The sequence below is a fragment of the Protomyctophum bolini genome (assembly GCF_963924005.1).
Source record: "Protomyctophum bolini genome assembly, chromosome: 1".
Taxonomy (NCBI): domain Eukaryota; kingdom Metazoa; phylum Chordata; class Actinopteri; order Myctophiformes; family Myctophidae; genus Protomyctophum; species Protomyctophum bolini.
In genome coordinates, this window is record NC_137862.1 from 31,499,214 (window position 1) to 31,571,302 (window position 72,089).

General features: G+C 42.4%; 2 protein-coding genes across 2 annotated transcripts; one reads left to right on the forward strand and one right to left on the reverse strand.

Annotated features, from left to right (window-relative positions):
• Positions 1-28,437: 28,437 nt before the first annotated feature.
• LOC308313941 (carbohydrate sulfotransferase 1-like) lies at positions 28,438-32,081 on the forward strand (the record flags this gene model as incomplete). Its single annotated transcript, XM_080761277.1, has 3 exons — positions 28,438-28,755; positions 30,508-30,854; positions 31,445-32,081. 3 exons carry the CDS (start codon positions 28,438-28,440, stop codon positions 32,079-32,081), a joined length of 1,302 nt encoding a protein of 433 aa, XP_080617403.1.
• Positions 32,082-59,613: 27,532 nt separating this feature from the next.
• On the reverse strand, positions 59,614-60,684 carry LOC308320037 (kelch domain-containing protein 3-like; the record flags this gene model as incomplete). Its single annotated transcript, XM_080770337.1, has 1 exon — positions 59,614-60,684. One exon carries the CDS (start codon positions 60,682-60,684, stop codon positions 59,614-59,616), a length of 1,071 nt encoding a protein of 356 aa, XP_080626463.1.
• Positions 60,685-72,089: the final 11,405 nt, after the last annotated feature.

A 72,089-nucleotide genomic window follows, 5' to 3' on the forward strand; every position in this document is an offset into this window, starting at 1 on the left:
TGGTTGTGTTAGCTGTGTAGGTCCTATAATTAAAGGGGACAGGGAGACTTAATGAGCTGTGACTAATTTAACCATGCAGAGTCAGCTAAGGGTTGCAAGCAAACTGCACACATCCTGGCATATTAGCAGAATTAAGCTTGTGTAAAACCATGCTAACCAGTACAGCTGGTACAAATGGCCTGACATACAGTATTGGCATATTTGCGTGCGTGCAAGACATTTTACTTTGTTTTATGGTTAAAAGAAATATATACTTATTACAATTAGGTCAAAGTTATTTAGATACTTTTTACAATTAGGTCGGAGTTTGTAGACATTTAGGTTTGTTCCGGGGTTGAAGCTTGATTCATGAATTTTTGTTGTGCACCAATGTTACACACTGCAGTGAATAGTGAATCAACAAGCTCAGTCACGCTTTACGTACTTCTATATCGGCAATTGTTGTCTCTTTTGGGTGGCAAATACAAATACATAAAATTGCCGTCCTCACAACTAATAGATATATAACACAAACGTGTGTGTATGCATGTGCGTGCGTGCGCACATATGCGTGTTCATGTTCATGGGCGACGTTAAGCCCAAAAAGTTGGGTAAAATGCTGAGACAAGGGTTTCCTGAACAAAGCATGGATGGAGGCGTCGGTCGTCACACCGTTTGGTACAGATCAACTGTAACCCTGCCAGGAAGGAGAGCACCGTGACCTAATTACTCACTCTCCTGATTAAGTCAACTCATTCATTATTAATTAATTCACACGTACTTTCCTTTCCTTCTCACACATACAGCCATTTGTACAGCCTATTTTTAAACCCATCATCCAGTCAGCACCAGAACCACGCACTGTTGATTTGTCTTTTTCATCTATGGCGAAACTATGACGAAAATGTTCAGTCGACTACCCTTTCTCACTGACGAAAACTAAGCTATAATGACTAAAACTTTAACTAAATACATTGACAATTTTGTCAACAAATAAAAACTAGAGTATATTAGGGAGGAACTAGTGGAGAAGAGATCCAATAGAACTAAAAGACACATAATTTTATGACACGATGTGAGCTCTTAGCTATTTGCTATTGGCTAAAACAAAATATAAATTTGCTGTCAGAATCAACACAGCTCCTGACCTCCAGAGTAGCCCTCCTGGCTCCTGCTTGACGTATGACAGAGGCACACCACTGGACTTAAGAGATTTGCCGATGGCTCACCCGAAACCGGACATCATCCACTGGGATGAGTCGCTTGAACGCACTGCGTCCCGTCGGCCCACAGAGGCAGCACAGAGCAGGAGGGGCGGAGGAGTGACAAAAAGAGTCAGCCTGTCCAAAGCCTTTAAGCCGGAGACCAAATCATCCACTGCTCCCCATGATGAGGAGTCCCCACAATTCTACTCTCCAATGTGTCAACCTAAAAGATATCTCAGTCCATGCAGCCACAGGGCCAGTGGCCACCTAGAATTACAATTTAGGCATTTAGCCTTAATCTAGTGTGATTTACAGTAAGCAAGAACAACAATACATATAGAAATAGTCAAGAATCATAAGCAAGCTAAGAACCTAACAATCAACACTATAGAGTGTTATAAAATTCTATCTAAATTACGAAATTACACAAGTTTAACCGTTGCATACTGTACACCTGTAAGGTCGTCGATCGATGCTATAGTGCAAGTGCTACAGGCTAAGAAGGATAATTGTAGGGTTGGATCCAACTTTGTTGATATGCGGGGTGCAGAGAGCCTGCCATTGATTATTGATAACCCCAGCTATTTTACACAGAATTTCTGTGTAAAATAGCTGGGGTTATCTGTTTATCTTTGGAACACTGTTCTTATCTGACACAATCTAAGATTTCAATGGGGAATTTTTATTGGGAAAATAATCCATGACCCAGGGGGCTAGCGCCCTCTAATGGCAGTGATGTTAAGCCCTAACCACACCAAAGGGTCACCATGCAACTCCTTGGGTCCAAACGGTTGCAGGAGTTAACGCTAAAACCGGCTCGACCCTTTGGTGTGGTTTGGGCCATTGAATTCCATGCGTTGAATCACTAGGGTCAATGTGGGTCAACATGCAACAAGACATATCACACCACAGGGGCAATGCTAAAACCATCTTGGCCCTTTGGTGTGGTTAGGGTTTTAGACTTCATGCTCTATGGATAGACAGGACACAGGGAGAGATTAGGGGAGTGACCACTGGGACACGTGGTCAGGCATCTGAGCCTATGTGGTACTCACTATCGGCTGCCCCGGTATAGTATTTATTTATTATAGTGAACATACTTTAATCCAAAGACTTGAGCCCCTTGAGTTGCAGCAACTCGTTTTCACTGGTGTCCTCAAATGTTCTTGTTTGATTCCCTTAATGTTTTTTTTTCTTCAGCACTGGACTGTATATCTGTATATTCTGTAAAGTACTTTGCACATTTTGATTCGATAAGAACTCTATAAATAAAGATGATGAATTATAACCATAACACAGTAAACAACAGAATGCATTTTGAACATCATTTGTCAGATGATGACAAAGCAGTAAGGTAATTAATTGTGTTCAAACAGCATTCTCTCTCTCTCTCTCTCTCTCTCTCTCTCTCTCTCTCTCTCTCTCTCGTATCCTTGTGAATGCAGAGTTCCAAGCTAAAACGTGAAATCAAAACGATGTCAGGACACAAAACGCATCCCGGAAGGCTGACAGCGAAGCAGAAGATAACAATCCAATAAAGAACCTAAATTATTTAATATTATCCCGTCGAGCAGAAGGGTTCATTTTTTTTTAATCATTTGGGAAGGTAAGTGTACTGTATTAAGTAACCTGACACCAGTTGATGACAATATTGAGGAAACTGACGTAGTCAGGTTATGTATTAATTGGCATAACATTGGGGACAAAAAAAATAAAACTGCATACCGGTAAGTAATATTGTATTAACATACTCTACATACAGATTGTATACCATTAGTTATATTGTATTAACATACTCCAACATACCATGCAGATTGCACAATTACATTTATACATTTTATTAATTAAAAAGGTTACATATACCGGTATGTGAGGCTTTAAAAAATAAAGACTTATTTTCACAAATGCAATATTTTTACGTGCAATATGTTTCAACCTCAATCAATGTTACACAATAACAATCCATTCTCACAATCTACACTGGTTTGGAAATAGGATGAAATGATTTTACTTGGATTGTATCCATTCACCCCTTGTGCCAAGCATTCAGTCTGAATAAAGCAATGGCTCCCTGCCGACCCTGCATACATTTTTCATGAATCCAGGGTCCATACAGCCAGAATCCCCATATGCCCCCCAGGGGTGGGGGTGGCCCATCCCCAGCTCCCCTGAGGGAAGCCACACTGTAGCCATGCTAACGTTATAATGCTAATACAGCCAGTGTTGCCATGTAGATTTATATAGTGACTGTGGGCTTGTTTTTCTGTGTAGTTGCTTTCAATTGGTAGCCTACTGTAGTTACAATTTTAAACCAGTTGACCACACATCCCCTGATTTTCTTTGGATTGTCCCGATTTAACACTATGGGCTGTATTTTGCGTGTCTTAAGTACCAGGTCTTATTCCCTAACTTGAGTAAACTAAAGACCTGGAGGCGTGATCAACGCCATTTGGCTATTCTGAGTGGCCAAAGAGCATTGATCACGCCTCCAGGTCTTTAGTTTACTCAAGTTAGGGAATAAGACCTGGTACTTAAGACACGCAAAATACAGCCCTGTGTGTCCCAAAGAACCAACAAACATCTATAATAAAGCGGTTTCACCACATTTAAAAGAGAGAGAGAGAGAGAGAGAGAGAGAGAGTGAGAATGAGAGAGTGTGTGTGTGTGTGTGTGTGTGTGTGTGTGTGTGTGTGTGTGTGTGTGTGTGTGCGTGCGTGCGTGCGTGTACGCACAGGAGCACATAAAACACTTGGTTTTTCGCCACATTTTAAAAAGAGAATGAGGGTGTGTGCGTGCGTGCGTGACCAGAGCCACCACAGAATACTTTGATAATATTTGGAATTCATCAATATGACAATATTCAGTTTAACCACTTAAACACTATATACTTAGTAAGACGGACCACCAAACCTCCTCGCCAAAAATAGCCGATCTACAAGCTCACAATTGTGACACGTTGTGATCTTGTAGATCTGCTATTTTTGGTGAATGTTCCTCCCAGAATAAGGATTGCGGGGTTCAAGAGTTATTTTCAATCTGTCGTCATGGAAACTACTATTACGTTTTCCTCGTGACACATACTGAATCTTAGAGGGAGATATTTACATACCGTAATGTGACATACTGTAAATGTAACGTTCTACAGTGTTTTTAAAGAGACAATGTAATCCAAGGGTGCCTTGGATGAGAAGTTATTGACAGGGGTGAGAGAAAAAGGTTTGAGAACCTCTGGTGTAGACATTGCTTCCTTTTTGTGTTAGAAATGTGGTGATGACCCTTAGATCTTTGACAAATGTGTGGTATAAAAATAATAATACGAGTACAACAATGACACGTTATCAGTCAGTCTTTGCAACGAGACCCGGACATTTATATAACCGGCATCCACCACCACTCACCAGTATCTCCCTCTAAAATGTTAATAGTCTTGAATGATTCAAGTCAGATAAATGACCCAATCGCTAATCTTTGCATTTTAACATTTCTGCCAAATGTAACAGCTAAAAGCCAGGCGGATAGATGATGTGCATGGTCCCCACAGCAGGAAATCCATTAGTGTTATTCTAATCTTACTGACAGACTAAGAGGAGATTGGTTGTAAATCAATGGCTTTATCATTGGACCTGCATGAACTCTTTGCGATGTGATGCGAGAGTGCAGTCAGCCAACACCAACTCGGGACTCCTGAATCGCTGTCCTCCACACTCTCCTATCTAACATCAGGGTATTGAGCTCTACAGTGTTGTTAGCTAAGATGTGGTGCCACAGTGCATCTACGTGGGTGGTGCTTCGTGTCTTTCCTGGCTTTTCCCTGGGTTGGCTCCCACAGTGTCAGTTTGCTAGTTGCCACTAGTTCAGGCCTGGTGCCTGACGCAGTGCCCTGCCAGCCTCATCCTTCCCTCTCTGACTTTGTCCGTGACCTGTGGTGCCCGTAGAGGACCACATTGTTGCTCTGGGGAGACATTTATTTTTTGATTTTGTGTCACTGTCAAACCAGAAACAGGATTGTGTCTATGGTCATGTCCAACCTAGACACAGGATCTAAATCTAATGTCTCAATAGAAGAGCAGGGAGACCAAATTCAACCACCCCAAAACTAATATTGTATTGACATACTCTACCATACATATTGTATAAGTTATAGCATATTAGCATACTCTACCATACATATTGTATAAGTTATATCATATTAGCATACTCTACCATACATAATTGTATAAGTTATATTGTATTAACATACTCTACCACAAAGGTAGACAACCTTTGGCACCACTGCCAGCATTGGCACAAAGGAGGGTGATCACTGGCACACTGCCATAAGTGTGTGAGAGAGGATTTTTGTTTAAAATAGACCATTTAAAGAAAATGTAGTCCCTCACATTTGTATGTAAATTACATCCTGCACATAATCTAATCATTCTACATTAATTAACACTCTGAACTCTGACTGGGGAAATAGTCTGGGAGATAGGTGGGTTATATTGCTTGATCTAATGATCATTATAACAATGAAACACAATATTTAAAAAGAATGGAAAAGGTATGTGTGGACAATCAAAATTGTTTGATGTGTCATTAAAATGTATGTCGACATGGCACTGACTATCTAGAACATAAAAACAAAATGTTGCAGACCCCTGCTCTACCTTACAGATTGTTTAAGTTATATTGTATTACCATAAAGATTGGTCAATTCACTAAAGAAAGTTACATAATACAACTTATTTTCTCCCCTAAGATTTGATTGGCTGACCTTTTCAACTCTGTGTATCCACAAGTGAACTCAACTCTCTGAACTTAACATTTATTTTGTTTGGTAAATATGCAAAGTTACATGCGTGCGTGCGTGCATGTGTGCGTGAATAAATATTAGATGTTGTTTCTGTGTCTGTAACATTGTAGCTTTGATCATGTGTTTAGTGCGAGTGGATAACATCATAAATGCACTGACTGCTACCAAGCCTTTGAAGATCAATTGTTTGGTAAAGTTGTATAATTTAAATTTACTGTGGAAAATACACATGTTTATGGAGAGAAACGCCAGTGCCAATCTCATGTCCATATCATCAGGCAGGCAAATCACATTTGTGTTATGACAGTAAAATCCTGAGAGTTCATTTAATTCGGAGAGTGTACGCATGGACCTTAACGGATCCATTTGGTTCCATTTGTGGACTTTCAGAGTTAAGCCGACAAACTAAGAGATCACAGCATCGTGTTTCGGATGGGCAACAGAAGACCTGAAGAGGATCATGCGTCTTATGGTCATATTAACATTTTCTGTTTGTTGCTTTTAAAGCCATCTCCATATGCTCTCAGCCCGAGGAAACGAGGCTACTGCTCGTCAGTGACATTTGAAATGCCAGGCCTACCTCTTTGTGTGCTCGCGTACATGTGCGTGTGTGCATGTGCGCGTGTGCGTGTGCGTGTGTGTGTGTGTGTGTGTGTGTGTGTGTGTGTGTGTGTGCGCGTGTGTGTGTGTGACTGTGTCCCTACGGGAACAAGATGATTCAGACTCACACATAGGCTCTTTGTCACCCTAGAATACAGTGTGTTTGTCCCTATGTCAACTTATAGAGCACAGACGTCCTGACGTGACTCTTTCATCCCCTGGTTCGCGGGAGTATTTTCTCTATGCGAGAATAACATTTGGTTTCTTAAAATCGTCTCATATTGGCATTTTGGAAAATAGGCTATAGCTGATACAAGCTATAACGTGTCACATTGTTGTACTCTTGTAGATTTTGCTATTTTGCTTCCCGCTTTTGTTTTTTTTTCTTTTTTATTGTGAAAGAAATTGGAAAAAGTGGAATATTACAGATCTTCTGTGTGGATCTCTGGTACAATACGGGCTCCATCTTATCCCTGAACTAATGTGCCATTTCTTACTATTTAAAAAAACATTTTAAAATAGTTCAACTAGCCGATCTACATCGACACATTGTGAGCTTGTAGATCCGCTATTTGAACTATTTTAAAAGGTTTTTTTAAATAGTAAAAAATTGCAAATTAGGGATAAGGGTTAAGGGGTGGCGCAAGATATAGCCCGTTACATGTTCAGGGTTATAGGGCCAAATCCATATTAGCTCATTCGGCACCACAGCGCCAACTTGTGGAGGGCTCTCGCCACCACAAGTGCATTTTCAAAGGCAAGGCTCTTAACTTGAAAGCCCTTTTGGCTGGAACCACCGAGTCAGGAAGTAAAAATCCGCTATGTAATATGTGTGGTGGCAAAAATGCATATAAACACTATGGTATCCCGATGGTTGAGTCCTGCTTCTTCCTGATGTTGTCTACTTACTAATAGTGAGACCATTAATTTCCATTGTAAGTTGGGGGCTCGTCCGGGATCATTATTTCATCTTCACCATAGATGGATACTTGATCAAAAATAATCTTAAAGATGGGAGCTAAACAGAGCAGAAAGGAATTGAAGCGAGAACTCAATGACCAACAGCGGAAAGAAGTGACGTTACTGCGAGAATTCAATGACCAACAAAAATAAGTGATACTATTGCGGGGACAACTTGTGGAGCGACAAGAACAACTGCAAGAACAACTTGACAGAAATATAATAATATATAACAACTCAACAACCAACAGAAAGAAATTATGCTACTGCGAGAGCAACTTGACAGGAATGTGGTGAAATTTAGCATATCTACAAGCCAACACTACGCCTGATGACTACAACAATATGAGAAGAAGGAGCCAAACCACATTACTATTACTACACCCAAGGAACAGCCTGCAGACAAAAGCAACAACCATGATGGTATGAGCAGAGACAAGAACCCCTCATAAACAATCAAGGTCAGGGGGGAGCAGTTATCACAGCGACACTTTGTCCAAGGAAGCTATTTCCATTCATTTCATATACAGAACCTCGTCCTCATCTGGGGACTGGGGTACAGCACACAGAAATAGACACATATTATGCAACAGTACATGTGTAGAGAAACTGGACACCTGATGAATTGAGAGACATCATGAAGGACCTTCCAGACCACAAAGTCAACACAGAGCGCTGGTGTGCAGTTGTGTTAGACTTGATTGAGATGTATGAGCCATCGGCAAGAATGCTCAAATCTGTATTTCGCAAAGTCTTTGGATTAAAGTGGCTACATCTCAGGGAACATTTTGATGTGAATAGAGCACAACATCACATTGTCACTGGACAGCTGCAGAATCACGGTGGTCTTTTTGACAGCATCAAAGAAGCATTTCCAGTACCCACTGATTGGCCAAAAATTCACAGCACTAAGCAATGGCCTGATAAAACCTGTGACACCTATCTGTAGGCTAACTGTAGGGCCCTCCTCTGGAGCGAGGCCCGGAGGTAGGGCTGGACAGTGAGCACCTGGTGGCTGGGCTTACCACGGCCCGGCCACAGCCCGAAGAACCAACATGGGCTCATATTCTCCGCCACGTGGGCCCACCACCCACGTTCCGACACAGTGGACTTGGGTGCGCTGACGGGTGGCAGCGCACCCAAGTTTCCACGAATACGGGGAGGACGGGGAAAATCAGCCGGAGAATCAGAGCAGCATGCAGAGGAACGGCATTTCAGTCGCTATAATGGACTGTTGTGACGAAAAGCGAGCTGAACTAGAAGGCAAAGCTCTCTGTCTACCAAGCAATCTTCATTCCTATTCTCACCTATGGTCATGAAGTGTGGGTCATGACCGAAAGAATTCTGCTCTATGAGGGTGCACCACTCGCATTTAGACACAGTGGGGTTGGGTGCTTATACGGGTGGCAGTGTTTCCATGAGTATACGGGGGGGACGAGGCAGGACATCTGCCGGAGAATTGGAGCAGCAGGGGGGGCTGGTATTGCAGTCGCTGTACCTCCGTGAATATTGTGTGAATATTGTGTGTGCTTTCTATATTGTAATGCCATCACATCATGGAAAGGGAAACCACACAGCTGGGTTGAAAACGCAGAGGTAAAGTCAGTGACGTATCACGGCCACAAAGCACAAGCGTAAACGGCGCATCCGCATGCTCCGCATCCGTCATGGTCAAATAACTTGTTCACTTCTCAATTGTAATAATAGATAGATGTGACATACTAGCGTCACGTGTACTGGTACATGAAGCCGCTTAACGCTACAGAAACACGAGATGGGCTCTTATGGGTTTACTTAGTTAAGTCTTGAAATCATCCTGTAAAAGAAACATGCTGAAAGGAAAAGAAAAACATACATCTCTATCGATCCCCATGTAGGAGTGTAAAATATATATATGTGTGTGTGTGTGTGTGTGTGTGTGTGTGTGTGTGTGTGTGTGTGTGCGCGCGCGTGCGTGCGTGTCCGTGTGTGTGTGGGGGGGGGGGGGGGGGGTTACTGCCCTACTCACTTTGTATGCATTCAGGCTCCTGCAGGCTGGCGAGTAGAGAGCAGAGTGAAACTCTCAGCGGGCCATGGGGGGGGGGGGGGGGCATTGCTCGAGGCAAAGCATCGCTTAAAGAGGCTTCAGTGTATCGGATGTAAGCATGTCTTCAACACTCTCCCTCCGCCTCCCCCCCCCCCCCCCGCAAGCAGCTTTTCAATAAAAGAGTGACTGGGAGGGGTTAGGGGCCAGGCCGCATATTTGTCTGACACAGAATGGGAGGGGAGAAAACACAAAACTGGTGTCCAGCCATTGGACACCTCTTATCCGGCCCATCTGTCCTGTTGAATCAGTGTACCTATATAACGGCCTCCCTTGTCCCTCTTCCTGACATCCTGCCCCGCCTCCTACCTAGCTTTTGAGACCGACTGCTGATAAGACGGAGGGACAATGACGTGATGTGCATCCTCCACTCAGGAGGGTCTCTCTGCATGGGGAGCGAGGGGGTGAAACTTGTATAGCCAAATTGTAAGACAAGGGTTCTCAAACCTTTTCAAATATTCAATGTATATAAGGTTAAAGTGGTTAAACCGATTTTGATGCTGTATGACCTATAATTGGGGACCCCTGGAACCCCCTCAAGCATGGGTCAGCGTTATTATTCTGGCGGTGCATTATTCCGACTCTCCTCACATACTAACCCTGTCCCTAACCGCACTTGAAGCCACATTGTCGTACTATAATGTGCCGTCGGAATTATGAGCGGATCCCCTCAAGGACCCCACTTTGAGAACCACTGCTGTAAAATGAGTGGTATTGGGGATTATTATTTGTTGAAGATTTCAAAAGAAAACAGTTATGAAATGTGTCAATCTAGAACAAAAGCATCCTCACTGCATGCCTTAGGCTTATACTCTGTTGCTTCTTTTCTATAATTCAAGAAGCCCCTCCTCCCTGCCTGCGGTTTTTGCATAAAATCAGTGCATGGCCACACAAAGGGGCTTTATTACATTCAAAGTACAGATTAAATCCTCATTGTCGAAGCAGATTATGCCCGTTGTCGCGTTCGACACTTGTGCTCCCAGTCCCGACCGCTCCGGGCAAATATTACACGTCAAACGTCCGTGCGTGGTTCGTCAACGCGCTGCCTTCAACTTGGACTGGGCGCTCCAGATTAAGTGTGCTGGATGCGGATTAGCTGTCAGATTGCGTTAATTTCCATGAGACTCTATGAGGGAATGTGTGTTGGCATATCTGGGTCAGGTTGAGGTTGGTGGAGAAGCGCTGCTAACTAGAGGAATTCAGTTGAAAGAAACTTTAGCAGCATCAGGGGGGCCTCTCAGCCCTGAAAGGACCACCCTACCCCCACCCTCTTAAAAAAACACACTTGAACCCAATAGCGTCCATATGTCACAATTCACAATAGGTGAATATTCGGGGAACATAACAAATCTATACCAGTGGTGGGAAAAGTAGCCTACTCAAATGTTGTACTTAAGTAAACTTAAGTAAATGTTCTTCAGAGTTACAGGGGGGCCACCAAATCTTTTCCTTTTTACATTAACCACTTGAACCTTTAACAGGAAACAGACGATCTACAAGCTCACACAGCTATGAAAAAGTTTAATCTGCAACTTAATTTTATACTTAAGGGCATATGCTGTATCATATACTGTATAGTGGGGATCATCATCTCTATTGGAACGGCATAGTTCCAGATATGTTCTTCTGACGTGTTGATACAGTATTATACACAGTACATATTATGGGATGCTCATCTGGTTGTGTTAAGCGTCATCACGTCAACCATCATGATTTGCGTTGTTCCCTGGGCAACGTGGGTTGTTGACATAAGCAGGCAACTCTACAGGCATATAATTGTAAACTTCTTCCAAGGTTAACCTGCTATCTATTGACATACTGTACCAGCCCAATACAAGAAAACATGACTAACCATGTCTGTGAGGTGACACTTTGACAATATACAAATGGAAAATTGATAAGTCAATCCAAGAGGAAATAGCTAAAATAGCCTAGGATGTCATGACTAAATTATCCATAACTAATCAATATATATTGATTTGATCACCAATCTATCAATGATTAAAATGATAAAGACTAAACATATTGACAATTTCGTCAACAAATAAAAAGTAGACTAAAATGTTAGGGAGGGACATGTGGAGCAGTCCAATATAACTAAAAGACAAGTCATTTTAGGTTTGGTTGCGCTTTGAAAATAGCAGATCTACAAGCTCACAACGTGTCGCAGCAGGTAGTATTTTCAGCATGCAATGCAATCAGCCATTACGACGCTATCAACAAAAAAACGGAGAAAAAACTTGAGAAAGGGCACTTTCTGCAAAAGGGCAGGTGCTCAAGCCCCCCTAGCCCCCCCCTCCCTCTGCACGTGCCTGCTATCAAGTCTTGCCTAAATCAAGTGTAGATCTAGTCGACTAAAACTAGACTAAAGCTAAAACTAAATTGTATTCAGAAGACTGACTAAAATGGAAGAGGACCAATGATAGAACCGTGGGGGACACCCCAGTCAACGATGTACATGTAGGGTTATTTCACTAGCTAATGAATGCAAAGTCTCCGCAGGGAAAAGCACCCAGGTCAACCGTTTAATGAATAATGCATCGTTAATCACAATCAGGTGAAACAGGATGCAGTCCATTCTATAATGTTTTCCTTTGTGTACCTGTGGTTAAAAGGTGATCATGTGAGGAGGTCTGTGAGCTTTGATTTACTTTTCAATACCACAAAGTATTTTAAAATTCAACTTGAGTAAAATAATACTGGTACGCACCCCTAAATGTTTAGTTAAGTACAGTACTTAAATTAAGTAAATATACTTAGTTTCTTCCCAGTACTGCCAACACCAACACAGATGACAGGACTGCATTTGTTCCTCGATTTGAACGACACCTTGACATATTATTCTCACACAGCAATTCTCTTCACCCATTTAGAGAGGACAAGTGTACAGTGTGTGCAGTAAGTACAGTACGTATGCATATAAAAAGGGAGTGGAACTAATTGATTGAAATGCAATTATTTCTTTCATGGTGCTACTGCAAGATTAGATGAACACAATCACTTTACTGTGAATTAACACACGGCCATTTACATTTCTCATTTTCCCTATCCCACCTACTGTAACGTCTTATCACACAGCTCCTGCCTAAACCAATAGTTCTCAAACGTTGTTGTGCCGTGTTGTAGATTCACATTTACGTATTGAAACACACCGGACACAGGGCTGCCTTAGTCTTTACTTGTTCGGTACACTGAATCAAATCACAGTCACATTGCATGTAATCACCACCACTTAATCACACATAACCCACCTGTCTCAAACATCCTGGTACCATATTATGGTACCATATTATGGTACCAGGATGTTTGAGACAGGTGGGTCATGGACGTTGCGGATGTAGTGTCCAGCCACTTGTATTGCATATTATGCAATACAAGTGGCTGGACACTACATCCGCAACGTCCAAATCGATATGTAATTGGCCGTGTACAGTATGTGGAGTGGACCTCCCATCTGAAAAGGTTTTGTGCCAGGAAACCCCCATCTGAAATGGTTTTGTGCCAGGGACCCCCCATATGAAAGGTTTTGTGCCAGGGACCCCCCAGCAGAGAAGATTTATGTAAAAAAAAATATATAATATATAATGCATTTTTCAAAAATAGCATATGTAGGCCTACAAGCTCACTTGTGGAAAATAAGAATCAGCATAAAATGAGTTATATATTGTAAAAAGTATGACAACAATATTAAGGACATCTAAATTAAAACAGTGACAATTTAGAACAACAACATTATCTAGAAAGTTTTTATTTATTTCCCCAGTGAGATCATGGAGTACATTTTTAAAGTGCATTGTAATTGATTCCATGGTAAAGGGAGCGCTAAAACCGAAGGCTGCTTTACAGTACATGTGTTCCTGTGAACGTGTTTGATGAATGGAAGTATTTGGCTTTTACAGTGCTGGGCTCGTTGCCCTCTCACAACGCTGTAGGAATCGGCAGCAGGGGACGGGGGAAAGGGCCCAGGGGCTGCAGGGGACGGGGGAAAGGGCCCAGGGGCAGCAGGGGACGGGGGAAAGGGCCCAGGGGCTGCTGGGCTTGTTGCCCCGCTCCGGGCGCTTCAATGGTGATTTATTTATCAGCGCTTTGTAAATGTAATGATGGTCTTGTCTCATGGAGAGAGAGGGCCAACCAACTTTAGTGTATAAAGTGCAATGGTGGGTAGAGTCACAAACTAAGGTTCTGTGACCATCCTCTGGCAAGGATGTTTTGATGATTGATTCGACCTACTGTATATGGACCCATAAGACCTATCTCCTAAAACTAATAGGATGCACCAGGAATTTACTAAATGAGCATTTGGTGAAAATAGCCGATCTACAAGCTCCCAACGCAACGTGTTGCGAGGTTGTACTGTATCTGTTGTATTTCTGCCAATGTAAAGGTCCGGGCCGCACACCCAGTTTACGCTGCCGATCCAATGGATATGTCTGAGTCATTGTGTCAGGGGGCTTTGTCAGAGTAGACTACTTGTTGTACCCATCTGCCTGTGTCCGCTGCAGTCGGTAAGTCGTCGTTCCCATATACAGTATGCACATGACCATATATGGGCATGTGGCTGCGTATCTTTATGTCTGTCAGTCATTGCCTCTTTTATGTCCAGTCCATGTGTGGAGATCGCTGATGTCATCAGTATATGCGCATGCCCCCTTTAGTTCCCATGAAGAGACATCAAGGTTAGACACACTTCATATTTGGGCGTAGCTATGTTGGGAACTTACTTCATGTTATATGCATCAACACCCTAATTGACAACCAAATAAACAAAAACAAAAGCAAATTATTCTCCTGCTTTGTCGACTTCAAAAAAGCATTCGATTCAATTTGGCATGAGGGTCTGATGTACAAACTGTTGGAAAGTGGCATTGGGGGAAAAACCTATGACATCATAAAATCAATGTACACCAACAACAAATGCGCAGTTAGAATAGGCGAAAAGCACACAGACTTTTTCCCCCAGAGCCGTGGTGTTAGACAGGGATGCAGCCTGAGTCCAACACTCTTCAACATATATATCAACGAATTAGCAAAAACGTTAGAACAGTCTACAGCTCCAGGCATCCCCTTGGCAAACACAGAAATCAAATGCTTACTTTACGCAGATGACCTGCTGCTGCTGTCCCCAACCAAGGAAGGACTACAGCAGCAACTTGATCTCCTACACAAATTCTCCCAGACATGGGCCCTGACAGTGAACCTAACCAAGACTAAAATCATGATATTTCAAAAAAGGCCCAGCCGCCAAAACCACCAATTTTTCCTAAATACAATCCCACTAGAACAAACTAAAAACTATACCTACCTTGGCCTAAACATCAGCAGCACAGGGAACTACAACCAAGCTGTAAAGGACCTGAGAGACAAGGCAAGAAGGGCATTCTATGCCATCAAAAGAAACATCAAAATAGACATCCCAATTAAAACCTGGCTTAAAATACTGGACTCGGTGATAGAACCAATTTCCCTCTATGGTTGCGAGATCTGGGGACCATTAGCAAACCATGACCTGGAAAAATGGGATAAACACCAAACCGAGACCCTACACACAGAATTCTGCAAATCCATTCTCCGTACCCAGCGAAAAACACCAAATAATGCATGCAGGGCAGAATTAGGACGATACCCACTCATAATCAAAATAAAAAAGAGAGCACTTAAGTTCTACAACCACCTAAAAGAAAGTGACCCAGATGCACTCCATAACAAGGCACTCACACACAGTGAAACTCTAGAGAGATGCCCCCTCAGCCAGCTGGCCCTGGAACTCCGGGCACAAACACAAACAGAGCCACGAGATAGAAAACCCATTGGACTAAACCAAATTATAAAACAGCAAAGGGAAAACTATCTGACACATTGGAAAGAAGCAACACAAAAGCAGAGTAAACTAGAATGCTATCTGGCCCTAAACAGAGAATACACAGTGGCAGAATACCTGAGCACCGTGACCGACCCAAAACAAAGAAAAGTCTTAACTAGGTACAGACTCAGTGAGCACAGTCTCGCGATCGAGAAAGGCCGTCATAGGCAGACCTGTATCCCGAGAGAAGACAGACTATGCACCCACTGCACACTAAACGAAGTGGAAACCGAGCTACACTTCCTAACCATCTGTCCATTGTACCAAGACATCAGAGACACATACTTCCCACAGATTACAACCACACACGGAGATTTTGAAAACATGACCAATGACAAAAAACTCCCATATCTGCTGGGCGAAGTACAACAATGTGCAAACACAGCAGCAAGATTTGTGAGTTGCTGTGATAGGAGAAGGATATCAAATGGAACACAACCACCCTAAAGACTAATAATTGTGTATATTCCTGCACTATACCTGCATCGAGTTATCTTGGTACACAGAAGTTGATCTATTGAAGATTCTGACCTTCAAAGTACATAATTTTTGTTTTGATTGTATTGCTGTATTGTTGTATTGTTCTTTCTGCTTTGGCAATGTAAACGTATGTTTTCTCATGCCAATAAAGCCCTTTGAATTGAATTGAATTGAATTGCATGGCTGTGTCGGAGATTTGATGGCAGAGGTCCGCCCACCCTGCCGGCCGCCCATTAGCCAATTTGAATAGGATGTTTACCTCAGAAAAGGGACGCTATGGTTCCTGTGGTTAAAGTCAATTTATCATCATCTCCACAGACTAGCTCCATTAGCTCCATAGATGAGAAATGGAAGTCATGCAGAAACGCAGCCCTGATGTTCACCCTCAGTCATCCCGAGGACACAGAATTGCATTATCGCATTACTGTAAGATATCTTGAAGGTATGTTGAAAATAGACATTTTGGGATGAATTGGCCACTAAATCACAATCAAGGACAAACAGAGATGCTCTTCACACACATTTGTACTTCACTAAAGGTGGAATTTATTAAAATGTTGAGAATTGAAATCGTGAAATAAGGTTCACTGCTTCACTGTTAATCCGGAGCTTTCGGATCAGAGGACAACCGGAAGACAAAAGAACATGATCAAAACAAAACTCAGCTGGAAGAGTTATAGTATTATAGGATTTCACTTCTTTCTGTTCCCAGACAGCGTTTCTGGTGAAAACAGACTATACTCAACTGCCAATAAAGTTCTAAAGAACAGAACATGGCGGAAACACACTTTTTTGTGGAGTGGAGACTCTCTTCTTTCAAAACGATCTCCACCTGAACAGCTGCGAGTTCTTCAACATAATTACTGGCCCCTCTAATCGCACTCTCCACGCATGGCAACAAGCTGCAGAGATGAGATATTTAATATCTGGGTAAACTGCTATCAGCTGTTGATGGTGTCATTTCTGTTTGCAACAGCTATAACCTTTCTCAGGGTACCATGTCTCGGCCCCATACAGCAGTACTGACTCCACTGTGAGGGTCCATGTCTCAGCCCCATACAGCATGGGCTTTCAACTGATTTTGACCCAGGGACGACCATCCTGACTAAGAGCAACCTGGGGACCACCACTATTGTGTCGTTTGGGTCCATCATAGACTCACCTGACAAAATAGTGGTGGGGGTTCATTCACCATTCCATCGGTTAAGAAGATTAGTGTTTTTTATGCCTGGTTAGTGGTTACTCACTAATCTCGCTATATCACAGGCTATACATTCATGAGCTGGACAGAAGAAATCTATAGTTTTCAAAGGCATAACACTTTTCAAAGGCATAAGACTTTGTTGGATACAGACACATTTGAATGCATCAACTCTTTAAGAATTTGGACCAAACAGGAGAAAAACACAACACACATTAAACTACTGTTTATCAGTCTTCAATTGAAATTAAAAAAACGAAATTGATGGCTGTTATGAAGCCCAAAACCTCTAGCTCGAACTAAAAGGAAATGGCAAATTAATTCATAGGCTTATTGCCATCCATCATTGGGTCCTAAAATGACAGTAATAGTACAGCAGCTTGAATCACACTGGTATACACACAGCATACAACACAAGCAGAAGCAGCAGCAAAGAAGCAAGTTCCTACCTTGAGCCTTCTTCTACTGGACTCCGGCTCTTTGTTTAGTTCATGATGAGCCCTCCAGCGGCGTCTCCAGTCATCTCCATCCTGGCTAGCCCAGTCCCAGTATCAATGACACCAACCAGCCTTATTCTCCTCAATTTCCTAGCTGCCATCTTCTCACTCAACCTTGGATGTTTAGTACTGCACATAGCATTCTGGTGTAGTGCAGTGGTCAGGGATTTAGGGCAGGCGCTAGGGTCCAGCATTCACAGCATGTCACAGGAGAAGAAGGACTGAGAAGAAGCCGAGCTTGGGGTCTGGGGTCATCACCGTGGCTTGTGTACCTGTGGAGCAGCAGGTTGAGAGAGACACCATAAGTTTGAGTATACGGAAGTAAGGTACAAAGAACTAAAGTGAGCTGACCAAGAGCCACATAGTTTACACTGCACCCAGTGCCGGTTCTAGGCCTTTTGAGGCCCTAGGCAACATATTATACAGAGCCCCCCCCCCCTCCTGCTTTGCCACGCCGAATAAAAATTGTAAATTTGACATGAAAATGCTTCAATCTGGTGCACTTTGAGATCAAAATTAAGAAGCTAGGTGGGGGCCACATATGTTTATAAACAAATCACAAATGTTTATAAACAAATCCCAAATGTTTATAAACAAATCCCAAATGTTTATAAACAAATACCAAAATGTTTATAAACAAATCCCAAATCCCTTGGTCCTACGCCCCCGACCATGAGACTTACTACAGGTCAACTGGTAGTGTTCCTACCCCCCCCATGAGACTTACAAATCCCAAATGTTTATAAACAAATCCCAAATGTTTGTAAACAAATCCCAAATGTTTATAAACAAATCCCAAAATGTTTATAAACAAATCACAAATGTTTATAAACAAATCACAAATGTTTATAAACAAATACCAAAATGTTTATAAACAAATCCCAAATCCCTTGGTCATACCCCCCCGACCATGAGCCTTACTACAGGTCAACTGGAAGTGGTCCTACCCCCCCCATGAGACTTACAAATCCCAAATGTTTATAAACAAATCCCAAATGTTTGTAAACAAATCCCAAATGTTTATAAACAAATCCCAAAATGTTTATAAATAAATCACAAATGTTTATAAACAAATCACAACTGTTTATAAACAAATACCAAAATGTTTATAAACAAATCCCAAATCCCTTGGTCCTACCCCCCCGACCAAGTCTGCACCCTGTCAAACTCAGCAACAGCATACAAACATACACAGTACATATTATACACAGCACATGTACAGTACATGTACAGTACATCGAACCGTGACTCATTGTCAGGAGACAATTCTACAATTGAGACCAATTCTACAAATGCCTTCTAAATGCCTGCACACTGAATATCTGCTCGGTACAGGAGTGTTACATTTATTCACTGTCAAGAGTTAAAGGATCCATTTGGTTATATCTTTATTATCCATTTGGTCTATAGCTTTCATTGGAGATCAGTTTCAACTGCTTTATAGTCACAATAATGCTATATTGGACTATAGCATCATAATATATTAAAATTGATTGACAGCATTTGAATTTTGATAATGTGTCCTAGTATGTTTTTTTTAATGCTTGACTGGCTGTAGAGGAATTGTCCATCAACGGAATGACATCTACTTCATTTTCATTAACAGCCCAATATCAATAACGGGGCTGTCTATGCCCTGGCCTAGAGTAGTGGTTCTGAAACTATTTTATGCTCTAAAATAATCATATTTCAACTGAGGACCTAAGCACTTGGAATGTAGGAGTTGAGGCAATTATTTGTGGATAAATATTGTGTTGTGTTGTGTTGTGCATGTACAGTAGATGTGTGCTTTTTACCTCTTTAGTGTATTATTTGACTTTTATAGTAGGCTATTGTAGACTTTATTTTCTTTCTTTCTTTTTTGAGCTAAAGTCCTTAAATTGTCAGTGTCATCTAGGGACCCACACCCCCAAAGTAATGTGGGGTTCCTCCTGGGGGTTCCAACCCACCTGTTGAGAACCAGAGAGCCCTATAGAGAGAGGACTCTGCTGCAGAATCACACAGAACCTTCCGACAGGAATGCTGATGTGAGTCAAAGTCAGAATGAGAAACTTTATGTGCTGAAAAACACCTCAAACACACCAGCTTGCTCTTTTCTAGATATAGTCAGGCCGATGGCATGACTTCAAATGACGTCAGAAATGTAAAGAGAGACGCAACATTTGTGCGGATATTGTGCACAGAAACTATTGTATCGTTCATTGTGTACCGATGTGACGATGGTGGACTTGTTATTTTGTTTTAAGAATGATTTTACATGGGCTTTTTTTTAAATTATTTTCATATCATTCATTCATTCATTCATTGTTTGATTATGTTTATTTGTTTTTACAGTATGTGTAATTTGGGTTATAAAACTGTGTGGCCAAGTCTATGGACATTAAGGATCAGAGAGTTGTTCTGGAGACGGCCAGACTGAACGATTTAGTATGGATGCCAGGCTATACTAGCCTCGGGGTGTAAAAGCATATTTGAAAACTGCAAAAAAGGGCATTCATTAAATATATAGCATAACATATCAGTAGAATATGTTCATTTTTGAGCGTTTTACATGTGGTTGCATGCATTATGGTTGCACATTGTTGGCAGCGTGGACAGTAGCCTCATAAAGTAGCCTACTTGATTATAGACAGACAGACAGACAGACAGACAGACAGACAGACAGACAGACAGACAGACAGACAGACAGACAATGCACATTACTGCATCAACAGTAGGCTAATCAACACACAATACAATAGGCGAATGCAGGTTGGCAAAAAGTCTCATCATAACACAATTATTAATTTATGTTGGAAGGCTGTGTGAAAACTGAATTCATACTGGAAACAGAGAGAGAGAGAGAGAGAGAGAGAGAGAGAGAGAGAGAGAGAGAGAGAGAGAGAGAGAGAGAGAGAGAGAGAGAGACGATCGGGGGCAGGCAGGTGCAGGGGGAGGGGTATGGGGGTGGTCCAGACCCAGGCTGCTGTATACAGACATAGTACAGGCAGACAGTATCTCAGTGTGCTGGAGGTTGCACCGCATCATTCCACTGAAGCCTGCCGGGGCTGAGAGGCTGTCTGCGCGGCTCTCTGCTCCGCTCCGCGTGGAGCCTGGATCTCCTCCTCTCACATCGATCGACTCCCGTCACTTTTTATACCCGTAGCTACGGCCTCATACCTCCCTCCCGCCCTACCTACCTCTCCAGCATCATCCACACGAGGATTGTCTTCTATATGGACCACGTTACTGTAGCCTGCGAGCCGCTGATCATTTTGGCCCCAGAGAGAGAGAGAGAGGGGACAGCTGAGCTAGAAGAAAACGCGCGGCGTTCCAGGACAGCTGGATATAATGTCTCAGTCTTGATAACGTGGACATGTATAATTATGGCATCATGAGAAGAATACTACGACTATAATAAGGTAATTGATGGCTGGGAACAGCTAGTGTGCGTTTGTTTTACTCCGTTTATAATGTATATGACATGGTTTTCAGCTGTTTTTATATCAATGTTTCATACCAAGGTTTCACCCATTATTTATTCGGCATTTGAGACACGTACGGGCCATCTGCTATTTACCCTCTCAGACCCAATTAAGACTTTAGAATATTTTGTTATCTTTGGATACAATTCCGCAGGCTACGTGTGGTATCAGCTGAGATAACAGGCAAACGTTGATCAAAATAGCAATTATTCTACATTGTCTTGAAAATTAAGTAGCCTGCTAATAATTTAACTATTGAGATATTTAACTGTCAAGAGAGTTAAATATCTACCAACTCTCCATCATTTAGCTGGAGACCTGGAACCCCTCCCAATTAAAAGGACCACATGGTGGTCCCCGGACCACGGATCTGAGAACCACTGCATGGTATACGGACTATAAGTTATGCGTGCATGGGGTTATTGTTAAATTCGGGATGGAAATGGATGTGTTGAATTACTTACGTGCGGCTATAGATGTATAGGCTATTATGTTATCAGTGGTTACTTGTCCAATGTCTGCATCGTGGGGAGATGTGTCAGGACTCAGAACCGTGAAGCACGGCTGCAGTAATATAAAGAGCAGGCTTCATTCTGCAAAATTCACCGTTAGGGGATCCTTATAAGGCAACATTATGAGATCTTAATATTCTAATAAAGTCGCAATTGCCAACATATGCAGCATTCTAGATGGGGAGGGGGGCGTTCTTCTCAATTAAACTGACATGCAGAATTTGGACTGCAATCATCAGACTATGGTTTAAGATATACAGGATAAGGCTGCCCATAAGATTCTCTGTTTTGATGAGTAAGTCGGCTTCATTGTACAGTTAACGTAACATTTTAAAACAGCAATGGTCTGCTTCTTTTTTTTACAATATGATATGAAAGTTGAAGGAGACGTGTCATCATCAGTTCTTTTTGGGGTTTTATATAATCGTAGGCATCTCTATGATATGAGAGATGTATTCTTTAGTTATAGCCTATAGGATCTGTTCTTGCAAGCGGACTCTCACTCTGCATTTAATAACAACCCGTTATAATGGCAAAGCCACGCTCTGAAAATAAGTGCTTATTACACAATTTAAATTTAATTTAAATTAAAATTATTCCATATCAGATATAGCTGCCTACTTTGCATGCAGGCCATGCAGCACCACTTCAATCCAAAATGATTGAAATAAATAAATGATTGGTTAGGTTGGTTGATTAGGTTATTATGGTGCAACATTATATGAATGATAAAAAAGTGTTGATGGAATTCTACTTGCATGTGTTAATTCAGTTAAAAAATATTATAGCTCTGTGGGCCTATATTATACTTAGCATTACTGTTACTGTATAGCGTGTCATTGCTTGAATAATAAGTCGCTGATTCATATAGCGACATGCAGTTTGACAGCACTATCAATGTTTTTTATTTACACATTTCTTGTGTTTTGGATTCATGTTGATGTGTATTTTATGTAACCACTTATAAACCCTAGATACTTGGTAAACTTGACATTTGTAGTGTTGATTTTGATAGCACATTTTGATGTAGTTTTAGCTTACATTTTATTTATTATTATTTCGTTTTTCATCAGTTTTACTTTCGGTGAACGTTCCTCCCGAATAGGGATGCTGCATGGGTTCAAGTGGTTAGTGTCACAGACAACAAAAAGATAGGGAAAATGTTTGTATACATAATGTATAGGCTATCGGCGGGAGGCGAACCCGGGACCTACAGTACGTTACCAGTCGATTCCACACAAAGGTTTATTTTTGTGCGAGCAAAACGCGAGCCCAGGTGTCACTTCCGTGGCTTTAAGCAGCTGGTTGCTGCATTTTCACGCTAGTGCTGCTATATCTTGTAGCGTGGGGACCTTTGTTTCCGGTTTTCCCCTTATGGGAGTGGACGGGACTTAACGCATAATTATATGTGTGGAATCACCCAGCCACTAGCCAGCCTAGTCATGCCCCCCCCACGTCCACGTGCGCCATCCAGGAGCTAGGATCGACTGTATGGGGGGACCTCCACAACCGGGCAACTACCGTGCTATCGACTATGCAGAAGGCCACGACTTCATCTTAGTTGCACACGCGGAGAACATGACAACACCAGACAGAACCAAACAGTAGTGGTTCAGATCAATAGCCAAATGCCTCCCCTGGTCAACGGGGAATTCGCCTTTAGGCTAGTGGTTATAAGATGTTGGAGACACATAAGTTGGAAATCCTGGGTGTGTTGGATGTTGATCAACTGTTTTATAATAGTCACGGACCCCGGTGTCGGTCCCAGGACCGCACTTTAACAAGCACTGCGTTCATAGTTCATCCAGAAACCAGGCTATACCAGAACAGACAGGACAGGACAGGACAGGACAGGACAGGACAGGACAGGACAGGACGCAGAAAGATGAAGACATTGTGACAAGTAGAATGACAGTGATACTGTTACTGTATCTCTACTGACACAATCTCATGGACCTCATGATCCATGAAATGCAATTCATAATAATACATGTGTCCCCGGTATAGTTGTTGTTGTCGGTGTATTGGCCAAGTGCATGCACCTGGGATAATATGCCCTCTCTCTCTCTCAAAATACTGGTATTTCCATAAAGCTTTGGTGCCGCCCATTCAGTCCACACTTTTATCTCTATAGTTTTATCATCTGGGTCAGTATACTGAGTCTACAGACTTTTTCATACAATTCTTTCAAATGGTCCTACAGGTACATATGTGGCTACTATCGCTGTCTTCGTCCATGCTCTGCATTGTTGTGATGACACATTTGTTAGTGCGAGTGGTGGGCTTTTGCCAGATTGGCCAGTTTTCTGCTACATAGTAAGACCTGTTTATGGTGTGTTTTAGTTGGTTTTTCGCCTGGAAGGCTCTATGGAAATCTGGTACACTCTTGAACAAAGTTATACTGTGAGAGAGCGCCGTTCACAAATACCAGAATGATCGTTCAATCATGAACGATCGTTCATTGAACAGGTTTTCAGTGTTTTCAGCAACACTGAAAACACTTATTGACAATAGGAATAAACAGTAACACTTTTGCGGTTTATAGGGAAATTGTAACAATCACAATCACTTAATTCAGAAGTGCCGGTGTCTGCAACGGAGCTGCCTTGCGTAAGTTGCGTTAAATAAGGCATATCGCTGCACGAACAATACGGCCCCTAGTTATAGAGCCCTGAGGACCCTACTATAGTGCAGAGGCGCATCGGTACCATCTGCCCACCACCACAGAATCTGGGGGTTCGATTCCACAGCTTTGTCGAGCAACTATACAAACTTAATTGGAGGGAAGCCGGGCAGGGAGGGTGATAATTGACACTAGGGCGTTCTCCTAGGCTGGGGCGGCACCTGTCAGCAGGGTGTTGGGCGGGAGGAGTAGAATGAAGGCTCTACGTCCTCACGGTGGGGGCTCCTCACTGGTAAGTGAGTCAGTAGGATACAACAGCAGTGACAACATGCAAGCAATGTGTGTGGGGAGGAATTAATAGGCCTAACAATTAGGGGGGGGGGGGGGGGGAGTGGTGCAGTGGTTCTCAAAGTAGGGTCCAGGGATCCTCAGGCTTCTGAGGGGGTTTGACTCATAACTGCATGATGATCATGAAATGATTCACTGACACAGGAAATATTAACCTTGCCGCCCACACCCCCCCTACTAACACAAGGAATAAACCTGAGTATTGTTATCCACAGAAAACAAACATATTTCTCACAACTATTCGAGTTGAGGGCTTCAGTTAAACTCCTTGACATTTTCAAAATGATATGATTTCTGCAACTGCAACCCGTGCAGCTGGTTTTCACATGAATACATTTTGATTGCACCACTGAAGCCAGCGAGTAGAATCCCATTAATCAGCTGACTCCTGTGTTTTCAGCAACACTGAAAACACTTATTGACAATAGGAATAAACAGTAACACTTTTGCGGTTTATAGGGAAATTGTAACAATCACAATCACTTAATTCAGAAGTGCCGGTGTCCTGACTCCTGTGTTTTCAGCAACACTGAAAACACTTATTGACAATAGGAATAAACAGTAACACTTTTGCGGTTTATAGGGAAATTGTAACAATCACAATCACTTAATTCAGAAGTGCCGGTGTCTGCAACGGAGCTGCCTTGCGTAAGTTGCGTTAAATAAGGCATATCGCTGCACGAACAATGGCCCCTAGTTATAGAGCCCTGAGGACCCTACTATAGTGCAGAGGCGCATCGGTACCATCTGCCCACCACCCCCCCCCCCCCCCCCCCCGGAAATATATACTTCTAATCAGTGTTTCTAGATTGGAAAATATGCTGTACAAAATTATGAGCAATGTTAAGACATTTTCAAAATGTCCCATATACCAATTAGAGCCAAAACATATTTGCAGTATAAATCAGCCAATGTTGCACTTAATTGAATAAATAAGGGTTTGAGAGTCAAGCAGCCAATTATGTATGATATCTGTGTCTGTGGCATGCTGGTATGCAAATGAGTGCTGCTCTTACAATAATATAGTAAAAACGCTAAATGTGGTCTTAATCAGAATTATTACCAATTACTATTATGCAAGCGTTTTTAGTCATCTGCGAAGTAATTGCTCGCCAATAGCCTTCTTCAACGATGTGTTCATAAAGGTGTCTTCAACCCGACTCCTCTGGGAAACTTTGTGGGAGCCAATCAAAGTTGATAATTACTTCCAACCAACTCCTCTGGGGAACTTTATGGGAGCCAATCAAAGTTGGGAAATACTTCCAACCAACTCCTCTGGGGAACTTTGTGGGAGCCAATCAAAGTTGAGAATTACTTCCAACCAACATGTTCGGTCTGTCTTTCAGCAGTGGTTATCGATTGAGTTTTATCCAATACTATAAGCCTAAATGGTGTGCCAGATCCAATACTTTTCTATACAAAAACTGTCAAAGACATGAATTGCTTTTTCTTCCATTCTTTTTTTCTATTTTGCCAAGGCCAATTTGAACAATGTTGTACTAAACCACTGCTAAACTGTTGTTGTTTTAAAAAGGTGCCTAAATGGTGCGGGCGGCGGTGGCTCAGGGGAGTGCCTGGATGAGTTACTGTTGAAGTGTCCTTGAGCAAGACACTGAACCCCTAATTGCTCCAGATGTGCTAGTTGGTGCCTTGCATGGTTTCCGCTGCCATCAGTGTATGAATGTGTGTGTGAATGGGTGAATTTAATGCACAATCTCTGTAAAGCGCCTTGGATAAAGGCACCATTTACCATTTATCGTGCCAGAACTGAAACCCATACAAAAAAACTATACACCGCCGGTTAAAGCCCAGCACACACCCTGTGCACAGAGACGCGGCACAGGCGTTGCCGCGTGGCAACGCCTGGAAAATAGAATGGTGGCGTAACGCAGTGATACTCAACCTCAGGCCCGCGGGCCACATCAGGCCCGCGGGACTATTATGACTAGCCCACCAATGAAAATCTAAAAAAAAGAAGAAAAAAAAATCTGGTAAATGAAATAAAAATAAATAAATCTGAATGAAGTTATCTTTAATTACATTATTATAAGTAATACTATTAGAGTTGTACTATTACTCGAACGAAAATAAAAGCTTGGGGGGGGGGGGGGGGGGATGCAATGCAAATGAAAGACATACTGTGTATCCCTATTCCCTGACATAATTTTATAGCTAAACGGACAGAATTCTATTTTATTTGAATGATGAAACCCAGCTGCCATTAATAGTTGGAAATGGAAATGGAAATTGCGGAAATGGTGGAAATGGAAATTGCGGAAATGCGGAAATGGAAATTGCGGAAATTGCGGAAATGGAAATTGAGGAAATTGCGGAAATGGAAATTGCGGAAATTGCGGAAATGGTAATTGCGGAAATGGTGGAAATGGAAATTGCGGAAATGGAAATTGCGGAAATTGCGGAAATGGAAATTGCGGAACTTGCGGAAATGGTAATTGCGGAAATTGCTCTTCACTTATAGCTATCTATTTTCAGGTAGATTGTTTTATTTTACTCAGTCAGCCATATCACTACTAATTTTTTTTTCATGAAAAAGGTCATAGCTGGGTAATCTATTTTCAGGCAAATTGTGTTTATTGTATTTTATTTTACTCAGCCATAACAAATTTTTTTCTGTTAACCAACTTGCTGGCTGGCAGGCAGGCAGACAGCTACTCATAGACAGGCAGACAGACAGACAGCTACTCATGGAGAATTGGACAGGCAGGCAGTCAGACAGCTACTCATAGACAGGCAGACAGACAGCTACTCATGGAGAATTGGACAGGCAGGCAGACAGCTACTCATGGACAATTGGACAGGCAGGAAGGCAGACAGCTACTCATAGACAGACAGCCAGCTACTCATGGACAATTGGACAGGCAGGAAGGCAGACAGCTACTCATAGACAGACAGACAGCTACTCATAGACAATTGGGCAGGCAGGCAGACAGCTACTCATAGACAGACAGACAGCTACTCATGGACAATTGGACAGGCAGGAATGCAGACAGCTACTCATAGACAGGCAGACAGCTACTCATGGACAATTAGGCAGGCAGGCAGACAGCTACTCATAGACAGGCAGACAGACAGCTACTCATGGACAATTGGACAGACAGGCAGGCAGGCAGACAGCTACTCATAGACAGGCAGGCAGACAGCTACTCATAGACAGGCAGACAGTAAGACAGCTACTCATTGACAGACAGACAAATAACTACTCATGGACAGACAGACAGACAGACAGACAGGCAGGCAGGCAGGCAGGCAGGCAAAGAGATACTCATGTTATGTTATTATGTTATTATAACAGCTACTCATGTCATGTGCAATAATTTGTGCAGTTATGGAAACAGCTCTTTGTGTTTATGCAAGAAAATGTAACACATTTATTTATTTACATATTGTGTGCATGCACATTGTACTTTGATACATTTTGCGAAAATAAAGCAATTGAAAGAGAGAAGTTATCAAGTATCATTAATGTCGTAATTTTATCTACTGGCCCCTTGCCATTTTTGTAATGTGGCCCACAGGTAAATCTATTTGAGTATCCCTGGCGTAACGGATGCTTTTACTTAAGTCAAACAAAAAAATCACACCGTATGAAGTGAGGGGCGCTCTTATCATCAACATCATCTCATTCTGGCCAATTTGCGTACTCACTTTTGTGTTCAATGTTTGTGTTTACACACTTTTGTCTTCAATGTTTGTGTTTACACAAACCCTCAAAGCTGGACATAGGATCGAAATATGAAATATTTCCACCACTGTACTTTCCATGCAGGGAGAAGCTGGCATGGCCCACTGTGTCTAGATGAAGCGCTTCCGCCATGCAATGCTCCTGGAAGGCAGTAATCCTGCTGGCGCTGGTCTCCATCGCCATCCAGTACACGGCCATCCGGACGCTGACCGCCAAGCCCTTCCAGCTGTGTCCTCTGCCCAGCAGCACGCACAGCAACAACTGCGGCCCGGCGGGGGCCCTGCAGGAGACCGACCCCCCCTTGGAGCGGAGCGGCGGTGGTGGTGGCTGTGAGGACTACCCCTACGTCTCCTACAATGCCACAGCCAGGAAGACCCACATCCTGGTCCTGGCCACCACCCGAAGCGGCTCCTCCTTTGTGGGCCAGCTGCTCAACCAGCACCAGGAGGTATATTGTTGATTTTGGGAGCACATTTTTTGATTTTCGTTTTAGTCGTATAGTCATTTGAGCAACGTTGTATTTATTCAGTTGCTTATTTTAGTCATCTGAAATGTTCTTTATTGATAGATTTACAGTAGTTTGACAGGAAGGGGGGAGAGGCATGGGCGGAAGACACGTAGCAAAGGTCATCGGGCTCGGGACTCGAACCCGCGAAACACTGTCAGGCTGGATTACCAGCCTATAGGTGCCTGTACCGCTCGGCCGGCCCAGGCCATCATCTGAGATGTTTTAGCGTTAGTCTAGTTTCAGGTCGCATTCTCACCAGAGAGCTTTGCTGCGATTAAAACGAATCCTGCTGCGCATTTTCAGAAAGTGCGCTTCGTTTGGCAGGTGTGAAGGCTCTTTCGAATCCTAATGCGCAGCAAAGAACCGCATTTTACTCAGAGAAAAAATGGGGGTTTCCAATCGCGCTTGACTACGATTCGGTGCAGGTGTGAATGCAATCCGCAGCAAATAAAGGAAATGAAGCAAACAATGTGGCGGGTGAGGAGCTGAACACAGTTGGAGACGGAGAAGGCATATTTTACGCAGCGCAAAGATGTCCCGTTACCGTGGATAGACGTGGTCGAATGAGGAGAGTGGAGACTGAAGCCCTGATCGAAATGAGGACGAGTACACTGCAGTGCAGTGTAATAGTATTATAGCCTACAGAATATTCTGTCTGTTTGTGCGTGCCGTAAACATGGAGTGCTGTCACTGTGTGGGGACTAGTGGGGAGTAGGAACTTTCATCTCGATAAACTTGTAAACATTTTGCGCTGCTGTCTGTTATATCAGTGCGCTCAGCGCTGTGCCTCCATGCCCAAAAGAACAGTGCGTGGCTGCGTGCTTATAGTGAGAGAGCGAGAGAGGGGGGGGCAGTCCCAGACGGCACGACACATATGCACGTTATGAGTATAATTTTATCACCATAGATTTATCATTTCACTGTGTAGGCTAGTTTATGAATGGAACACATTGATAAAGGTCCCCCCTGCTGCGTTTCCAATTGCTGCGGATCATGACAGTGTGAAGGCAAACCGTAGCCAATTAAATATGCAAGAATCTTCTTTTCGAGTCTACCGAAGTATTAGGTGAGAATGCGACCTTAGTTGACTAAATATTGTAACATTTTAGTTGACTAAATCACGACTAAAATGTATTCTGGAGGTGCCTTGATGACAGATTTTACACTTTGTTGCACGCTGAAAATAGCCGATCTACAAGCTTACAAGGTGTGAAAAGGTTGAGAACCACCGCTCTATCCTGTGTGTGTGCAAGTCTTCTACCTGTTCGAGCCCCAGTGTGTCTCAGTCCCGAACCCTTTCAGAATGACGAGGGCACCAGGAAATAATTCATAGACATTTCATAAAGTATTTATTTAAAGACCTTAAAAGCCTCGGACAAAGCCAACTCGGGACAATACAATAAACACTTTTTTGGGAGGCCGAACAAATAATTAGAAAGAAGTGTTGTACCCTGCCCTTCTTTCGTCTTTCTAATTATCTGTTCTAATTATCTGTTCGTCCCAAATAATGTCTTTATTGTCATGAGTTGTCACCTGCCGAGTTTGCTTTGTCCGAGGCTTTAAAGGTATTTAAATAAATACTTTTTGAAACGTCTATGGGGAAAATTAATGGGGAATTATTTCCTGATGGACGCTCTACACCACGTCCAGAACACGCTGATCCCCTCCTCTATCCTTTATGTGTGTGTGCAGGTCTTCTACCTGTTCGAGCCCCTCTACCACGTCCAGACCACGCTGATCCCCCGCCTGTCCCACAGCCGCAACACAGCCGACCGGCGCGTCATGCTGGGCGCCAGCCGCGACCTGCTGCGCAGCCTGTACGACTGCGACCTCTACTTCCTGGAGAGCTACATCAAGCCGGCGCCCGCCAACCACACCACAGACAAGCTGTTCCGCCGCGGCGCCAGCCGGGCGCTCTGCCAGCAGCCGGTGTGCGACGCCTTCGGCCCCGCCGACATCAACGTGGAGGAGGGCGACTGCGTCAAAAAGTGTGCGGCGCTCAACATGACCCTGGCAACCGAGGCCTGCCGCGACAAGAGGTATGGATCTTTGTTTTTAATTTCTTTGTTTTGCTTATTGACAAACAAACGCATTGACAATGAAGGGAAAATTCACATCATAATGTGTCATTTACGTGATATTGTCTCTTTATTGTTAATGGCGTTTAATGTTTGTGTTTGCACCGTTTGTTTTACATCACCTGTATCACCTAATCAACATGAGTTAGACTTTAATATATTAGCGCCCCTCACTTCACATGGGTGTGATTTTTTTATTCGTTTTTAGAGCAAGTTTGCTAGTTTTTATTTGTCTTTATTTTTGTAACAACGCTTAGTTTTAGTTTAGTTTTAGTGTTAGTTTTTTTCATCTTCATTTAAATTTAAGGACATTTTGTCTATAATTAGTTTTAGTTTTGTGAACAGACAATACCGTTTCAGTTAGTTATTTTCTTAACCTTGGTGGAGGTCCCTGCTTCATCTCTCTCTCAGCTAAGGGTTCCCTGGCCTGAACAACGTTGAAGACCACAATTGAGCTTGAACAACAAACGCATTTCACTCACTATTTTTTATTTTTTTAAACACCTGCGATGTGACATTAAAAGTCGATTCTGTGATATCTGATCCTGAAGGCACGTGGTGATCAAGATCGTGCGGGTGCCGGAGATCGGCGACCTGCGCGCCCTGGTAGAAGACCCCCGGCTCAACCTCAAGGTCATCCAGCTGGTCAGGGACCCGCGCGGGATCCTCTCGTCGCGCATCGAGACGTTCCGGGACACGTACCGCCTGTGGCGTATCTGGCGGGCGACCGGCCGACGCCCGTACAACCTGGACCTCAGCCAGCTGACGGTGGTCTGCGACGACTTCCTGAGCTCCGTGTCCACCGGCCTTGGCCACCCGCCCTGGCTCAGGGGGAAATACATGCTGGTCCGCTACGAGGACCTGGCGCGGAACCCGCTCCTCAAGACGCGGGAGATCTACGACTACCTGGGACTGCCCATGGACAAAAACGTGGAGGACTGGATACAGGCGAGCACGCGGGGCAGCGACGAGCCTTCGGCCAAACACAAGTTCGGCACGGTGCGGGACTCAGCCGCCACGGCGGAGAGCTGGCGGCTGAAGCTGTCGTACGACATGGTGGAGTACACGCAGGTGGTGTGTCACAAAGTGCTCCACCAGCTGGGCTATAAGAGCGTGAGGTCGGCGGAGGAGCTGAAGAACATGTCCCTCTCGCTCGTCCAGGACAAAACTTTTGTACCTTTTTCGTAAGACAAAGGATAGTTCTGGGTTGGGGGGGGGGGGGGGAAAGACTATTTTTGATATATTTATAAATGTTGCCTTATTTCCTTAGTTCGATTATTGTTTCTGTGATTTTCTTTTCTTCAAATTTGCACTAAACTAAAGATCCTTGAATGCACCATATTATGGGAATAACGGATGATTCTCATTTTGTTCTAGAAAATAGCACACTTTTAAGTAAAAATTAGCTAGAAAAACATCTGATTGAAGGATTTATTTTAAAAACACTTCGTCTCCACGAATAGAGCCAAGACAAGGCACTGTCTCTGTCAATTTTGTGTACATTCAAAGCTGTCGTTGGTCTGTTTAGGCAGACAGAGAATGATTCTTTTTTAGAGAACCTGTGATTAAAATGGACTGTAAAGCCCTACTGTGCAATAAATAGTGAATGTCGCAGTCAAACCTTTACCACTGTGGCATTTCTATCCTTATGAGAACAGAGGTGTTTCTGACAGCTATGTCGTCGCAGTCAGGGGGTGGAAACCAAAAACTGTCAAGCTTCAGGACATTTTGGAGAAAATAAAATAAAAATAGCCTGTGTTCCAAACAGAGCATGTGCGCGGCGTGAAGCAGGGAAAAAAATCTGCTCCTCACTCCAGAGGGCAGTTGTCACGCTTGCTATTCGCTCGTGTTGATTCCACCCCCCCCCACCGCTCAACTTCAATTGCTCCGCTCAGACAGGTCCAACTTGCAGCAATAAAATAATAATGAAATGTAAGTATTTTGCAGTGAGTCAGAAACACGTAACAAACACGCAAGCATGTGTGTCTCTCTGTGTCGGTCCGTGCCACCGGGCAAGCTCAAACATGTGGTGTGCAGCCCCGACCAGAGCGGCCTGGAGACCTAATATGTCCAAAACCGGTACTTTTCAGGATCAATATTACAAATAAAGCAAATATAGCCGTCAATTTACAAAATACAAAACATAATAGAGATGAGTGGTTTTATTTGGACGCTACAGCATTTTTGTGTAGAGAAGATAACTGTGTTTATCACGATGGCTACATTGTATAGTGACGATCAAAGTCTGTCTAAAAACACCCACAAAGTGCTTTTCACTCAGTAGTTTTCTTACATTCTCTTCATCTTTTCATTCTTCTTCCCGTTTCAAACCTTCGTTTGTAATATCTTTTTGCAATTGTCTAGTAGCTCTTTGGCGCATCATGACAGATGACACAACTGAACAGCATAGAAGCGGAGCCTGGATTTTGACTGTGGAAAGTCTATTGTAGCTGTGGGGCAGAACACGTTACTTTTCAGGAAATTAAAAAAAGAACCTGTGTTCCACTGGGTCCATTTTAGTCATTATTTAGTGAGATGCTACCTTTCATTGTTTCAATATTTATAAAACCTAAAGACACATTAAACCACTTTCAACCTAGTGTCCCTATATATAGACCTACAGTAGATTATATATTTTCACTTATTTTGCACGACACAGTCACAATACTTAAATCTCTATTATGAAAAGTCTGTATGGTAGAGTATAGGTTAATCCATACGGTAGAGGATGTTAATACAATTTAAAATTGAATTATACATTATGTACATGGTAGAGTATGTTAATACAATATAACTTATACAATCTGTATGGTCGTGATGCGACACATTGTGAGCTTGTAGATCTGCTATTTTCAAAAGATTTGTATACATTTGACAACTTGTGAAATGGAATATTCTGCATGAGTACATTCTACTTTGGTACTTTGAGTACATTTTGACACCTTTGTGCTTTAAGTTTACTCAAGTCAATTTAGAAATCCAGACTTTTACTTGTATAACAAAGTATTTCTACATTGCAGTATTGGTGTGAATGTGAGTATACTTTTTCCACCACTGAAAACTTACTTTTTGGGCAAGTGGCCACAATAACCTTTGGGCAAGTAGAACATGACCTGGACTTGCCCGACAAGTGCCTCTGAGACAACCCCTGGTCAGTGTATCCTGGTGCCGTAAGAGAGGCAGCTTGTTGAATGAAGCACCATGCTAACTCTAACTCTCATCAGTATTGCAGACTGGGCATCCATTGAAATGCATTGACATGCAGCACACAGCCCTTTGATCCTCTCCACTGCAGCGCTGCAGGCGACAGAGCTCTATTACATCTGTGTGTGTGTGCGTGTGTGTGTGTGTGTGTGTGTGTGTGTGTGTGTGTGTGTGTGTGTGTGTGCGTGTGCGTGTGCGTGTGTGTATGTGTCTGTGCGTGCGTTGCACTCTCTGTCTCTCTGTCTCTGTCTCTCTCTCTAGAATGTGCTGTGGAACCAGAGTCATGTAACTGTACTGTACAGCGTGGACAATTCTCGCTTCACTGACACATTTCACCGATTTAGTGCTCCTTCAGCAGCCTTTGTGTCTGAATTTTGGCGCTCTTGCAGCGATAGTATGTACTTGTGAGCAAACGTCATGGACTGAAGAGTCACTTTCTCCCTGCCGTTTGCTCACAACATACTCCTTGTTGAGTCACCAGGATGCTATAGTTCAAATCAAATTCCCATCATGTCTCCATTATTCACTCTGTATGTGCGTGTGTGTGCGCGAGCGCGTGCGTGCGTGTGTGTGTGTGTGTGTGTGTGTGTGTGTGTGTGTGTACATATGTGTGTGCTCCTGGTGATTGATTGATTGATTGATTGAATATATTTATTAACAGTTTGCAGAATGGGTCAATTCATCATTTAGAGAGGTACAAGTATACACTTCTATATAAAAAACAGGAAATCAATGTAAGGAGGTAAAAATGGAAAAGAAACGTCTACAGTAAGGGGGAAAGGGGGTGGGGGGATTCAGATTTTACAAGGGCCAATTTCGAATTGCAGCCACACGTAGGTGCCCTTTGAGAGTTAAGGGATTCACATGTCTTAATGGCTGTTGGTAGGGCTTTCCACATTTTGGTGGCATAGGAGCGAAATTAACTTAGTCCCTTGTTTGTGCCGAATCTGGGTTGCACATGGTTTGTTGAACTCCCTCTGGTGCTGTGGGTGTGAACTTCGTTGACATTAAGGAAGTATTTATGACCATTTATGACCATTCATGAGTGACTATGAAATGTGTATGTGGAGAAAAAAAAGGAAAACCACAAATAAAGGGTATGTAATACATAATTAAATATAGTAGGCCTATATCATATTCATAATATATTTTTGTTCACAGAATCAAATATTTTTATGGTCATGGTTCACTGGCATCCAGGAGCCTGCATGGCTAGGATCCAGACTTATTTTTTCTCGTGCCCACCGCGCTCTGACTTATGGTGCGTTACCCGTTCAAATCATATAATGGAAATAAAGGTAATGGGTCGCACACACCAAGACTGCATGTGTCACATTGATGAAGGTTGGATAGCCGAAACGTTTGTCTTCGGTCATCATGCAAGAATAAAAACAAAAATGCAGTCTTGGTGTGCGCGACCCATTAGCTTTAATTCCATTATAGGATCCAGACTTAAAGTAATGAATAAATATTTCCAGAAATCTCTATGGGGAAAAAAATGATTTGTGGAACCACAAATCAGCCGCCACTGCTATGCCCTATATATTTTTATTTATTGTATTGTTTTTGATGTTTTTTGCTTTCGCCTTTATTTTACAGGAAATGGGGAGAGATATGGGGGGGGGGGGGGGGGGGGTGACACCATATATACTCTAAGGGTGACACACAGTAAAGGCCGTCAGGATCGGGAGTCGAATCCGCGGCACACTCACAGACTGGATTAGCAGCCAAGGTGCCCAGACGGCTACGCCAGCCGCCCGAGCCTGCCCTATATATTGTTATGCACATATACAGTACAGTATGTATAGGCCTATGTTATACTGTTGGGTTGGATGGTTGACATTCTCTTTGAGTCTTTGCACAGTGGCTGCAGAACGCACGCACACACACACACACACACACAGCATGGATCTCGCTGTCTCTCCACACAGCAGTGGTGGAAAACGTGGGATACTCACAATTTATACTTAAGTAGAAGTATCATTGCTGCAATACTGCTGAAATACTCTGTTACAAGAAAAAGTCCGGAATTCAAAATGTACTTGAGTACCAAAAGTAATGACTCATTATAAACAATGTCCCATTTCAAAACTTCAAGGTATTGGAAATTGGAAATACTCAAGTAAAGTACAAATACCTCAAAGCTGTACTTAAGTAGGCTACAGTACATCAGTAAATGTACTTACTTTACACCACTGGTACTGTGCATACTGTGTGTGTACTATGCATACGCTGCAGTGCGTTGACAAACATCAAAGCGGCAGCATTATCAGCTGCTGCAAGCCGCAGCTGGGTGGTCCTTGTCTCATTAGATTTACTGAGGAAAAATGCTTGAGACCCACCAGGCACACATCAAGCGTATAAGGACATGGACATGGATGGACACTCCATGTTGATGCTATAAAACCCCAAGCTGAACCCTAACTGTGATGTTGCATTAACATATACTTTGAGACACACACACACACACACACACACACACACACACGGGTATTTCATGGCGTCTCCGAATCTGCCATATTGCTTCAAAGGGTGAAAACAAACAAATAGCTGAGCTTTCACAAATCGTCACATTGCTTAAAGGGCCACTTCACCCCTTTTGCAACCAGATCTTATTTTAATGATTTTTGGGAGACAAGAAACATTTTCCTTGGGTTTTTATGTGGGTAATAAATATGTGTTTTTAGATATTTTAGTATTTCAAAGTGTCCATGGGCTCCATGATGTCATGGACACTGGTCTGACTTCCTTCTTCGACTACAATTGCCATAATGCGTTGGTCCACTGCTCCTCCTTATGGATAGGGGGAGGGCTGTCTAACTGAGACAACATGTATTCCAAGGACTGTCTAAAGAGGACGAGACGCGAAGACCGTACGGGCGACGCCATGTTTCTCCATGGAATGAAAGAAACATGCGCAATGGGCTTTATGCAGCCAACACTTCCGCGTTCAGCTTCCTTGGTCTCAACTGCGCATGTTTCTTTCCTTCCATGGAGCAGGGTTGCCAAGTCTGCTTATTTCCCGTGACTTTTGGCTTCCTTTTTTCTTCTTTATAGGCTAATTATTAGTATAATAAGTTACTAAAACATTAATTATCATAGACATACATAGTATTTATAATGATAAATGCATCAAATCTTTTTTATTAGGATTATATTTATATGGTCATATTATTGGGTTTGTTTTGGCTTGTTTTTGGAGGTGGGTTGGCTTATTTCTGTCACGAGTTGGCAACACTGCCATGGAGCAACATGGCGTCGCCCGTACGGTCTTCGCGTCTCGTCCTCTTTAGACAGTCATTGATGTATTCCAGGAAGTAAGTGAGCCCAGTGTCCATGACATCATGGAGCCAGTGGACACTTTGAAATACTGAAATATCTAAAAACACATATCCACATAAAAACCCCAGGAAAGTATTTCTTGTCTCCCAAACATAATTAAAATAAGATCTTGTTGCAAAAGGGGTGAAGTGATCCTTTAAGTGGTTTATTCATAAGATTGGGTCCAGGGGAGACACACAGTTAATCCTAAAAGGTTAGGGATCTAGTCTACTGGCTACTGCTACATATTATACTGTAGTCCAGGGCTATTCAACTGGCGGCCAGTCAATTTCTGCAATTTCCATTTCCGCAATTACCATTTCCGCAATTTCCACAATTACCATTTCCGCAATTTCCGCAATTTCCGCAATTCCGCAATTTCCGCAATGACCATTTCCGCAATTTCCACACACAATCATTCTACAGCTGTGGCCCCCGACCTAATCTAGTTGAATACCCCTGCTGTAGTCTATACGTTGGACCCCTATAGCTATACCCTTTAAATGTGTGATCTACAAGCTCACAACGCGCCACGTTGTGACATGCTTCTATTATGGCATGGTAGAAAAGGGATGCTATAAAGGTTGATGTGGTTAAATGGAATTGCAGTATAAATGGTAAACTTCAGACTCTCACTCAGTGTGCATCCTCTGCATGCGCACTGCATGCGTGCGTGGTGAACAGTGTGTCCTCAGGCTGAACATATGGTTGAGTGAAACCGAGAACACAAAATCCTCTCCGTCCTCCTTGGTTGTTCTGTGCTCAATAATGTGACCTTATCCACTGCCTCTCTTATTGTCTCCATTAGGCCGAAGGCATGGGGAGAGAGTATATTTTTCACTCCATCTGTCCATCCGTGTGCCCGTCCGTTACCAGCTAATCTCCGGCACCGTTAACCCGGTCGATGCCAAATTTTGCGCACACATCTCAATAAATATTATGGCTGGCTCTGAGGCCATAACGAAAAAGGGAGGACACCGGAGGACAATCCAAAAATAAGTGTTTTATTTACATACTTGTGAAAAAGGTAGACTTTAAACAGTTAAAGCAAAGTTTCCAAATAATACTGGCAGGGAAACATGCTGCCCATAACCTATAACCGAAAACAAACAAATGAACACGGGTGCCCTCCTACAGCCGCTCCTGCAGCCTGTGGAGACTAGAGAAATGCAGATCTCAAGCCTTGTGAGAGCAGGTCTCTTAATATAAATAGTGTTTGGAGAGACAATGGCCAGGTGTCTCCCCTTCCACTAATCATCTCTGGCTCCACCCTCAAGTCCAGCACTGCAATGGACTTAAGGCACAGCCACACACAGAACCCCAGAGTAGACTAAAGGCCCAGGGGGCCGTCACAATGTATTGTGATTAGATAGATCATAAGATAAAAAATATATTTTACATTGTGGGACTGCAATTTGAACCAATTCAGTAGAATTGGTTCTGATGATACTAATTGATACTAATTAAGTGTGCAGTGGTTCTCAAAAAAATAATATATGTGTGTGTGTGTGTGTGTGTGTGTGTGTGTGTGTGTGTGTGTGTGTGTGTATATATTTTTTAAAATATATATATATATAATATATTCTTTATTTTTTTATTTTTTTGAGAACCACTGCACACTTAATTAGTATCAATTAGTGGAGCCTATTTTAGTGTCATCAGTAACAACGGTAACACACAAATTAAGACTATACGGAGTGCATATAAGCTTTGCCTATTCTGTGTGTACGTGCGAGTGTGCCTCAAAACTTAACCCCCAAACTTGACCTCTAAATGTCTATCTAACACACACACACACACACACACACACACAGCATAACAGTCCGTTTAGCTGTAATATTATTCCCTTTCATTTGAAGAACCCGTCCTGTTTTTCCTATCATTTTTCCACATTTCATACGTCCATATTGGATTACACTTCTGTCTGTCTCTGAATGTAATGCACGCCTATTGCTGTATATTGATCGTCAAGGCCCATCTGCCCCCCTGACACACGCACACACACACACACGTGCTCACTCACAGAGTATATTCTATAGCAAATGCAGCGTGCTTTTCACATCAGTGAGAGTGCTTTTCTTGGTCCATCGTCATGCTTTTCTAAATATATCAAGCCTCCACAGCTGTTACTGTCAAGAGGAGTGACCTGGAAAGCGAACAAACGGTGAGGTTTTGATACCTGGAACGTAACAGGCTTTTCCCTGACCAATCCAACACTATGTGTATGTGTGAGCCAATGCAGCCACCTTGACATTTTTATTTTATTTAAGTAAAAGCATAAATACCACAATGTGGAAATACTCCATTAAATGTAAACGTCAAAATGTACTTTAAATGTACTAAAAGTAGGCTACTCATAGCCTATGTCCATTTCACAAGTTTTCAAATGTATAAAGTTTAACCAGTTAGACCCACTATACAGTACAGTCTCTTCACCAAACAGCAGAATTATAGCAGATCTACAAACTAAGCTCACAATGCATCACAACGTGAGGCCCCTGATTTTGTGGACTTTATTAATATGTTATACAAATGTAGTTTACTCCAATTATGTTAGTCTTCATTTTTTCTCCGCCTGGGTGACGGCAGATTGCTGTTCGAGCACTGGCGTGTTGGCGATCACATCAACATAAGGAATGATTTCTGTACTGGCCATGGGGCGTGTCTTGAGTGTACAGGGTTTCATGAGGTTCAACAACAGATCAACATATGGAATGTCAGAACAGGTCAGCTCCATATATGGAGATCTAAGGGTGGCAGCGGGGGCAGTATCTTGAGTGTACAGGGTTTGATGAGGGCCCAGGTATAGGGCCGGGCCTTCAGCAATATGTGTAGTTATACGAGTGCATTTGGATGGCACCCCACGCTTTAGACAACACGATTGTGCAGCACATTACGCAATATTAAAATAATACAGACTGCAAAGCTAAGCTGAGAAAAAAGAGAATTTCTGTTTTTGCCAGCCCTAATATAAAAATAAATGAACTCATCGCGCAAATGTTAATGCCTGAAAGAATCTAGTTCTTGGACTCCAAAAACAAGTGCAACACAGACAGCCTCTGGCCATATGAACTCAAAAGCTTCTGTGTGTGTGTGTGTGTGCGTGTGTGCGTGTGTTCTGTGTTGTATTGTGTCGTGCTGTGCAGTGTTCTTGCGCAATATGCCCAAGGGCACACACACATGCACACACACACACACACACTCTCTCAACGGGCCCATGCAACACCTCTGTTTGCAGACAGTGAGTGTTGAGTCACTATGTATAGGACAGGGAGGAGGCAGAGGTGTATTCTGGGTAGTAAATAATGTACTGTATGACAGAAAATGGAAATCTGGCTTATTGTTTGTCTTATTGTTTCACTGCCAAGACCCGTTCAGGCAAGAAGTAAAGCATGAGTGACAAGAGAATTGAGTAACGCAAAGTAATGCTGAATCCAGATTAACCAACCAAACCTTGTTTTTGAAATGAGCAAAGTAACAGATCCGCAAGTTCACAATGCACTATGCGCTTGTAGATTGGCTAATCTTGCGATCTTCCAAACATCACGGAAATCTAGCACATTATCTCTATAGTTATATGATCAAGATGGATCTGTCTGATTTTTCATATTCCATCCTGATTGGCTAAGATTGACTTCCAAAGTTTGCAAGATTGCCTCAAATCATGAATGACTGCGATTGGCCTTAAACTTTGCATGCACTCCCTAGTGACCAAGGAAAAACCTTTTACATCTGCTTTTTGCAGCGGCACCAGGAGGACAACTTTATATATTAGATTGTGTCCAAACATCACCCAAATCGGTACACAATACACATCTGTCAGATTCGCATCTAAAGTTTACAGGAGTGGCTCTTTTGAACCAAATGCACATGAATCTTTGCACGCACATGCACATTCAAACTAGGGTGAGGAAGAAACCCTTTTGTCGTTGTCCTACTATGGTATAGCGTCAAGGCTGAATAATAAAAAAAATATATATCTAATATATATATATATATATACATACTGTACATACATTCAGATTTTGTCCAAACATCACGCAAATCAATACATATTATTATATTATATTATATTATCTCTAGTCATGTGATCAAGACAGCTCTGTCTGATTTTCTATCCTGTTGGGCCAGCAATGTTTGGAATTAGCCAAACAATTGTTTTCTAGTTCATTGCAGTGTGAAACCACATAGAGATTTAACTCTGTTTTTCCAGTGGTCCCTTGCCAATATGCAATTTATATTCCAAAGAAAAGCAATATTGAATGTGTTAATGACATGACCAAAATAGGGAGGCGAGGTTGAAAGAGATTAACCAGCAAGCTGGAAGAGTGTACACAAGCCCTGAATGAATGTCCTATTAAACGTACAGATGTAGCCGTGTCTCACCGAGTCAGATGGCTCATGCATTCTCTTGGGCTTATGTGGTAATTTTAGCCTCAGTCTTTTGACTCACAGTTTCCTCTACACAGCCTAATATTATGTGTTAGATACATAGTGGACCTTAAGTGATCTCACCAGGGATATTCAGTTGTCACTGCACAGTACTGTGCAGCGTGAAACAATTTACAATTTAGTCATTTCCAAGACGTTCTTTATCCAGAGGGACTTACAATAAGCAAGGCAAACAAATACATCAATCAATGTGTGGAGCCTTCTTGATGAATTGAAGCCATATGGGCTTTTGGTGGCTTCTTTAAAATTATCTATGTAATTGAACTGCTGTACTGTTTGTGCAGTTTCTATTCAACAATCAAGCAATCAATCAATGTCTCAGTAGGATCATAGGTAAACCAAGAACCTAGCATCAGTTTAAACAATATACTAGCAAAAATATTATAATCTATATTGAAACCAGGTCAAAAACTGAACCTAGCATCAGTCTGAACAATATACTAACTAATATTGTATTGAAACTACATAAACTAGGATGCCAGGTCAAATAATGAACCTAGCATGTAAACATGACATCTAAATTATATTTTAACCATTGTCAAGGCTAAGTCAGGCTATTCAGATTTTACGGGGGCCAGTTTCGAATTGCAGCCGTCCGTAGGTGCCCTTTGAGAGCGGTTTTGAAAGAGTCAAGGGATTTGCATGTCTTAATGACTGTTGGTAGGGCGTTCCACATTTTGGTGACATAGGAGCGAATCAAATTTAGTCCCTTGTTTGTGCCGAATCTGGGTTGTACATGGTTCGTTGCACTCCCTCTGGTGTTGTGGGTGTGGACTTTGTTAACATTAAGGAAGTATCTAGACAGGTACATGGGTATCTTGGTGGTGTATCGAATCTTGTGGATCAGACCCATTGCAAGATGCTGTACTCTGTCGTCGACCGTAAGCCATTCCAGCCTGTCAAAGTGGGCATGGGTGAGGTGGGTTCGGGGGGTGAGGCCAAGTAGGAGCCTGACCAGTTTGTTTTGGGAAGTCTGGAGCCTAGTTTTAAGAGCCTTTGAGGTGCTGTGGTACCAGGAGGTGCCAAGCGTAGTCGAAGAAACCTTGTACGAGGGCTCCTGTTAAGGTCTTCAAGGGTTTTTTGTTGACCAGTGAGGAGATCCTGTAAAGGAATCTTGTTCTTTGGTTGACTTTTTTGATGGCCATTTTATCACCGGAAAGATTAGCCTCCAGGATGGAACCTAGGTAGGTAATTTCATCTTTTGACGTTTGTTAACATTGTCACCCACTCTAACCAAGAAGCCATTTGCCTTGCTGAGATTACTATTAGATCCAAAGAGAATGGATTCAGTTTTTCCCAGGTGTAAAGATAGTTTGTTATCAGCAAGCCAGGTGCAGATTCTACCGAGTTCAGAGCTGAGGGCCTTTTCAACCTGCAGTTTGTAAAGGCCCTAGTATATGTTTCCTTGTGGAACACCACAGCTCACTGGGAGGGGGGGGGGGGGGCAGTGTTCCATTCACCTCCACCATCTGTTCTCTCCCCTCCAGGTAGGATTGCATCCAGCTCACTAATGTGCTATCGAAACCAATTGCTTTTAGCTTGTTAACCAGTATGGAGTGGTTCACGGTCACCAATACAATCCCTTGTTATAACCCAGTATGTTATGTTTCATTTTATTTCAATATAATTACCAGGTCAGGAAATACAGAAGGGAGAAGAGTCTGGGATGTGTGGAGAGTTGTCCCGGGTGTTGAAGGGAAGGTTCAGACAACTTCCCTGTGTTAGCTGATCTGAATGCTGTATGAGCTGTTGTTATGGCATCAAATATAAATGTACATGGAAGTAAATTGTAAATTTGTGCTACCGTATATGTAGGCTGAGGACCCCTAGGGCTTCTAGATCCCCTTTGGAGACATGCAAATAACATCTAGGGAAAACAATTAAAATATCCTATTCCCACCTCTAAAAGCGTTACTTTTTGCTCATGACTGCTTGCACTGGTGTGCATGTGCGCATGTGCGTGTGTGTGTGTGTGTGTGTGTGTGTGTGTGCTAATCTGTGTTAAGTTTTCAACCTGGGGGGCACACCACAGCTCACCACAGTGACGCAAGCCACACACACACACACACACACACACACACACACACACACACACACCCACATTTCCCATGAGGCACACAGGCGTCAATGACTCCTGTGTGTGTATGTGTGTGTGTGTGTGTGTGTGTGTGTGTGTGTGTGTGTGTGTGTGTGTGTGTGTGTGTGTGTGTGTGTGGTGTCATTTACATTTGTCCACAGTACATCCGTTTAAAAAAGTTAAACTCTGTCAAGGTTTGAGAATTTCATGCATGTGTAAAATAATGTTGAAGGTTATGAAAGCAAATGCTTGGACATAAAAAATGCACACAGACAGATCGACAGACATATACTGTACAAGTGTGTGTGTGTGTGTGTGTGTGTGTGTGTGTGTGTGTGTGTGTGTGTGTTTTAATTCTGGACGACCGCTGATACGACTTACTTCCCGGCCATTTACTACAATAATCCCTCTTGTCCTCATAGTCAGTCGGGCGGTTCTCGAGATATATGAGCGTGCAATGCTAGCCGAGCATTCGCTGAGAATAGCCGATATACACACTCACAAGTCTTTCTCATCATTATAGAAGATTTATCATCAACATTTCACCAACAATCCAAGCTATTATCATTCTGGGAGTGTCATATAGGCTAATTAAATCAATTGGCCATTTTAATATTAATATTATGTCTTACAGTCTTTGTGGCTCATTGGTTACTGGAGAAATACTATCATTGTAAAATGTGTAGCACATTGGCATTTAACTATGGCACATTAGGGCTTCATTGTGTATCTCTGGTAAAATTATTGATCAAATATTTTGTACGTCTGTGGCAAAAAAAATATATTGATGAAAATGTCCATCACAAGCTGACAAAATGGTACATGGTGCATTTATATAGTGCTTTTATCCAAATCACTTTACATAGAATGTGCAATGAACATGCACGCACACACACACACACACACACACACACACACACACACACACACACACACACACACACACACACACACACGTCTGTCTGTGTCTATGTGCAGGGCATTGCTGAAAATGAGCACTTGTGGTCAGCTACTATACCCTGGATAAATAAAGGAAGAAAATAAAACAAATTATGTGGAGAAAATAAGACTGCCTTAATGACATCCAGCTGCTGCACCATCTGGAGCTGAACTGTCACATTCAAGTCACAAGGTGACGTAGTGACAATGGGACTTTAAAAATAATGATTTAAAAAATAATAATACTAGACAGATCTGTGTGAGGTACAGTACAGTGCTGCCAGGTGTGCAGCAGTCGGCCAATGCAGGAAGACTCCCCCCCCCCCCTAAATTAATGCCCTGCTCCCTCATCCTAAAGTGTCACTGTAACACGGTAACAAATACAGCATATCTATATAGCGGTATCTGCGTGGATGCTCACAATGCGTCACATGCAGAGCTTGATCTTCTATGTACCATTTCTGGATTTATTATTATTATTCAAGTTAAAGTGAATACGTTTGTCTCTGGGTTTTATGAACCAATGCAACGTATTAACACCAGCGTACTTTAATAAATACGCTATGGATCCATCCATTCGGTTAACTTTTACATTTCCAATGTCTCTCTCTCTCTCTCTCTCTCTCTCTTTTGGAGGTCAAATGCAGAAGTGCGCCCAAAAAGGCTTCAAAACGCCACTGAGCAACTTCCACTGACATGAATAGCGGAGGGGCGGAGCTTCGCGCCAGTTCAGTCTCTATCCTTTTAATACTCTATGGTCCCATGTCCCTCACCAGGGACAATGGAACTTCCCGGGATACCAGGTGTGTTCACAAATCCTCAGTTCCTCACACTTTCATTCCACACCTCATGTAGGCTATTCAATTTTTGCCTTCGTACTGGCTATTTCTACTCGGGTTATTTCACTTTCAAACATGTTTGGGCTCATTTTAGTGTCTACGTGTGTGTGTGTGTGTGTGTGTGTGTCTTCCGCCGTAGTCTGAAAACCCACCTTTTCAGACTCCATCATGGCCCATAGCACTTACCCTACCCCCTTAGATAGCACTTTTTAGACTTACAGTATAGATAGCATTTGAAACAGACTTATAGCATGTCATGTAGACAGCACAATAATTGCATTGTATGTAGTCATAGCACTTCGTCGTACATGCATAGTATAGCGTAGTATATGTATAGTTTATATGTATAGTGTCATTATATAGATATGTTCTAGTTACGTTCTTAGCTTGCGCATGTTTCATGATAAATGCATTGTATGTGATGTATTCCCATGCTTTTTTTGTTCTTGCTTAAGGTAAATCGCTCTGGATTAAGAGCGTCTGCTAAATGCCTAAATTGTGAATTGTAAATTGTGTGGCCTTGGTGATGTAGCAGAGCCATTAGCGTGGTCGCTCAATATTCCAAACATTATCATCATCAACAATAACCAACAACCAAGAGGAACACTGGCCTTGAATAAATAACACACACATGATTACACAAGAGATTCATTTAAGCTATTTGTCTATCCATATCCAGTGGTGGAAAGTAACTATACATACATTTACTCAAGTACTGTATGTACTTATATAAGTACAATTTTACTTTTACTGGAGTATTTCCAATGTTCTATACTGTTACTTGTACCCCACTACAGTACATCTCAGATCCAGATATTACTTTTACTCAACTACATTTAATTGGCAGCTTTAGTTACTAGTGCTTTGTAAATTTGAATTATTATAGGGCTAGGACTCGATTAAATAAAATGATATGATTTAATTAGAGGCTTTGTAATTCAATTAAAACAGCTTTTGATATACAAGTTAAATCAATGAGTGACTTTTTTTTATCTAAATTTCCCATCCACTGGGCCAAGCAAATTGGTCTGATGAAAATGAAAATGTGCATTTCCCGCCAGGCAGTCCAGTCCGTCCGTCCGTCCCCCACCCCACGGCTCCATATATGGAGATCCCTGATGTCATAAATATTGGCCAGCAACTCAGCAACTCTACATCGCCCGGCAGCTGGCGAAAACTAGAGTTCTCAACAGGCCCGAAAATGAAGGCCCGGCCCTATACCTGGGCCCTCATCAAACCCTGTACACTGCCCCCACTGCCACCCTTAGATCTGACCTCATCAAACCCTGTATACTCAAGACACGCTCAATATATGGCCAGTATATAATTAATTTCATATGTTGATCTGACCCTTCATGCCAAAGCGCCAGCACTCGCCCAGCAGTCTGCCATCACTCAGCCGGACCTCAGAGCGTCTTACTGGTATAACTACAACTAACATAAAGTTTGACTGTGTATGCTGTGTAATGCTACATTGATTACTTACTAGCCTACTGTTTTTTGTTTAGTTCTTCATTTATGCTGCCGTAATGGCTAAAGAAGTAGCCTACTATTCTTATGTATCTGCACACAAGCTTTAAAGACCATAATGCACCTTGAACTGAGCATGCTCAGTGGTGTCAGTCAGTGGACATATCCACTGTACGTGTTTGTATTCCTTCACAAAGCTGTATCAAATCAGCCGCCAGTATTTCAGTTGTAGGTTGCTATACAATCAGAGAGTTGCATGATTTCACCTGTCAATTCCTCTTTTTGTTCGGCATTAGTTCAAACGTGGTCACTGCCTCTTCATCAAAGCTCCTGCCTCTTGGCATACGGTGTAGCGCACTGGTCAAAAGTAATGACTCTCTCTCAAGTCTCAATGATCCCAATCAATAACCTGTCGGCTCCTAACGCAGAGAAGCAGTCGCTCACGCACAGACAGTGCTGCATGCAGTGGATACTGGATGAAACACCTTGCATGAATAATAGGCTACAAATAATATGTTATGAAAACGCGGAGATAGATAGCATGCGGATCGCAATCTGCCCATGGAAGCTGAGAAAGTAGGGTACAACAACGTTAGGAGCTCCTCACTGGCAGCTGAGCATATGTTTACAACAGCACGTCCTTCTGGTAGGGGATCCTCACTGGCAGTAGTCAGTAGGTTTGCAACAGTAGGTCATCCCGGTTAGGGCTTCTCACTGGCAGCCGAGCCAGTAGGTTAAATTACACATTTAGGGAGGGGTTCCTCACTGGCTGCTGAGCTTAGGTTTACAACAGCATATCCTCCTGGTAGAGGCTCCTCACTGGCAGCTGAGCCAGTAGTTTGCAATAGCAGTGGCAAAGCACAGAAATATGTGGGGAGGAATTAAGTGGCTAAAAATAATTGGCTACTCTAAATTTTCAAAAAAATAAATAAAAGACCCCTCGGGGACCGCCGGTCAACAAAGTATACACTGTAGGGCTTAAGTGGTCCCGACATCAAAGGGTTTTAATCCTGCATAAAGTCCTATTCTCCATATTTCCCATCAGTTTAAAGGTTGCTGTGCATTGATTATGCTGCTTTTGGAGGTGAATATCTCTGCATCCTTTTTTCACACAGTCTCCACAAGACCTCCTTTGAACTGGCAGCAAAAACACATTTGTCTTGTTTAAGTGAGAGAGAACTTGTGGATTTATTGCAGGCTGGGCTGATGTAGCTGGCATTGCATCACCTTGACTTCCATGCTTACTAAACAGCTGTGGCTGCCTTGACTATTAATAAGCAGGGCAGGTATGCTTCTTTCATGTGGGAGCTGTGGGGCCCCCCTGCTTCTTTGGGGCCACTAACTCACTCAAGACTGATTTGTGTTTGTTTTTTACCCAGTGGTTCATTAAGTGGTCTGCAGACTGCAAGAAGCACTATACCCTAATTCCCAAAGGTTTGACTTGTAAAATAAAATAAAATAAAAAAATATATATTTGTTGTCTTAATTGTTTAGAGTACGTTGTTTGTTTAAAGAAGTGAGGCACCCCTCACTTTACATGAGTGTAATGTTCTTGCCAGACGCGTAACTAGATGCAGGCTGATCAGCGAGTGCCCCCGACAGCAGCCCATGTTGGTTGGTGAGGGATGTGTTAAAACCACCGGAATACGGTTGGATTCCATTTACCTAAATGTGGGGCTTCTATGTCCACTTCCTGGTAAAACTGGAAGTGAACCATTGTACTCCACACCACTAGAGTTTAAATCGTTTAGTCGGTTCTGTGATCTGCATGGTTTCAGCCAGCTAATTACCCAACCCACAAGAGTGTGTGATTCTACTCAAACTGTCATTGATCTCATTCTGACCTCGGACAAATCCAGAATCTCCAAGAAAGGGGTTATTGTATGTGGGCTCAGTGATAATTTTATGATTTTCTGTACCCGCAAAATACAGAAACTAAAATTTGACTGTCACAAAACAGTCATATCTAGGGACCTCAAAACCTACTCTAGTGAGGCCTTTAACCTAGAACTGGAGAGACTGGATTGGTCCGATGTGCTCTGGAGCTCACTAGTCGAAGAAGCATGGCTTGGCTTTAAAACCAAATTTACAACAGTACTAAACATCATGGCTCCTCTGAGAACCGTCAGGGTCAAAACCCGCTCGGAGCCATGGATGAAATCGGACATACTGACTGCAATGAAAGCCAGAGACAACAAATGCTCTGAACTTCTTAAATGCAAGTCCAAGCTAGCCAAGCGCTTCGACAGTGATCTCCAAACCAAACTGTGCATCCTTAAAACCCAATGTAACAAGCTAAGAAACGGGGTAATTGCCATGACCAAATCAGCAAAAGTAACTTTATCAATGATAAAGCCGAGGAAATCAAAAACAATCCTCGGGAGCTCTGGAAGCTACTAAACAACCAACTAGGCTGTGGTCAGAAACTTAAAACCAGGTTTACTAACATAAACATAAAATCAAATAACACCCTCATCACTGACAAGCTTGGTGTAGCCAATCACTTGAACATCTTCTTTACAAACATTGCAACAATGCTGGTTAACAAACTGCCCTCCCACTATGGGCGTTTTGGTGTAGAGCACATCAAAGGCTTCTACAAAAACCTAGGTGTTTGTAAAGATGATTTTAAAATGACAATGGTAACAACTGAGGAGGTACTTAAGAAACTGAGTGCCCTCCAACCCCACAAGGCCACTGGCCATGACAATATTCCCTCCAAATTTCTCAGAGACTCAGCCATTTCCATAGCTCCAGTCATCACCCACATAGTAAACCTCTCCATCAAACAAGGACAGGTCCCCAGAGATTTTAAACTGGCCAAAGTAACCCCCCTGTACAAAAAAGGGAGTAAATTAGAACCCGGCAACTACCGCCCTATTTCTATTCTAAGCTCCATCTCGAAAGTGATGGAAAAAATAGTCTATGAACAGGTTGAAAAGTATCTTGCCACTAATAAATTGTTGTACGAGTTCCAATCTGGTTTCAGAACATCCCACTCCACTGACACATGCCTTCTCTATTTGAGCGACCACATCAAACACGAGGTGGATGCTGGAAAATACTGCGGCATGGTCATGCTGGACCTCCAAAAGGCTTTTGACACCGTGAACCACTCCATACTGGTTAACAAGCTTAAAGCTATTGGTTTTGATAGCACATCAGTGAGCTGGATGCAATCCTACCTGGAGGGGAGAGAACAGATGGTGGAAGTGAACGGAACACTGTCCCCCCCCCTCCCAGTGAGCTGTGGCGTCCCACAAGGAAGCATATAGGGCCTTTACTGTTCCTAATATATGTAAACGACATGACTTCAGCTTGTGACTGCAACATGTTCCTGTTCGCAGACGACTCAGCACTGCTGGTCTCGGACAGGAACAAACTGCAGGTTGAAAAGACCCTCAGCTCTGAACTCGGTAGAATCTGCACCTGGCTCGCTGATAACAAACTATCGTTACACCTGGGAAAAACTGAATCCATTCTCTTCGGATCAAATAGTAATCTCAAAAAGGCAGATGGCTTCTTGGTTAGAGTGGGTGACGATATTATCACACGGAAGGATAAAATTACCTACCTAGGTTCCATCCTGGAGGCCAATCTTTCCGGTGATAAGATGGCCACCAACGTAATCAAAAAAGTCAATCAAAGAACAAGATTCCTCTACAGGATCTCCTCACTGGTCGACAAAAACACCTTGAAGACCTTAACAGGAGCCCTCGTACAAGGTTTCTTTGACTATGCATCCACCTCCTGGTACCACAGCACCTCAAAGGCCCTTAAAACAAGGCTCCAGACCTCCCAAAACAAACTGGTCAGGCTCCTACTTGGCCTCACCCCCCGAACCCACCTCACCCCTGCCCACTTTGACAGGCTGGGATGGCTTAGGGTCGACGACAGAGTACAGCATCTTGCAATGGGTCTGGTCCACAAGATTCGATACACCACCAAGATACCCATGTACCTGTCTAAATACTTCCTTAATGTAAACGAAGTCCACACCCACAACACCAGAGGGAGTGCAACAAACCATGTACAACCCAGATTCGGCACAAACAAGGGACTAAATTATTTTCGCTCCTATGCGACCAAAATGTGGAACGCCCTACCTACAGTCATTAAGACATGTGAATCCCTTGGCTCCTTCAAAACTGCTCTCAAAGGGCACCTACGGATGGCTGCAATTCGAAACTGGCCTCTGTAAAAGCTGAATTTTTATCTGGATTGTACTATGTTTTTGTATGGACGTGGTGTTGGGTGCCTGCACATATGCACACATGGCATCAACGCATGGTGTTGTGTGCAGGCGCCCTACACTCTGTCTTTCGTTTTCTTTTATCCCCCTGTTCCCCTCACTGTATATATATTTTATTCCCTTTTCGCTTCCTATATGATGAATTCCTGTTCTGTTCTTTAACTACATAGAAGTGTCTATTTGTTTGTCTCTAAATGTTTTGATGAATTGAACAATGTGGACCCTGTTGTAAACAAGTGTAAGGCTTAATTGGGTCGTCCACTCACAGTTAACAGTCTTTGTATTGAGTTTGTGCTTGAAATGTACTGTAATTCTGCAAACTGTTAATAAAGATTTCAATCAATCAATCAAAAGAGTCTCGTGAAGTTTCAAGGCAATCCAACACACCAGAACTAGGAAAACCAGTTTTCAAATTTGTAGTGGAGTAAAAGTACAATATTTGCCTCTGAGGTGTAGTGGAGTAGAAGTAAAAGTACAGAAAATTGGAAATACAGCAAAATTGTACTTAAGTATACAGTACTTGAGAAAATGGCTGATAACCGCTGGCGCTGCTAGACGAATCCACAGAGCCGTGCCCTGTAGGCCAGTTGTAGGCAATCCATGCTGCGGTGTCACAGTAAGTGCATCTTGATGCAAGATGCACTTACTGTGACACCGCAGATTGCGCCCAGGGCAGCCTGTATGGATTTGTGTATGAGGGAAATAATTGGTATTTTTATATGAAAATAACACCCGTGTGAAGTGAGGGGCGCAATTATTGACCTTATACCAACCTTGAAACATATCTTAGTTATGTCGCCAAGAATGGTGGTCCCTTATTGGCCAAGGGTTTCCACCGTCATAGCGACTGACATACCAACAGCCGATTTACTCAGACACATAATGTAAATTCTCCATTCATTGTCAATGGCATTCAATGTTTGTGTTAAGACAGAGCTGTTTATAAATGTGGTAGCCTACTTGAGTAAATATACATACTTAGTTACTTTCCGCCGCTGTTAAGCCGAGATGTGTGCAATAAAACGTGAGTGCACTGCAGTGCGTGCAGTCATTATGAGGCAAATGTCAACAGTGCTCACCCAGCCGCCAGCTCAGGGATGTTGAACATTGAACTATGCAGAGCAGACAAACCATCTGCTCCCCACTCGCTTTCTGTCTCTCTTCTTCCTTAACCCATTAAGAGCCGAGGCAGATTCTGCAAATGTCTTCTGAATCTGTAGTCATTTTTTCAAACACTTTTGACAAAGTGGCGTGCTGTGAGCTTGTAGAACTGCTATTTTTGACACACACACACACACACACACACACACACACACACACACACACACACACACACACACACACACACACACACACACACACACACACACACACACACACACACACACACACACACACACACACACACACACACACACACACACACACACACACACACACACACACACACACACACACACACACACACACAAACACACACACACACACACACAAAACGAAATTATTATAATTATAAAATACAAAATAGCCAATCTGCAAGCTTCTAGTTGCGAGCTTCTAGATTTACTTAATCTTCACGACTTCTCTGCGATGCTTGTGTGACGACGTCGGGCATTAATTTACTAAAATATGTGAAAATTTGAAATGTGGAGATGCAAGGTTTGGATATGGAGACGATATGCTATATGCAGCGGTTCGACACTAATACCTCTGCTCTGAACAATACAATCTGTTCTTCTGGGGGGGAAGAGAGAGAGTACCATGTAGGACTGTCACGAGTACACATTTAAGTTGACGATTAATTGCCACACAAATAATCGTGATTAATGGTTTAATTGTGTTTGTGGCAGTGAACATTGGAGCATATGAATACAATTTTGGTTTTGGTTTGGTTTTTAGGCTTCATAATCAAAGTTTCCTCCCCAATGTCGTTATGCTCCTCCCCACACACATTGCTGTGTGTTGTCACTGCTGTTGTATCCTATACCCACTTCACACAAGTCTGAAGTGAGGGGTTTCTGTTGGTAGTCATGGCTTCCAGTTCCCTGCACTGTATGCCTTGCGTGAGTTCTGACCGCTCAGCATCATATTAATACCATCCCTAGATGTGTGTGGCCATGACCCTCTGGAAGAGGAGAAGGTCCCCCTCAAGGGGACCTTCTCCTCTTCCAGTTGTCACTGGGGAAAATGATATCCAGTGTGAGGACACTGTGTTCAAGATCCGTTTACATCAATCCGAGCCATGTCGCCATAACCGATTCCTCCAAACAGGCGTACACCTTGTGCTCCAATGCAACAGCAGTGTGGTCCAGCAGGTTCTCTTGGAGGTTTCATCTTATTGAAACGTCTATGGGGAAAACTATTTGAGAATTATTTCCAGGTGCCCTTGTCGTTCTGAAAGTGGGCGGGACTATTTTCTGTATTACACAGCCTTAGGAAACTTCTGTCCACACATCTGAATTAATATTTGGAATCAGCGTGAATTTCCACATATGCAGATATCAACCACTATTATTGTATGTCAATTAAAAGTCTGGTGCCTATACTACACCCTCTATTGCTTATGTTGGTTCAGTGGCACAAATGTCTCACAAATCCACAAAGGCTGAAGGCCGATGACTGTTGATAAGATAATTGACTCGCCAGTGGACATCACAGTTGTGGTAATCCGCCAACACAGCAGACAGTCTTCCCAGCAGTGTTAACAACTACTGTTCAGGTGAAGTTTCTATACCAACATGGTATAACTGGCTCTAGATGGGGACGTAATAAAGGTAGGTTTCAGATTACATACATGTATACACAGAGGCATTACCTTTAATCCACCCGACACTGAAACCATACGTCACCATCGAGAGTCAGTTAGATAGATAGATAGCTTTATTTTCATTCAGCAGATACATAAAATGCATAAGAGAACGGAATGTCGTCTTTTAGTATGCTAGTTAAAAGAGCTAAAATACTATTAAAACCTAAAATCCACTTAAAACAAATACATTTAAAATAAATTAAAAAGCACCATTAGTTCATTGAGATGAACCTGGCAGTTATACCCTGGCATTGGTACATATCTTCATTACGTCACTCTCAAATCATGCAGACACGGCATACGCATAAAACAGTACTTGCGCGCTCTGCTTTCACACTACAAAGCACAAGTAGGCACTCGACAGAGTGCAGTTCTAGTTTATACACCACTAAGATACCCATGAACCTGTCAAAATACTTTGACAATTTTATTCTTTTATATGATGATTTCCTGTTTTCCATAGAAGTTTCATAGAATTTGTACTGTACGTTCTGATAAATTGAAAATGGTGTAAATGATGTAAACAAGTCTTAGTGCTTTTCATGGTTTCGTCCAACAGTTTGTATTGACTTGTGCTTTTGTTTGAAATGTATACACATTCTACATACTGTGAATACTATTTTCAATCAATCAATCAATCAATCAATCAATCAGGCAGTGTGGCCATTTGAAATGACTAAAGCATGAGTGACAGACATTGGATACTTGTATATCATCAGATGTCAATATGGGAGATACTTATCAGCTATGTTTTGCTATTCGGGGTTAAGCGATTATGGATGTCCACCAGGTCAAAACATGACAATGATCCTGAACAGGCTCACAATGTCATCATAATCATCATCATCGGTAATTCATTAAGGTTGATCCATCATTTTCAATGGTGCCGAGGTGTATGTACATTACAATAAATAATGCAGATCTAATTAAAATTAACAAGTGGTTTCAATTAGAAATCACAATTAAAATATAGTAGCATAATTGAATAAGAGTATGAATTGACAATGCGGCTAAAACTGAATGAATAAAACAATGAAAACAATAAGAACAAAACAAACGACCAAAAGCCAAAGGCATTGACGGTTGAAAGCAAAATCAATACAATTTGCAAATAAACCATGAAACTATAGGCCTATGGCACATGGTATTCATTTGGACAACTTAGAGAGACCTTTGTTTATCCCACTGGCAAAATTCAGTTTTCAATGACAGTTACAGCGGTAAAGGAGATGTGGGACAGATGTGTTGTTCTTTTTTACCGTGTCGCTTCCTAAAGTACATTCCTCCCAGGGGTATAGCTTTGCCACTATTCAAACTATTTCCATGGTGTGTGTATAGCTGAAGCTTCTACAAAAGGATTACACGCCGAAAAGCCAGTGACTTCTTTCCAATGCAGTCCAACCATTTGTAAATCGTGTTCCAAGGTTATAACAGTTTGGGATTTTTCATTTAGTTTTAGTTTTTTTGAATATATCTATATTTTTCAAATTTTTCAAGTTTTAATTCGGATTCGGAGCGGATTTGCTAGTTTTTGTTAGGTTGTTACATTTCGACCATTTGAAAATAACTGCTATTTTCTAAAGATTTTCATACATTTGAAAACTTGAAACGGATAATGAGTTCTGCATGAGTATGCATAATGAGTACTTCTACTTTTCATACTTTAAAGTACATTTTGATGTCTTGTCAATACTTGTAACAGAGTACTTGTGCAGTATTGATACTTTTACTTAAGTAAAACATCTGAGTACTTTTCCCACCACTGTTCCTATCTCTGCGTGGGGCTTTTGGAACCATCAGGGTTAACCATGAGCCAAACTTGTCTATTAGAGTTGATTGTAAAGCATTATGCGCGGTGCATTGGGGCCTTTCTATCTCTCTCAGACAGAGCGTCTCAGCCCAGCATCTTATAATTGGATGTGAATGTGATAATCGGACTCCACTGAGACTTAGCGCTGCGGCATGTCCACCGATGTAAAGCCAGCAAAGCCATATGCAACGTACAGTACGGTCACACAGTAGACCTAGACCTGCATCTAATTGAAGAAAACCTCACAACTTCAATGCATGCCCCACAGAGAGTATAGTATACGCTCAACACAACTCATCTATCCCGATGATGGCATGGACAGATTGGACACACACACCCCCCCCCCCCCTCCCTCCCCCTGGAAGCAATTAACACAATTGTCTGATGCACCGCACGGGACCCACAGGTCTCTCCTTCACACTCGACGGTAGTCGAGGATTGGTGCAATATAATGACTGTTAATTTAAAAAATATAAAAGAAAGCCTGCTACACCATCTGAAGGTCATAAAAATTATCTCCTCCATCTGAACGTCTTATTGTCTGCAGATGCTGAACAAACAAAAGCAATGCACATGCCTTTGCATATCGTGTTTATTAAAAGTGTAACATGTACTTGTCTTAGGGGTAAAGTATACCACCCCCTCCCCCACCACCACCATTGCATGTAATCTAGGGGGTTCAAAGGATGGAGGCGCATCCTCACGGTGGGGGCTCCTCACTGGCAGATGATCAGTAGGTTATAACAGCAGTGAAATACACAGACTAGGAATTAATTGGCAGAACAACTAAATGGGGAATCAAAAGAGAGTAAAACATAATACAATAATGATGATTAATGATGAACACGCTTTTATTACAACTCGCCTTGACTATTGCAATGCCCTCTACGCCAGCATAACTCAAGCCTCCCTCTTCCGCCTTCAACTTGTTCAAAATGCTGCCGCACGACTTTTAACAGGAACCCGGAAATATGAACACATCACTCCCATTTTAGCTGCACTCCACTGGCTCCCAGTACGTTTTAGAATCCATTTTAAGGTTTTATTGTTTGTTAAATATTTAAATGGATCAGCGCCAGTTATGTTTCCGATCTCCTAAAACCCCATGTTCCATCTAGGTCACTGAGGTCAGCCAACCAAATGCTCCTTGTCATCCCCAAGGCAAGGTGTGAGAGAAGAGGGCACCGAGCCTTCTCAGTAATTGCTCCTAAACTGTGGAACCAGCTTCCTAGCCACGTCAGGCTGGCTCCAACACTACCTGTTCTTAAAACACATCTTAAAACTCATTTCTATTCCCTGGCTTTTAAACCGTGAATAATGTGTACTCCTGAGTGTTTGATTTTATTGTATATGTTTTTATTACTGTATTGTATTGTATTATGTTTTATTACTGCTTTGCCTAATTGTACAGCACTTTGGTCAACTTTGTTGTTTTAAATGTGCTCTATAAATAAAATTGGATTGGATTGGATGAATTGCATTTGTATAGCACTTGCTCAAAGCACTTTAAAATGGTTAATTCATTCATACTAAAAATAAAAATATAATAATAATAAATATAGCTGCAAGCAGCGATAAGGCAGGACCAAGAAAGAAGACAATACGCAATAAGAACAATATGCACACATAAGAATCATGGGCTGAGTTGTCGGTACCTGGATTTGAACACACAGACACACAACCTTGTGGTCTAAAGGTGAGAGCTCAACCAACTGAGCTATCTGGACACAGTCAGTTGTTTCATCGTAAACAGTAACATCATTCAGTGTTTAAGTATGTGTGTCCTCATTTTGGGCATGTCATTATCCATTTCTACAGAGACTGCATATGTCTCTTTTTGTTACCCTGATTGGCTGAAGGGGTTGTCTGTCAAAGCTGTACTCCCGCAGCCAGCCATGCATTAGCAGGGTCCAGACTCCGCACAAATGAATGGAAATGTATCCAATCCCAGGATTGGATAGAGTGGATCATATAATTCATACAATCATATAATTGGGAGATCTAAAGGTCAGAGGTCCATTGACGAATGACTGTGATCACCTCTTGACCGTTTCCCATTACCCTCTACCTACCATTATTGCCACATTTCGTGGAAAGCGACTTTGTGGAAATAGTTTTCGCCCATTTGAGCTTGGCCCCTAAATATGGAGATAAGAGGTTTCTCCCTGACAACAACGATTTCTGCAGGTGCTTCTGTAATGATCTCCTTTTCCCCTTCATATATTCTAATGATTAATGCACTATGGGGGGAGTGGGGGGGGGGGCCTCCATTCTTTTTTAAAGCTCTGAGAACAGAGCAAACAGAACGAGGGGGGAACTAATTACAAGATTAATTGAGAGGGAAAGTGGAAATATATGACACCAAAATACTCTTTAAATACTTTCAATAAAGAGGGTGAGAAAATATGCTTGTAGAAGACTTGATTGAGTGGGTGTGACACTTTGGTATTTACTAGGAAACAACATTCATTTGTTTTGTAGGTTGTCCTGTGATCAACTTGGACAAAATATTACGTCTCATCACAAATTACTTCCCTCAAATAAATCGTTCATGTCGTCATCACTATGGAAGCCCATTTGTGCCACTGAATAGCATTAAAGGTGTAGTGAAAGGGAAATGGTGGGCATTTTATTTTGAAGTTTCAGCTTTAAACGCTGGCTCTGAAGTTTCTGAACCAATCAGGATGAAGCTAAAAATAATAACAACAGATGGGGTCTAATACTGGTGAGGCTCCCACGTGCATGTCGGACGTAATGTAGCCACTCTATGACACCATCTATTATGACGCCATCTATTATTACTTGATTATAGATTTAAAGTGAAATACCTAAAAAAATGTAATGTGAAACAAAGAAAACATCAGGATACATGGAAGCATGCACAAGACATAATGGTACTGAATGGCAGGTCAGCAGTGCAACTAGGCATTCAACAAAACCTGCCTTCCTCCGAATTTGCTAGACAAACACAATCAGTTAACTGGAACTGCGGCAGCGAACAAGACCACACCTTGTAGAAGAAATCCTCCCAGACTCTGGGCACAAATTGGCCATACTCTTTGCAAAACTGCATCTGCATCAGGCGTGACCTAGATGAAGATCTGACCACACATGGGGACGGCTGCAGAAACCGGCCCAGGACCGAGATGCCCGGAGAGCACTTGTCAGTGGCCTATGACCTGGGCTATAGGAGAAATTATAGGTAAGCAAACTACACAGCTTGCCTCCATCGATCCATGCTGTAAAAAAATAAGACGCATTTAAAAAAACACAAAGGTCTCCACCTTTGCAATGATTTTCTTCTCCCTCGCCAGGTTCTCCTTTACAAACAGTTTCCTCACATCCTCTAACGTAACTGGCCACCAGGATCTCCGTCAGTCCGGTGCAGTTGGGCTGGTAGTAACACTTATTCTGTTCTCATGTGTGATGTGTGAGAACATTCCTGTGCTCTGTGTTCTTTCTCATCTGAATGAAAGGAGTCGTTTAAGGGGGGGGGATCTCATCTTTTCTTTTGTTCCATTTCCTGGAACTTTGTTCTCTGCCGATATTACGTGGTCGCCTGCTCTGTGCCGTCGGTGGTCATGGACGCCAGTTCCCACCTGATGTCGTGCGGGAGTCCTGATTGCTCCAGACTGTACTCGGTAACCGCTAGCTTACATAACGTCTTCAGACTAGGACTTAGGTCTAGGATGTACAGGTCGGAGGGGGCATGGCTGTGTTTGTATCCTCCGAAGAAGATGACGCGATCCCCCACCGTGCAACAGCACATGCTGGACATCCCCCATGGGCTCTTGCCTTTGGGCTCGACCTTCGTCCAAGAGAAGGTCTCTGGGCAGAACTTCCACAGGTCGCTAAAGAAGCGGTTCAAGTGGTGACCACCAAACACATACAGCTCTTCATTGTATTCAAAGGCTGAATGACACCGGCGTCCTTCTGGGAGAATTTGTGCGTAGGGCGTGCTCAGCCAACAGTTGGTCTTGGTGTCAAACACGCTTATGTTGTTGTTGTACTCAAACTGGTCCCCTTGGCCCCCGAATACAAACATCTTTGACCGGATGATGGTGGAAGAGTGGCATTCCGAAATAGGTGCCGGAGTACCCCCAGTGTTAATTAAAGACCAGGCCATCGTGGTGGTGTGCAACCTGTAGATGTCATTAGTCCACCCGGTCAGATCGTTGAATCCTCCAAAGATATACATGACCTTCCCCAAGATGCAAGCCGAGTGGTCGCGCCTCGACTCCGGAACAGCCCCTGAAACCTCGGGCTTGAACCACCTGTGGGTGTCGACCTCAAACGCATAAAGGACATTGCAGTACTGCTTAGTCGTGTACTTGAACCCCCCCCAGATATAGATGATATCTTCTATCAACACGGCTGTGTGGCTGTGACGCCTGGAGGGAACCTCGAGGTGGCGTTCTCCTCTTCCGGTGGTGACTGGGGGCAGCTCCACCCAGTGCAATGACACTGTGTTGAAGACGTGCACATCAATCTGACCCATGTGGTACATGGCCGACTCCCCGCTGCAGTACCCTCCAAACGAGTACACCCGATGTCCCACTGCCACAGCAGCGAGATAGATGATCTTTAGTCCGTTCACGTGCACTGTCCAGCACAGCATTTCACTTTAATCCAATTCACATGCACTGTTCTGGCAGAGCATTTCACACACGATCAACACAACAGATGGAAACTGGATCGCCTGATGAACTCCAGTCGTTCCCGCCACCGTTGGTATTGGCACATGGGCACAGACATCACATGAAGCTTGGCCAATCCGCGAAGCCGGTTGGACCAATCAGGAAAAAACAGTGTCTGTTCATCTCATGCTGCCAGCGTCAGTTCGGATGTCCATGTTGTTTGCCATGTTTGGCCACGGTGTTTGCCTTCAAAACGCTTCTGCAGAAACAAATCTGACGGTTGCCCTCGTCCATATTAGTTACAGTCTATGGTCAGAAAGCATCGTTAAGGCCAATTTATTGTCAGAGCGAGAAGTGTGGAGTGATGCATTGCACTACTTGTCTCTCTCTACATTCTGTGATATGAGCATGCTTACTGTCTGCTGTGACACACTGATTTTATGAAGCGTTTGCGACCTTACATTTTTCCAGAATGTCCATTTGTGTCACATTTTGGTTTATTTGTCAGTGTGTGACACACCTGTCCTTCCAAGCATGAATTGTGTCAGGTCAAATAACTCATGATCTTCAATGTTGCATACAATACTGTCAGACAACATAGTAAATGTTGCATTCATGGTCTGAAGCAGGGGTGAGCAACTTTGACGATGGAGAGGGCCACTATATTTCCACTCACTCCAGAGGGGCACAATGCTGTCATAGCAAAAATAGCAGATAGCAGATCTCAAAACGTGTCGCGAAGCTTGTAGATCTGCTATTTTGTCTATATTCGAATTGAAATCTTGAATTATTTTTTACTATTTTTGTAACCTCGCATCACCAGGCTTTCCACCGCCTCGGAGGAAAGCCTGGTCTCTGTTCCAAAAGTCCGGGACCGGATGATATGCCTACGTCACGTTGTAGACAGCTTCCCAAACAGGATGTACCCAAAATAATCCCCCCTCTCCCGCGATCAAAATGTTAGTTCCTACCAATTAATATGCTTCTGATGCGGCGTACTTTAGTTTCGTTGAATTTTAAAATACAAAATAAATATAAATGTGAGTGTGCTTTTTAGAGATTGCGGCACAATGGCAACTGGCGAGTAAAGTCGGGGGGGAACTAACATTTTGATCGCGGGGGAGGGGGGATTATTTTGGGTACATCCTGTTTGGGAAGCTGCATACAACGTGACGTAGGCATATCATCCGGCTCATACCGAAATGAAATGGTGCCCAGGCTACTATTTTTGTAATAGCATTTATTAATGTAATTTCAAATGCCTTTAATTAAACTTGTGTTGAGCATTGAGCTACTAATTTAGACTGAAGTAGTTAAAGCGGGTCATGTTTGCATGTTGTGGAATTGTAACAGCATGAAACTAATATTATATCAGTATTCTGATATTAAGCTGAGGGCCACATTAAGTGAAGGTGGGGGGCGCATGTGGCCCCCGGGCCGCCAGTTGCCCATGTATGATCTGAAGAGAGGACACTTTTTACAGAGTGGTAAAAGGCCAGGGCCAGTCTGTGTGCCTCATATTCGCGTGCACACACACACACACACACACACACACACACACACACACACACACACACACACACACACACACACACACACACACACACACACACACACACACACACACACACACACACACACACACACACACAGTGTTTGTTATATGAATATTAGTCGATCCGCCATCTGACATGCCACCGCATCAAAAATGACAATTAGTCCGAAATACCCGGGAGTCTGGTGTGTTGCGGAGTCTCAGCTCATTAAAATGTTTATAATAGGGAGCCACCTAGCAAGCATCTGATTCTTTCCAATTTGACATAGTTACTGTAAGTATATCCTTTATCCACATAGTGTGTGATGGGGGTGTGGGAAATTTCCACCTAAGCAATATCAAACGTCTAGCTGGTTGGGTAACGGAGGCTATAAAAGTTGCCTCCAAGGACGAGAGCAATATTGGAGGGAAAATTACCCCAAATAGTGCAGTGATCGCATTAGGCTCAATTAGTCTCCCTACCACTTTAGATAGTGACTCAAATATTCCCACCCAGGGCTGCAGAACAGGACAGGACCAGAATATATGCGCATGGCTTGCCGGCGCTTGATGACATCTGTCACAGATCGTAACCACATCTTTATAGATTTTGAAATGTGCACAATGTACAATTTTAAACTGTATAAATCTGTGCTTTGCACAGATGGATGATTCTGAAATATCCTCTCCCAAATCCTCTTCCCAGAGTGTTTTAACTGAAACTCAATCTTAAAGTAAAAAATTGTTTAATCAAGCAAGCAAGCTGCTTTTGTGTATTTTCTACTTGGCTGTGTTCATGCTTTGAAGTACGATAATACACACTGACAAAAAATGTTTTTACTTATTAAAATGATGACGTCATGAACGGGGCCTCCCGATCCTTAAGGCCGCCCCTGGACTTTTTGCAGCGGTTCTGGAAAACCTGTGGTGAGGTGAACAGTTCTCGAGTTACGTGCATTACAGACGACGTACAGAGACTTGGTGCAAGATTAGATAAGATTACAAAAGAGTGTGCGACTAAAATAACTACGTCGGATCCATTTCAACATGGTTCTTTTTTCCTATAATTTCCTTAAAAGTATAACAGTTGTGGACATACCCTTGTATATTAGACATGATTCCTGTTTTAAATCCATGAAGAACGAAGGCTGTAAGAAAGTGATTCAGTTTACTTGAAACGACATCAAACCAAGATGAAAAGGCCTAGGTAAATTATTGATTATAAAAAAGCAAAAACAATTGTGAGCGATGGGAAAGGGGGAGATAGAGGGCATGATGTAACTGGGTCAAGTTGATCAGAACAAAGAAAAAGCACAATTATGAACACTCAAATATGCCACACTGATCTTATACCTTCTTTAAAGAGACAGTTTTGGTGGGTCAGATTTTACAAACTCAAAACAGCAATGCATTTTGTTCAAACTACACTTAGGATGTATAACACGTACAGTATGACATCGCTAGAGGCTTGCCGCCTAGCTCCCAGTTGTTGTTGACAAGATAGAAGCGAGCAAAGAATGCATGTTCAGAACACATCAGGGTTTCTCCTGTGGGATTCAACTAACACACGCACGGCAGACCGAAAAGGCGAGGCGAGCAGAGCATTGTGTATATCTCTCTGCACTGAATGAAGGAGGATAATGGAGCAGAGAAGACCAAATAATAATTAAGGCACTAAATGAGACCATGTCTCGTTAGATTTGTTTTTGAGTGGTGCAACCACTCCAAGGAACAGCAATGTCCGTGCACGTTCACCTATGTGAGCGCCAGTATGAGGAGTACCAGTAGGGGCGCTGTTGTGCCAGAAACGGAGAGAGAGAGAGACAGTGCTGCACTGTTGCCTGCTAATGAATGAGAGAGAGAGAGAGAGAGAGAGAGAGAGAGAGAGAGAGAGAGAGAGAGAGAGAGAGGAGGGGGGGGGGGGGGGGGGGGAGAGGGGAGTTGCACCACTCAGTTCACAGTTATGTAATGTATTTGTCACTGTTGTCCTGCTTTTGGCCATGAAGATAATTGTGTGTAAGTGTTGTTACTGTTGTTTATGACACCGGAGACACATTTTCACATTGTGGACAATAAATGCAACTAACTAACATCCTCCGCTTGGCCAGCAGCTTTCTTCTACGGGCCAAGTGGAACCAACTCCCACTATACCTCCGACAGACCGCCTGTATAGACATTTTTAAAGCACAGCTCAAGACCTACTCCTACACTCTCGACAATTTTATGTCTTTGCTTTTCTTTATAACTTTATTGCTCTGTAAAGCATTTCTGCTGCATTTCATGTCATGAAATGTGTTATAGGCCTACAAATAAAGTTTTTAGTATTATTATTACATATTTGGAAGGAAGTTCAAATAGATTTTTTTAAATTGTTTTGAATTGAAATCTTTATATATTAAAAAATGGGGGGGGGAATGAAAAAGGAGATATTTTACTCACGTCCCATACAAATTGGACCCACTGTTTGAAAAACGTTGGTCCACAGAGCTGTGTTTATTCACAGGCTTCACTGTTGACACAGCCAGGAAATGAGTGGCCGTGCACACACGTGGTTAATCCATGCAGAAAGCCACTGCAGGAGTGATCAAGTGTAATGTATTCAACATTGACCGGTTGGGGCCGTCGCCTATTGATTGCTAATACAGATCGGGACAAGGAGTTGTCATTGTAATTAAAATGTTCGTAACACGGGGAAATAAAACGATGGGGGGCTGAGCTAGTACAGTGTTGATTTGATTTAGTTTTATTAGTCATCGCCTTTTGACGCATGGCTTGCATGCTGAAATTAGCCGATCTACAAGCTTACAACGTCTCTCTCTCTCTCTGACAAGATTCATTGCTTTGGGCCCTCTCTCCTACCCATGGGGGGTGTTTCTGAGCGGTACTCCCTGATTTAGCTTACAGGATGCTGCATGGCTAATTCAGGCAGCATCGCTTACATAAGTGGCAATTACAGTACAACCGTATTCCATGTGTCGCAACAAAATGGTTAAATCTATGAGGAAGACAGCGTTGCAGAGATGAAAGGCATGACGATGACAATGGATGAGTGAGCAATAGCTCTAGCTATTATCATCTGCCTAACAATAGCTCTTATTTATTGCGGGAACATGTCCTGATATGCTGTTGTGAGGATGAATCTGTTCATTCTCAATGATGTTGATTTAAATTTAGGTCTCCCATTTCATTTGTACCATCGCAGTTTTACCAGTAATAGTTTGTGTCTGTGTTGTTTGTTGCTTTTTTCGCCTGACTGTTTTCCGACCCCATGGGGAACTTTAATTTGTAAACAAGCTGTCAGTTTGTTTTGCGTTATCCTTTTGATTATGGTGGATCAGATGAATGTTATTCTGACATGTGTATTAGTATAATCACCATGCACATGAATGTTCCACTCTGAATAGCACTTGCACAGGCAGACAGTATAGTAGTATACTGTACATTTATTTATCCAGAAATGTACAGGACAGTATAGTGTGAGCTGAGCTCCCCAGAGTGACTCATCTTCTCTATACCTGCAGCCATATAGCACAAAAGGTTTTGACTTCCATAATGGTGCGCACGCACGCACACAGACTATACTGGGCTATTGGCCCAGTAGTTTTAATCACGATACCACTGGCATCCAAATATTGTATAATAATAATGTCAATCAAAATCTAAATTAAATTAGAGAAATAAAGAGAAAGGAAAGAATTGTGAGATCAGCAATTTTTCTAAAAGTAGGCTATTGCATTATTTTGTGGTTATATATGGTTAAACCCCAGCATCGGTAATCTGGGGAAAACCTCAGCAGGAAAATACTTGATCTACAAACATTGCGGGACTCCACTCGACCAAGTATTATGTAAGTTTTCCATGTGGTAATTTCTGTTGATTATTATGTTGTATCTCGGCTACATTGACAATATCCTGGTCTCTATACCAGGCCCTATCTCTGGGCTGTGGCTCAGGAGGTAGAGGAGGAGGTAGAGCAGATCTATATGGGTCGGCAGTTTGAATCCCGGCTCCACCTGCTCACATGTCGAAGTGTCCTTGGGCAAGACACTGAACCCCATCTTGCCTCCAGTGGTTGCCACCATTGGTGTGTGAATGTGGGAAGTGAGGACGCTGGTGTCAACTGTTCACTGTTCCCAATGTAAAGTATGAATGAATGGACCATTGTAAAGCGCTTTGAGTAAGTATGTAGTGCATAGAACAGCGCTATAAAATGCAATCCATTATTATTACTATTATTATTATTATACTGCCTCCCCTGGCCAGCCGGCGCCTGATGGAGGGGAAAGAACCTGGTTGGAATAACGTGTTCCTTCTACAGTACGTCCAACCAAGGAAACTGAAGCGGCTTGGAATCCTCATGCATGAAGGAAACATGAGGTCAGGCCGCTGCTCTCCTCAGTAGCACCCCCCCAAAAAAAGGAATAGTTAGACAATTCACACTGGGTGAAAAACAAAACGTGGGATAAAAATAAATGGAAAAAAAATGAGGGCCTGCCCCTCAACTGTACTCTGAGTTGAAATAAAGGTTATGATGATGAAGAGACGAGATCATGAACCGTGTTCATTCTCAGATGGAAAGGTAAATTAATAATGCATGACCTGCAGCTGCATGGTTCAGCAGAACTTGTGTTCATTTCCCTGTGTCTTGCAATTAATTTTTACCTTTTATTCAGGGATTGAAGACCATTGAGAGCAGAGTTGATTTTGACAGGACATTTTGATTTAGTTTTAGTCATAATTTTGTCATCTGAAATGTATTTATTTATTTTATTTTTGTCAGTGAAAAAGTGAAATATTTTTGTCACAGTTTTAGGCTACGAAATCAACAGTGCTTCCTCCTCAGATCTCACCTGGTCTTGTGGTTCAATGAGAATGTATTGTATCAACAGAGAGAGTGCATGCCGCTTCATATGCTTCAGCACAAAGGTCATGGATGTTGAATTCTGTGCCAACTTCTGTCAAAGTTTGTGGGAAAGCCTGCTGCTGTGTGTCCCATAGCAAGTTTTTATACATTTTATCTAAAAGAAAATTACCAGGTATTCAGTAAAGCCAGAAATTCTTAGTCTTTAGTCGAGTTAATGATTAGTCCCCCGCCATGTTTACTGAGTTTGTGTCCTCTGTGACACAGATATCGTAGAGCAATTTGCCATCAGTGCATTTACATTTTTTTAAGTTCCAGATATCATCACCTTCATGGCCTTTTGCTTAATACTTTTAAAAGGTTGAGTCAATTTGGCCTTAATGTCAGGCAGAGGCACTTGTTTGGTGAACATATAACTGTATGTACGGTTCATGGTTGCTTTGCTGCCTGACAACCTGACCAGTTTATCATCACAGAACCATGAATACACCGATCTGAAAATACTCAAGGAAAATGTTGAAGCTGAAGGATTAGTGGATCTTTTCGACCTATAGCATACAAACACATCAATAAAATAATTGTTGAAAACAAAATAAATGGAGGCTAATACAATGGCAAAATGTCAAAGCCGAGATGTATCCTCTAAAAATCCTCAGGTCACCCCAAATAACCTTTTCATCCACAGTGATTATTTAAATTATATTTGTTATTGTATTTTATTGATGCTAAGATATGTGCTGCTTAACCATCAATTCCATTCATGTTCCTCTCATTATCACCACAAGACTGATAATGATGCCACAAGACCTGAGAGTCACTGTCCATCTGCTGTTAATGTTAACGCCAAAGTGCAGTACTGTAACTACATTTATTCATTTTACTCAAAGGTAAAATCAGTCTTCGTATTATCATGCTTTGAGGGGACTGCAACGCTCTAGATACTATTAGTGCAAAATCACTAATTATTAGTTTGATGTATTTTGTGTAGCTACTGCACTTTGGCTATGCAAAAGATGGCAAAGATGAACCTTTAGATGTCTGTAACTCTGAGAGTGTACACGCGTGAAGAGTACAGAAATGTGCATACAAATGTGCACGTTCTGTACACTCTCAGAGTAAAATTAACACTGAGGATTTTACAGTGTTGGTCTCTCTCTCTCTGGAGTAGGAAGCAGCTCCATCAGAGGTTTTCCCACAGATGGTGGCTAAATAAAGACTTCCAGGTTGTGGATAAAATGTATATCTTGTTTCATCATTTCCTCCTCTTCTGTCAACCCCAAACAAGCGTAAGAGACATTTTGTCCCCGTGAGATTGGAGCTGGTTTTCCAGGTGTGGTTCACAGAATTGAGAGTTTCACAGCTGTGCTGACATTATTGATTAGCCCATTAAGACCTGATTCTACAAAATGCCTTCTAAATCAGCAGTTCTCACACTTAACAAAATAAATAGCAGATGTACAAGCTGGTAGGCTACAATAAGTGGCACGAAGTGACGCGCTGTGAGCTTGTACATCCCGGTTGTAATATGATTAATAAGTAGTCCATATGGGTTTGGGATCTGTATATCTGAGAAACCATTAATTGAGGTGGATGGGTATTTATGTGTTCATGCAGGTTCGGGGTGATCGAATAAAAAATACATTTCCGTTTGGCTTTTAGGATTCGAAAGTAAAACTTCCACAGGGCTGATATGACAACTAACTTACATTATAATTTATGTTTTTGAAAACTTTACGAAGATTCACAGAGGTGTGCATTGGCATTGCCCTCACAATTTAATTACAATTCACAAGGTAACGATTCGTTTCTATGATGCATTGTATTTGCAATGCATCACACTTTTCTATATTACTGCACAGCAGTACAAATTTGTCATCAGTCAATACAAGCAGTCAGATATACTGAATAACATTTCATTTTTAATTACATTATATAGACATAGGCCTATAATTTGCAAAATATAACTATAATACTGTATATATTATATATATAATTATATTATGCAAGGGATAAAGAGATCAAGCATTCAACCAAGCCGTGTAATAAAATGTATAAATATATATACGCTTTGATTATCGATTATGTCACATTGCTGCATTGCTGCAAAGTCGTGATGCATTGCTGAATTGATTATTTTTTACACCACTATAGATTCAACATGGTTATGATTATGCCAAATAATGCCATGAATAATTGTGTCAGGCCTAAATGTATCACCATAATATTATATTTCTTGAGGTATGGCACCAAAGGTGCCTAAACAGGTTTGGTCTGTCTGTTTGGACATTCGTATGCACAGCATTATGTCCCAAGGAAAGTAGAGCAATCACAGCTAAGCCCACTGCTACTGTACCAAATCCAATGAATTCCATGCATGAACTAAAAAACTAATGTTTAAGAAGTAATTAAAATAATAGCCGATCTACAAGCTCACCATGCCATTTTCACTAGTTTGGGTCCTGGGCAAACATATTTTTCTCTTTTGGGTCACGTGCTAAAAGTTTGTGAACCAAAAGATGAACCTTTATAGAGCGTTGCAGTGCTGCCCCCTTTCATGACGACGCCAGGCCCAGGAAATGAATCCCAATGCATTTTTCCCATAGACAATTCAAAAAGACCTTTTAAGCGTCGTACGAAGCCAACTGGAGTCGTGACAAATCATGACAACAAACACAATATTTTGGACCAAACAAATAATTACTAAGAAGAAAAACAACAAAAAAAGTGTTGTAACCTGCCGTTTTTTTTTAACTTTCTAATTCTTTGTTTGGCCCAAAACATTGTGTTTATTGTCATGATTTGTCACGACAAGAGTTGGCTTTGTCCGCGGCGTAAACTTCTTTAAATAAATACTTTCTGAAAAGTCTATGAGGAAAATGAACGGGGGTCTCTCGAGGGGGCAGGACTGCGACACTCTGGTCTATAACTCTGAAAGTGTACACGCGTGAAGAGTACAGAAATGTGCACACTTGCACGCATGCATGCATAACACTTGAGCGCATGCAGCCACGGTACCGAAGCTAAAACAGCCCAAGGACAGGTGACATTTGTTCCCTGGTTGTTGTGAAAACAGAGCTCCCCTGGTTACCCCTCCATGCGTTCTCCCCTGGTTACCCCTCCATGCGTTCTCTCAGTGCTCCATTACTCATAAAGCAACACAGCGGCACGGCTGACATTGAACAATGTACTCTGTAGTCTGTATACATGCCTCTGTGTTAGACATACTGCACATGCTCTCTGGAGATAGCCTGGGTCATTTAGCATTTAAACTTCCTAGAGGAAAATGGAAATATGTTGACCTCAAACAAAAATAAAATAAAAAAGACAACTTTAAAATAAAGTGTATTACCCTCTCAAATCAATAGAGTTCATATAAGAGGGAGTATAATTCCCAGTATAATTCTGATTTAGCCTAGTTTAGTCATGGGCTTTTGAATACATTTTTGAGTACATCTTTTAGTAGTACTTGTACAGTACATGCTTTTATCACAAGCCGGCTAGATTATTTCAACTCCCTTTTAACAGGACGACCCAAAAAATCTATACAAAAGATTACAGATAATCCAGAATGCCGCAGCGATAATTTTAACAAATACGTTACATTGGTTACCGGTATATTTTGGAATAGATTTCAAAGCACTTGTATTTGTTTATAAAGCACTTAATAACATGGCACCTTCATGCAATATAAGGATTCCATACATTTTTATGTTCCACCTAGAACACACTTTGTACTAAACATCTAAGCCCTTGAGACTAAAATCCACATTATGTGTTTTAGAGATATTAATTCAACCATCTACATCAAGGTCACTCGATCTGCCTGTGAAAAGGTTTGGAATAGGGTCTAGTTTTACTAAATTAATGTCCCTCAGTATGTGCCTGAGTGCGTGTGTGCGTGCGTGCGAATGAGAGTGCGCAGTGGAACGGGTCAGATTCCCGGACACGCTCTCCTCCGCGGCAAATGGAAGCCGCGTCCAAACTTCATTTTCCAGCTGTCTAAAAACCCGGAAGAGACGCCGGCTCTGAGCGGAAAACTGCCGCAACTGTCTGCCCAACACTGACTGGGTGTAAGCACACCTAGGATTCCATGCGCGACCAAAAGCCGCTGTCTGCAGGGTTTTTAGACAGCTGGTGGATGGAAATGAAGATCCACCCACGCGTGGCGGCCAGATTCCTGGAAAAGCTTGCCCCAGCGGCATTCTGCCACGTGGGTGGAGCTTAATTTCCATACACCAGCTGTCTAAAAACCAGGAAGAGACACCGGCAGAGAGAGAGAGAGAGAGAGAGCGTGTGCGTGCCTGTGTGCACGTGCATCTAAGTGTTTTTATTCTTGCTGGGTCAACTAACATTCACTGGCATTCAGCTTTAAGGAGCAAACCAAAAATACACAGGGAAGACATATTTGAATATTATAACCACACCGGGGGTCTCCATAGACACATACAAAACAGAAAAAGTACAACACTATGGCACTTTTACATACTCAACATACTGTACGTATTGTTGTTAAATACCTCTATGGTGATTGTAATCATTGATAGAGTGTTTTTCTTCTCTTCTTCTTTTCAGTAACAGAGGTCTCTCCAGCCTTACAGTGAACAGACGTCTATGTCCAGGTCAGGATACCTATTTATCCTATCGGGAGAGAGAACTGGACATTGGAAGCAATGAAACAACTGACCATTGTCTATATAGATCACTCACTGATAGTGTTCTCACTTTTAACATCGTGTCCTGGTTTTGGAATCTCTCAGTTGGAGATAAAAACAAGCTCACATCATTGGAGACAAAGAATTGCAACTGACAAATTCACATTTTATGTAAATTGAATGGACAATAAAGTTTTCTTTATCTTTATCTTTAACAAAGAAGTGAGCAGACACAGAACTAGAAATATGTATTCTCCCTGCCATGATTGGCTAATTGTTTTACTAAAATAATGACTAGAGAGGCCAGAGGGGGGGGACCTGCTATTGAACAAGCACTCT